Source organism: Phytophthora cinnamomi, assembly GCF_018691715.1.
Source record: "Phytophthora cinnamomi strain GKB4 chromosome Unknown Contig12, whole genome shotgun sequence".
In the NCBI taxonomy this organism is placed as follows: domain Eukaryota; phylum Oomycota; class Peronosporomycetes; order Peronosporales; family Peronosporaceae; genus Phytophthora; species Phytophthora cinnamomi.
The window spans coordinates 161,391-232,288 of record NW_027150945.1 but is presented as its reverse complement, the minus strand read 5'-3'; the positions used below and the strand labels follow the sequence as shown (position 1 = coordinate 232,288).

Below are 70,898 nucleotides of genomic sequence, written 5' to 3'. Positions count from 1 at the left end.
ACTTGTCGCAGCTTTCTTGAGTTTGCTGAATATTCCTCAAGTGCACTCTCATTAGCAAATTCAAGCGGCTCGAGTTTACTCTCCAGTTCGTCACTTGATAACGCTATTTCATGTTGTCTTCTGAAGTGTCGCATTACTTGATCAACGCCCGGGTTAATTGCATGACGACACAACGAACAAATCAACAAGCGTACTCGTGAATTATATTCCACGCCAGCATCAATGATAGGGAGTGCACAAGTATGCAACACTTGTTTTCTCTTGCTTGAAGACTCACCCACCGTTGGGGTACACGCTGCCGAATGCTTGCGAAGATGCTTCGGATCCAAAAAACGGCTAGGACAGCTTGGGCACTTCAAAACCCCTCCAATTCGTTCAACATCGACGTATTTACGTGCCTCTTGCTCAGAATTCTTATAAAGTGCACATTTCACTATTTTCTGATGGACCACACGGGTATGTCTTTTCCGCTGTGAATCGGTTGGAAAACTATCTTCACACTGGCGACACGAATAGTTGCAAGGTAATGTGGATTCCATTGCGGTGCTAAACCTGCGCTGGGTAGGGCCCCACCAGCCGTAACCGCACTAACTCACGTAATCCAAAACTTACCCACTATATCGAGATGGCACACGTGAACTCCAAACTGACAACCAGCCGCAATTCTCCAAACAACTCCACAGTGAGTCCAATGAGAATCCAACGTGACAAGCAGTAACTTCAACGGGCCCACAACGAGCTAGAAACTGGTTTTCCCTGTCTGCGCTATAGAGAACTGCCTGAACAACAGAGAAATGACCGCGATCTCTTGTTGCACAGACCTCCGAACGGAAAATGTGTGAGGACCTCTCGTTCTGTGTTGTCCATTTGTGGCACATCGTACCCCTACACAGCTGCGACACGGAGACGCAAATTATCCCACGTATCTACCAATAGATTTGAAGAAGCCACTCTCTTGAGACACGCTGTCAGAATAGAATGCCCACGCCTTACTAGATAATTTATTTATTTTAATGGATATGAGGGAACGAGGGAGTAACTACGTGATAAATATATTTACATTAAAAATGGAGATCAAGAACTCGCATATCAAGTTTAGCCTTATCTAAAAACGACACTTAGAGCTGCTAAACCGACATTAGGTTGATATTCACAGTTCGGAACGAAGTGGAGAATTGTTGCTTATCCCCGATTGATGTCACGCACCGGTAAATTATCGATATTTTAATAGTGAAATCAAGTCATAAAGATACCAAAAGATACCAGGTCTTTAGAAAGCTTCATACTACACTGCTTGGAGGATGGGTGCGCACCCACATTTTCGTCAGATAGGTTCTCAAACCGGTCTGATACTGGTACTGCTCGCCCGGGCGGGCGCGCCCGGGGATGAACACAGTTCGTTAGGACTGTGATCCTGAGCTTTGTTTTCCTGAGCTGTGGCCTTCTTTTCTGACTTCTGAACTTTTCTTTCTGGTCTCATTACGTATTTCATGTGACCGTTTTGAACAGCTGAAGACTTGTTTTGAACAGCAGAAGCAAACATGTTTCGAACAGTTGAAGCAAACAGCTGGAAAAATGAATGAAAGAGAGAAAAAAAGAGAATGAAAGAGGACACTGAACGTCCTAACAGCAGCGTAGATCACGAGCATTGGTATGGGTACAATAGTAGTGATAATAGCACTACTATTTACGATTTATTGGCTACTATTGAATTGGCACTACTAGTGACATCAAACCCAGTACTATAGTAGTTCTCTGGATTTTATCCAGAGTCCATAGGCGGAGTGCCATTATTGGCTAATCACATACCCTGTTGAATATGGTCTACAATGTTGAAGAAATGTCCGTGTTGATGCCTGTTATTTTGAATAGCCTCTTTGTTGTACAAATTATGCTGCTATGTTGACCCATCCAGTAGAGATTGAAAACAAATACCTATTCTTTTGCATAGCCTCTACGTAACGATAATACCTATGGCAATGATTTATCTATTTACTCGAGCATTCGACTTGAAGGCGAAGATTCATCTAAGTATTTTTTTATGGTGTAGGTACATGGACATTATTAACTGTGCATGAACGTTGATGAAGTGTTTCCATGTCTATCCTCAGGCGAGCAAAGCTTGACGTAATTGGCCACCGCATTGGCTTTTTCCGAAATCGGTACTACAGTAGTGCCCGCCTAAACGTTAGCGAACAGAAGTAATTACAAACAAACGCGTTTAGTATATCAGGGATACTTAGTACATGTTAGTTATCCTCGGCTATGTCTAATTTCTGGTTGCCATTACCATGCACTCTGCAAACACTATTGAAATTTATAATAGACTAATAACTGTGCAACGTATTGTCTGCTTGCAGTTCCTTCAAACTATCTACGACGTCTTGCTCGAGACCACTACTTTTTCAAGCACGAATTCACATACACATGTACCTTACCAACCAGTTGTCGTAGCCTAGAGAGCATCCGGACACATTCTACCAATAGTTGCATGCACTATGACGGGTGGACACACCGTTTCACGATCAAGTTGAGAAAATCTACAATCAAAACTAGAAAACCTATAATATCGCTACGTGAACTTCCAACCAGAGAGCCAGCAGTAACCAGTAAATTAAAGTTATGTCGTATTTGGAGTCTCTATGCAACACCGATCGAAGATAATACCCAGGATAGCAAATCCAGTGTTGGTAGTTTCTCGTTTTGAATGTAGTTTTTCTCGTTTTTATCCTACCAATTTTCAATTTGACCGTGAAATGGTGTGGTTACTATCAATGGCGCACCCCTTGCCGACAGGCCTCGGTTGCTTGACTGACGAAGCAGTGCCTGAGCAATGTATCCGTGCAGTGAGGCTACGAACGGCAACACACGCGTTCCAAACAATTACTTTCAGTTAGTCTAGGCATGTTTAAGGAGCCCACTATCGTTTATGCAGTGTTCATCCATTAGCCCATGATTTTATAAATGCGCACAACGTTTTGTAGTGAATGAGCGTTGGCACAATGATCAATAACTCCAACCTTTAACTCTATGCAACTCCAAACCTTCTCTTGCGGTTCGAAAACCAGTAGGAAATCGTGTAAGCCTTAATTTTGGTTCAGCAATTCGCGTAATTTACGAGCAAATAAATACTTTGCTGGCAATTCGCCAAACTAAACCATTAAACGTGATCAAAACCCGCAACGCAGGCATTGAAAGTGCAACCATAGCTGTTTTGGGGTGTAGAACAAAATTATCTGACGAATAACTCGGAGAATCTTGGACCATCGTGCAGCTCGCGCGAGCCACCTCAGCAGTAAAATTGCAATATCAAATCCATACTTAGTACTACGAAGTAGATACTCAGTGCAAGTATGCATGCCATTAGATATTCCAAGCTTACTTGATAAAAATGTATCGATTCGAAAATTCTCTGGTCGATTGATTACCGATTTCGACATATTTGGCCGGGTTTCACAACTCAAAATTAGTTCCATAAAATGCTGTCGGAGTGAACAAGTAAAACCTAAATGTGATAAAATATGAGAGCAGTACTAAAGCACGAATCTACCTCAGCTGCATGCTAAGCGGTCTACAAGTTAAAATCCAGAGCTGTTCCGAGCGAAGCACAGCTTTGTAGTAGTAGTAGTAGTAGTAGTAGTAGTAGTAGTAGTAGTAGTGATAATACCTCTACTCATTCTACTATTCCTGTGGCTACTACCAAACCCTGTTTGGATGAATGGTACACGTCTTTCCGACAGTAGCACGACAGGATTGTTTTGAGATGTTCGCGGGAGCGCGGAGCACAAGGACGTCCTCTCCGTTCACGCGTTTGGGTACACCCGGCGGCATGACCTCTCGCGCAGTCGTCGGGCTGCAATGGAGGCTCCGTGCACGGATTGCCGTGGACACGAGGGCCAGAAGACGGAGGTGTAGTCAAGGACCAGGTCGGCCAGCACGGGGTGTGCTTTGTGCACAGCGATCTCGCCCGCGATGTACGCGCCCGAAGCCGTCGTGTTGGCTGTCCAGCTATGGTTTGAGCTGCCGACCAGCGCAAATAGCAAGACAACCTGCGGTACAACGCGAAGGGCGCCGAGGTAGGCTACGTGAGGGCTCCTAGACCAGCGGCCGTCTTCATGATGGAACCTGGCGCCATCGCTGCACGAGCAAGAACGCGTGGTGGGAGGACGTGTGCGAGGCACCAAGAGCGGGTCTGTCAGCAGTATGAGCGAGGTGATTGGCGGTGGCGCGCGATCACCCATCTCCACCAAGGGCCACCAAGAGTTTCTACGCGCAGGGCGTCGGCAATTTCTGTCGCTCCAGCGGCACGTGCGGTGACAAGGTGCGCAAGGTGACCGACCATTACGAACGTCGGCTGTGAACGGCAAGATGAGCGTCGTGACCGTGAACAAGAACTAAGACGGCCAGGTCATGCTCGACAACGCCAAGATCAAGGACATGTGGGTGGATGCGTGCGCTTCGTCGCAGCGGTGTGCCCAAGTGACTGGGCACCGACCAGCGCGACCTCTATCGCCTAAGCTGAAGGATGCTGAATGGTGGTTATCTGGGCGCCGCACACTCGGGATTTACAGCGGCGCAGGTCACGGCAGCGTGGAGGCGTTCGTGAAGTTGACGTGAGACTGGCACATCAACGAGATGCCCTCACGAGGGCGCCTTGGTGCACAAGTCGGAGCAGGTGAGTCGGTCGCGCAGGATGAAGAGCAGCTTGACGTTCGGCTACAAGGTAAGCGTGGTTTCGAGAGATTGCGCGTACTGCAACCGACACGTCGGCCGAGGTGGCGGGGTTCGTCTCGTTTCAAAGGGGCCATTGGAGGGTCCTAAAGCTTGGTGAACGGCGTGTCTCCGGATCGTGGCTCTCAATAATATTTATATTTAATGACCTTCACCAATACATGCACCGTTTTCTCTTTTCTAGCTTAGCAATCACTACTGTAGGGCTTCCTATAGACTTGCCTAGTTCTTCATTGTTCCCATGAACCTAGATTTGGTCAATATCCTGTATGTAGGGAAGTTGTCGGAATGTCGGAACGGTTGCGATATGGGGTGTTGAGACTGACTGTGTTGTTATAGGGCGCCAAGGCCTCCAAGCTCTCCACCACGGGCGCGCGGCTGGACAACGGGACCATGCTCTCGAGCGCAGCTCGCACAGCTTGGGCGAACCGTACGCCGTGTGGGCAACGCGTCCGTGGCCAGCTCTGGTTCAGCGCCACGACGTTCGCTGTCTTCCGGCCACATGGAAGCCCCGCCTCGAGAAGAACAATTGCGCCATCTATCGCCAGAAGGAGGCGGTCGACGCCAACAACCTGCAGCGCAAGTCCATCCTGTGTGCCAAGATCGACACGTCGCTCGAGGAGCTCGAGTACGCCGTCAACTGCGTCACTACGGAGGACGAGCGCGCCTATGTATCCCGCTGCTACCTGTACAGCTTCCTGTGCTGCAGATGCACGAGAAAGCCTCGGCCGACGACCCGTTCCGCTTCATAGGCAACAAGTGGTTCGTTCGTGGACTCGGTCTTTAGCTGCCACGACCCGCTCGTGGCTGAGTTCTCGAAGACGATCGCCTACAGCACATAGGAAGTCATCCAAGGCACTAGGAATAGAACGACCAACATGACCACGAGATAGCGTACGGTCACTGATATGAATGAAATTATCATCGCGGCCAATCGAGATGCGGTAGGGGTCGGCAACGCGACGGAGCTGCGTTTCCGCGCGGTGCCGCCCGCTGCTGTGTCCAGCCCGCGCGGGAACACAGTTCCATCGCGTTGCCGACCGCTGCCACGTCCAGCCCGCGCGGAAACGCAGCTCTGCCGCCGCCGAGGACGCGACGGCCGTCGTCGGCTCCAGCGCCTGCAGCTGCAGCCGTACCTTGACCACGTCGATGGGGTTGGTGGCCGCCGCGGAGATGGTGTTGGCGACCCCGCCCAGCACGATCTTGAGCCCCACGCTCTGCTGCAGCTCCGCGTGCCTCTGAGCTACGCCCAGGGCGTCCAGGCGTCGAGTTGCCGACCAACCACGAATGGTGGCCGGCGTGCTCCGGATGTACCAAATCGTGAATGTTAATGTGGTCTACTTATTATTTTTGAGAGAGATATCAGTGTCGACAACAATTGCAATAGGTCTTCTGTTTCAATGAATTATGAGAAATACGTCACGATATCAAGATCAAGAGGCTGTAGGGTTTAAGACCACCAGCTATTACAATTTATCGAAAACCCAAACTAGTTTTAGGATTCACCCAAAATACGCTATTTTAGGTGGTGGGTCCGGATACATGGCAGCAGGACCCCCAGATACCCAAAATAAACCCGGCTGTGGGACCCCCAGAACCCCCGGATACACGTGTATCCGCCCGGTAATATATATAGGGGCCGACCTCCACGTTCCGCAGTGCCAACTTTGGGGAAGCGTCTTGAGGTCACTATTTGGAGATAGAGGGCAAGTGATGGCGCAAAAAACATCTACACATCACGTACAATCCATTGGAATACGTACTGCGACCCCTACCCTCGAAACCCATGTCGCCCCGTCTATGCAAACATTGCATACACATAGCATCAACACGCGGCTCGTGAGAGACCACCCAAGCCGCCTGACCGATGCCAAGACATACTCAGACATCCCACCACAGTATACCATCTGTTTCGGGCGACACGTTTGACAGGGAACGAAGCACCATCACGTGTGAGTCGCTGAAAGGGCGTATTTATTCCGCTTGTTTAAGCTCGCAGCGCGGCCTTTGTAGCGTGTGCGCTTTTCCGCTTATCTTTACTTGAATGTAGTATGGGATCGTTACGAGAACGCATTGGCTACAACCCATATGATTTTGGGCGGTAGAAGTTTGTAAAAAGTCACTATATAGCTGCCTGTTCGCAACAGCCAAATGTCTGCGTCAATATGGTTTGTATGTCGTCAAACGCGAATGCTAATCGCTGATTGGTTGAATATTGGTGCTAAACCATATGGCTGGGTACTATAGTCAAGTTCGGCGTGGTTGAAAACGTACCCTCCCGAATTTCCAGCTTCCGAGTCGCTATATTTGCTGCAGAATTTCTTTAGTTTATTATTAGGCGATATGCCCTTTCTATATCACACGAGAGTGGTACAGTTGAATTCGCCACCTGCGAAAACCTATTTCCTAAAATTTTCAGCTTATAAAGACGAGGTGTTGCTGACCCGCAATTGGTGCTCTTGCGCTACTCAGGACATTTTGTTAAAATTGTTCAATCAGTACACAGGACACAGCCTATTATGGACCAATCACAGAGGACCTGCCTCCATCGGCTGCACATGGATTACCGGGAAATTTCGTAAAATGCATCTGAATGCCGCGTTTTGGGGAGGGGGGTCTAGAATAAAGTATAAGAACTTTACAATAGAAATTGAATCGGCAACAAAAAGGTTAACTACAATATGGACTGTAGCGCTGATGCGATTTGGCAAGATCCCGGATGATAAGAAGGTACTACCTAAATTTCAGTGGTCACTCTATATTAGCCACCAAACAGACTCGGCATGTCTGAATCGCAACCCGAGTACCGTGGGGTGTATAGAGGTGAATGGGGATCGTCCCCAGTCGTCCTTCGCAATGCAGGATTTTCTACCGAGATATCATGTGTGTGTTTTTCTTTCTAAGCGTCTGCCCTGAAGAGAGTAATAGGTAACCGCGGCAGCGCGCGCTCGTAAAATCCGAGAACAACAGCGGCGTGGGGCAAGTCGAATTGTTTGTGCCGATACATCATCGACTCTCGTGGATAGAGGAGTTTCAGCTTCACGAGTATGCAGTTACGATTGACTAATTGATTGCCCGGATGTTGTGCCCGCAAAACTGGCTGTTTTGACGTACTGGAGTACTACTAATACCGGTGCTATGCCAGGTGGGACACTCGGAGTATGGATGTCACACAAACGGTACGCGCGTTTGAACGATAAAACTATGATGGCTTTGTTCCAATTTTATACTTTCTGTAAGTTCGACGAAACCATGCGTCACCTCAACTTCACGGATAACCAAAGTGAAATGCACAATCAGATCGATCTGAAAAAATTCGACCAATCGTTGATACATTATAGACAACATTTTTAAGTGACTGCAAACAAGGGGGAGGGGGGGTGATGTCATTTGACGAAGGAATGCTTCCGTCTCATTCAACGTTCAATGGGACACGATATCTATATACGACAGCCCCAGAAGTGGGGAACTAAATTATTCCTCCCGTGCTGCCCCAAAACGTCATAGCGTCTGCGGTACGTTGAACATAATTTACGGGATATTTTTAGTGAATTTGTACATGTTATGAATATATACTGGAAGTATACTGTGGAAAGTAGGGACACCTGAAGGGTCATCAAGCAATTGATGACAAATCGGGTCCTGCTGTCGTACTTTGGAAGTTAGGCATGGTGTTAACTAAAAAACGCACATCGTATTGTCGTTGTCGAGCGTTTTTACACATCCATCGCGCTAGCATTGCAGTTTTCGTCGAACAAGATATGTACAGTCGGGACCATCCTGCAATGACAAATTGGTTTCCGTCTTTCTTAAGAGAGAAACAGAAAGGTGACCGAGCGATATTCTGCGTGGCTCGTACGAGACGACTCGGGCCAAAGCTGAACCTGTGAGAATTGGTGGCATACGAAATCAGCGAGCTTGCAGGGGCTTACTATATGTACAAATCGATTAAGCTTCAAGGAGTAGTAGATGATCTGTCCTTTGCGATTTATAGCGCGAGACACTTAGGTGGAAGGGGAGGCGTCATTGATTCCATGTCCTAAGCGGGTCACGAATTATCACAAAAACATGGGGGCGGACACCCATGGCCAGTGAGGCTTCGACGTTTGTCAGTACAACGGGCGTTCAGGTTTGTGAATTATTACCAGTTGTTAATGTCACAATCTGAGTTTCTGACCGTGCTTCATGCTCGACTCCTCGCAGTAAAAATACTTGTCAGATCACGTACTTTCTGAAACACAAGGCTAGCCTCAGGCATGAACTACGGTTCGAGGCCGGTGAGACGACAGCTGTAGGCCAGTTTCTGCTGTTGCGGGACCTGATCGCTGTCGTCCACAAGGCGTCGAAGGTGAATCTATCTCGCGGTTTTCGATCGCTCAACGTGTACCAGGTGCAAAGCCGTTGCAGTACCGGAAGGCCACGTCAACGTCCAGGGGCCTAAGCTTGATGGTATATGCGGCATTCCGCCGCCGAAGGGAGGACGTCTCGAGTAGATGGTGTTGGTGCCGACAACAACTCTCCCAGTTGTGATAACTCTGCGAGTGACATACGGGTCATAGGTGAGCGGTAACTATGGTATGTATAAGCGCTCCGTAGGTGAACTTGTGGATGCAATGATCGATGGTGGTGGAATATATGGCTCATATTATGCTGCTAGGAACGCATTACGTAGTTCACGCTCGCGTAGTAGATGCTCTCCGTCCTCTTGTGTTAGGTTCCCCAGTGGTCCATATGTACCAGGCGAATCTACCAGTAACGAATTTCGACGTTCTCCAATCGGGTTAGTTCAAGTATCTCTTCGTACGAATAGGGGGTAATTACTTGTCGTGGTAGAACTAGTGGTCGATCAGCATACCTGCGCTCAATTCGGGGAGCGCCCGCTAGTGACAGAGGCGTCAGCAGGTCAAGTGTTGAATTGCAACCAACGATTGTACGTAGTTCGCCTTTTTATACCACCGTACCCATTGCATATGCAAAGTGACATTGTCGATACTCCTTTTTCGGCGTTCTGTTCGAGGTTCGACGCTTCTTATCCATCTGCCTCTGAGTCCGAGATACTTCCACGTCGCACAGCATTTGGCGTCACAAAGGGGGAAGGCGGAGGTATATCGCTCAACGCGACGACTATGGGAACTGTTAATGGTGGTGTTAGCACCAGTACATTCTGTGCGAGCTGCGCTGTCAATAATGGTGGATTTGGCACAGGCTCGCTGCTTCCAATGTGAGCGATGCTAGGTGCTACTTCTACCGACGCGGGCGGCAGTATCGACAACAGCGACGGTTCAACTGGTGCTGGTATCGTTGCCTTTACTTGCGTCACTTGGTGATTCCAGTGTTGGTGGTGGTGACGGATGCGCTGGCTATAATTCGTGCATCTCCTCTGGTGTAGTGGTCCCTTCCACACCACAGCGATTTGATACATCTTCCTTAGCGTTGTCTCCAATTGGCGAAAGTTCAAAATATTCCCTTATTTGCTGCAGCAATTGGTCACAAGGCATCATGCGATTGCGCATAACACGAACAGCGGCCTGCGTCTCGCTTTTGTACACACGGATCATATTTTGTGTCACTGAATGAAGTACTGCATCCACCATGTTGTTACATTCAGGCGCGGGTGATGGGCGCTTCTGCAGTCGCCACTCGTGATGCCCCCCCCCTCGATGTTCATGACGAGGTCGACCCTCTCATTCTTCACGGTGAACTCAATCTTCCCAGCGTTCACGCTGCAGTCGATCCTTCTGACGGCCGTTAACAGGATCGTCCCAACAAAGGTTCGCTATGACACCAACAGCGAGAAAAGCTAAGTGCCGAATGGGTGGTTGCAGTACGGATGCCGTTAGAAAATCGTTCTCGAAAACAATTTTTCCCTGACGGTCTAGCACATTATACCGTTGACAGAAATCTCTCATTGACGATCCAACATTCTCTTCCCACCAAATTATCTCTGTGGTAGCCCCCATCAGCAGCACTTCGACGTTGGAGGTGGCGTCGTCGAGAATGCGGCAAACGCAATGATCCACTGAGCCCAATCATCGGCAGGATCTACTTGACTTTGGCAAGATTGACGATGACACTAATTGTAACGGAGTTATACGCACACATACTCGCGCAAGACGTCATCTCCGGCCGAATGCGCCGCTACATCTGCCGCATTGATCTATCTTGACACTACCTCTAATGTTTGAAAGCAGGAAACCCTTGATCAGGATAGCGGGGTCGGCATCGCTGAGCTTCCATTAATCCGACTTTTATCATCGACTAGCTCAAGATATGACCGCAGATTCACGCCAGTGTTTTATCCTGCGACACGCATACTGGAGATATATTTTTTTTATCAACGGCGGGACAGGTCAACTTTTGGATCAACTTTTAATCGAGGAATTATACTAATATGTAACGGATACTCTAATTCGTAGATAGTTTTTGATTCAAAAGTTGATACATTTCGCGGGACTTTTACCTTGAGAATATTATACAAATTTATGATAACTTATATTTTAAGCTCAGTTGAGAAAATGGCGCGCCGCTCCAAGACTTTCCCCAATGCACGAAGCAATTTGCAACGCATGGAAACATGAAACGCCACCACAACAAGGTCTTTGCGTGCGGTGCGCAGTTTGTTAAGCAGACCAAGAACTAGCTAAATAAAAGAAAGCGTACCGCAACCGCTACGACTACCTCAGGCGCCTGGGCATCTACACGAGTACCAAGGCCCCCTCCCACCCTTCGACGCTCCCTCACCGGCACAGACGCCGCCCTATGGTGGTCGGCACGTCGCGCAACCGCCACCGTGGAACCTTCGCGCAACGTGCCGACAATCGTCGCCCCATCACTGTGGACGTTCATTATTACATGAACGAGCACCTTGGTGAAGCTTTCTACAATTAGAAATTACTATTTCAAAGCAGTAGCCTTTAGAAATTACAATCTCAAAGCAGTAGCCTTTAGAAATATATTTCTAAATCCAAGTACAGGCTTTTCTCAACATTTCTTCACTGAACAGATGCTGAATTGTTCCATCTGTAAAAAAATGATTCAAATTGGATCCATCTCGCGACAAAATTAGATCCAAATTTGACCTGTCCCGCGGGTGATCCAAAAATATATATGATATATCCAAATTTTGTCGCGAGATGAATCAAATTTGAATCATTTTTTTTAATCAAACTTGGGATCAAACATAATCTTTTTTAAAGAAAGGTCTATTCGTGGATGTGTACATTGTGTCCTGTTGTTCTTATCCCAGATATTTTTTTTATAATGAATATGCAAATATGGGAGTTTGTATATTGTGCTAATAACACCGCTGAAGTCGGTAAACACAGTTCTTACCAGTTTAATGTCGCCATTCTTGTCTTTATTATTAGTTGCACCAATACCGTCAGAGGCGCCTGTTCTCGTGGTGTTGGCTTCACTTTCGTGCACACATTTTCACTTTTTCTATCAAACTACAAGCTCTCCTTCCTTCCTCCCAACCTCGCCTGCTATAGAGTTTATACTCCCCGCGTCGTCGAAGATATCGTGCATCGCCCCAACAATCCTCTGGAACGGTGCAATCGCACCTTGAATCGGGCCATGGGTGAGGCTAATCCGGACATTGGTAAGTCTGTTGTGGTTCTCGATATAGAAGGTCAAGAGGTTTGTCGACACGTTGTCGTATGTAGTTAACCGCAGGGTGCGTACGCCTCACCGCGTGAGGCTAAGACTATCCTTCGACTCCAGCCGAGAGGGATGAAGACAGTCTTAGTGATTAGGAAGAAGTACGTCGCTATCACCTGAGTACTAAATCATGTACGCAGCAGGGAACATAGTATTCAGTACTTGATTTTTAACAGTACATCCACTTTCGCTTCAATTGGTGTAACTCTTTACTTACTGCAACTGAGTATAGCTATATTGATCAGCACCAAACCGGCGATTAAGACTCAAATCAATAAGTTTCAGACACATATTGGCAAAATTAGGCATACAGATGGAACAATTCAGCATCTGTTCAGTGAAGAAATGTTGAGAAAAGCCTGTACTTGGATTTAGAAATATATTTCTAAAGGCTACTGCTTTGAAATAGTAATTTCTAATGGTAGAAAGCTTCACCAAGGTGCTCGTTCATGTAATAATGAACGTCCACAGTGATGGGGCGACAATTGTCGGTACGTTGCGCGAAGGTTCCACGGTGGCGGTTGCGCGACGTGCCGACCGCCATAGGGCGGCGTCTGTGCCGGTGAGGGAGCGTCGAAGGGTGGGAGGGGGCCTTGGTACTCGTGTAGATGCCCAGGCGCCTGAGGTAGTCGTAGCGGTTGCGGTACGCTTTCTTTTATTTAGCTAGTTCTTGGTCTGCTTAACAAACTGCGCACCGCACGCAAAGACCTTGTTGTGGTGGCGTTTCATGTTTCCATGCGTTGCAGCAAGAAGGAGCCGAGGCGCAGCGCCCACGCCACTTGCTTCGTGCATTGGGGAAAGTCTTGGAGCGGCGCGCCATTTTCTCAAGTGAGCTTAAAATATAAGTTATCATAAATTTGTATAATATTCTCAAGGTAAAAGTCCCGCGAAATGTATCAACTTTTGAATCAAAAACTATCTACGAATTAGAGTATCCGTTACATATTAGTATAATTCCTCGATTAAAAGTTGATCCAAAAGTTGACCTGTCCCGCCGTTGATCCAAAAACAATATTTCCCATTGCGAATACTCGTGCTCAAACGTTTCACTGTTTCGTTGTGGAAGTGAATGGATTGGTTAGACAGAACACGCTTAGGAACGCCAAGACGCGCACACCATATTGCGAGCGATTCTGATGCAACAAAAGCAGTAGGTGTGGCGCACGGGAACAATTTGCAGTAGTGCGTTAACTCATGCTTGGTGATCAAAAGATAAGCCGTGTCTCCACACCCAGCGCCGAGATAAAGGAAATCCTAGTTTAGCGTCTCATTCCGCTTTGTAGCCACGTGTGTTGGTCCGTACAGGCGAGGGATAATGCGAGACCCCTTCACAGGCTTGCTGAGCAAACACGCGTGGATAAATTTCACCACGTTATCGTTAATACCAGCGATCCTGAAGCGCTGTTGCAGAAGTGCGCGTATCGGTTCTTGACCACGGTTCCCACGCGCACCAGTGTGGGCCACTACGCAAATGCGTGCGATGAGCTCTTTAGCCACGTTTGGAATCCATGGCCGGTCCTCAACTATTGTAACACCATCCACCTATTCCAAAGCGACTCCTAGACGGGAGTGCTCGCGTCCGGCCGCTTCTTGAGCTTCTCTGATGTCCCCCAGTGTAGGAAACACAAATCGGGCGTCCGAGAGCGGTCTCAGTAAAGAAATTACTGTCAAAGGGTACCGCATTACGGCTGCGTGTCTACACAGCAACCACTCGGACAACCTCGCGCGTATGCAAGCGTGACACGATATCCGCCTAGACGTTGTCCCCTCCCGCAATGTGCTCAATGACGTAGTGTAGATCACACAACCGCATGACATGCGTTGGAAGCAGTGTCGAACATGCTTCTTGGGCGCCTCATGGGGCGCAAAACTGTACACCAAATTGCGTGATCGTATTACAGCCGGAAACCAAAGGCGGCAATGGAACTTCATAGCCGGCATCCGCCTCGTTATCATCCCCAGTAAGACCCCGCAGGCCATTGTCGTCCACAATCCCGTTGAAGTCCTCGTAGTAGCGGAAGATGCGCGCGTCATAGTCGTCAATCGATAGGCTCACCTGCAGCTTCTGGTGGAACAGAGACGTGACATCTGGTGCAAATTCATTCTTGGTCGTACGACATCGATCCTGCACCGCGCCCATGATGTCCGCGCCGGTCACAGAGGCCACAGTCTTCTTTAGCACATAGGTAACCAGGTTTCGCAGTGTCTTCCGTTTGATAGAGTTTTAAACAGTAGTCACCACGTTCTCGAACGTCTCGCCAGTGGTGACGTATCTTCTCCACGTAGCGTTTCCACTCACGGTGCCACTCAATCAGGGCCGCATGACCCCAGCTATACAGCTAGACTACACGAATCAATTCGAAAATCGGCTGAGGTAGTGCCATCTCCGCATCACCGTCGGAGCCTACCGTGAATCTCGGCATCATTGATGTCCTCTTCAACCGAACCTAAGGCGAACATGGTAGAACCGCGCGTAGGGATACCGAACTTTATAAGTTCGTACTTATTCGACGTAACTCGGTAGTGTTAAGGTATATCTTAGGAGGGCGAGAACAGAGGAAAGCGCTTGAGGTCGAGGAGGTGAAAAGAGTTGTGTTTAAAAAAGTTAAGTTGTCGGCAGGAGGATGCTGCCGCTGTCCACTCATCTAGATATGGGTACATTGTGTAGTATACACATATTAGTAACTATCATAGGTAGTCTATTTGATAGGTGAGATTGTGCGTGCGATTGGACTTTCACAGCCTCTCTCAATCCCAGCGCTATTGTTCAATCTCTGTCGCCGTGCTTACGGGAGGTTAGCGTCCTGAACTCACGAAGACAGGCACGCTAGAAGTATGTAACGGTGTACAAGGGGTCGCATGTGAGCGGCAAAGGCGGGGTTCCGCGCCATACACCCAAACGAGGTGGAATGCTACAACTTTGTTTGATTATGCACATGTTTTTAAGGGCATGGATACATCGATATACTAATTTCAGTATCTTAACGCACAAATAAATATAGACCGTAGTTCGTATCCTTTTGGACTGCAGCAGCAGTATTTGCCAAGCCTCGTTCTGTTGATGACTCAAGAGGCAGATAACAGTGAGGTGGATTTCCATGAAGTTTAGAGACTTGGTAACAGTATCTAATCATTTAAGGTAGTAACAGTTGTTTTAGCATGTGGATTTCAGTAAATACCTGTAGTGACTACACATCCCATAACCGCTTTAATGCGATGGGGCTATAATTGCCTATTACATCATTGCGTTAGTGCATGTCGTGCTCAGGCACGTCAGCATGCGATTTTCGTGCGTTTTGATCTAAATAGCGGTTGTAGTACATATATGCAGTCTGCTTATCCCTTATGCATTCATTTTCTAATCTCCTTTGGCAAAGGTAAGTCAGCTTCCTCGCTACTTTCTCTACGAGAACTATGCGAAGAGCAGGCTGTTCAAATGGAATGCGACTTTAGTCGATAAAGCATCTCTGATGCTGTAAGGCTTCGTTGTACTCTACCTTTTGGAGAGTCTCTCGTAGCATTAGTTTTGTGGTATTTTCGTTTCTTTTATGCAACTTTGATTTTATGAATAAATTCTAACAGGGTTTGTGTTATTTTACAGATGCCTGTATCGAGGAGGGTTCATGCCATTTGTCAGACGCAGGAGTGTCTGCCAGACCGCTACTCGTTTTGTAGTCTCTATTCCATAAATAATAGCGTGCAGATTCGAGACTTTTTGACCCCCGTAATGCTCCGGCAAGTATTGGCAGGCTCAAGAAATTTGAGCCAGATGCCGACCACGGACACGAGCGCTTTGGAGCATATTGGACTCATGCACTGCACCTAGCCCTTCAGAGGCAAGGTATGCAGTTACGCTACCTAAATCGGCTCAAGCCATTCAAGAGAACTTCGCACCGTGCCGTCGCCTTTGTGGCGAACGAATGCCCTTTGCTAATTTTGATTGGCCGACGGCCAGAGCAGCAGATTGGAACTTGGCACGGCATCGCGCGTGCTTTAGTTGGGAATCGCCTAGTTTTTATTGAGTCGGACTCATACTTACTTATGCCTAACTCGGAGGACGTGCTCAACAATTACTTCGAGTACATCGACGGTGTTTATGCAGTAGAAGCCATTGTGTCGCGTCGTGTGAAGCCTAATAAATAGGTATGGATGCATATTTTTTCAGAATAATTGGCAAAATATATTTGTCTTTATTTCACTTGGTTTGCAGACAAATCTTACTCTGTTTTATGGCACTGATCGAGTTCAATTGTTCACGGATTTTGTTAAACTAAAAGGTCGTTAGCTTGAGTAACTTCGATGTATTTTAACGGACCTCAACATATTTTGACTGGCCTCGCGTTTATTGAATCAACCTGGATTTTTTATAACTAGAGAGGAATACTATGTACAATGCACAATATTATATGGTTTATTGTGAATGCCCTTTTTGGTGTTGTTATTTCTTTACATACAATTCTATGTTTGAATCACGTGACATCATTTAAAAGTGTATTGTATATTTCAAAGTGGTTCTTAGCGTGAGTATGTTTTGTGATAGATTATTGGATCATTGATGTTTTAGAAGTATGATTGTTGTTTCAGCAATATAGGACAATTGTGGAGTATTTTATTGCATGATTTACATTCTGTTTATTTTGCTGCACAACAATTCACGTAACTTCATGAATGTGGGTTTGGTTAAAGATTTTGTAAATATGTCTGCCACCATTTCCTTGGTGTTACAGTATTTGATTTCAAATTATTTTCTGTCAACTTTTTCTTGTACAAAACAGTAGCGAATGTGAATGTGTTTGCTTCTACCGTGTACTTCCAGTTTATATGGCAGTTTGATGCAACTTTGGTTGTCCTCATATATTGTGATGGCATGTGGGCTGTTGTGGTTTCGTTCCAACAACAGTAAACGTAGGAACATAAGTTCCTGCATGCAGTGGCACAGAGCTATGTATTCTGCCTCTGTGGTGGATAGCACTACTGTGTGATGCTTCCTAGATTGCCAGGAGATTGGACTTCCGTACATGTATGTGATGTAGTCTCCAACAGACCGCCTAGTGTCTAGGCAGTTAGCATAGTCTGCATGGAATACGCCGTAAGGTAGCGTCACACGTTGTACTGCTTCACATTGTGGATTCCGCCAAGGGTAATACCTAGGTTGCGAGTGCCGTTGAGGTATCTAAGGCCTCTCTTAACCGCATTCCAGTGGGACTTGCCAGGGTTGGCCAGGAATTGGCTGACTTCTCTTAGGAAATATGCCAGATCCGGTCAAGTCCCCATCATCAAGTACATGAAGCTACCGGCTGCCTCTCTGTACGGGATCGCTTTCATCTAATCCTTGTCCGAGTCTGTCTGTGGGCACATGTCCTGATAGAGCTTTACGCTCTTGTCTGTGGGAGTTCCCACTGGGTGTGCATCGAGATGGTTGAAGCGGTCCAGTACTTTGGTAGCGTACTTTTCTTGGTGGATGAAGATGGATCTGTTTTTACGATCCCGAACAATGGACCACCCCAAGAGGTACTGCGCTTCACCTAGATCAGACATTTTGAAGCGCTTCTTGAGAGTGGCTTTAATGTGGTTGATGACGCGAGTTGTCGGTGCAATGATGAGGGATCATCCACGTATACGAGGATATAACATGTCTGACCGTCAATCTCTCCAATGAAGAGCACTGATCTTTAATCAGTTTGCGAAACACCATGACTGTGAGGAATGCACACAGCGTGAGGTACCAAATACGAGGGTGCCTGCTTTAGGCCGTAAAGGCTTTTGAGCAGTTTGCACACGATGTGTTCTTTCCTCGGACTGTAAACCCTTCAGGTTGTTCCATGTAGATTTCCTCAACGAGGTATCCATTTAGAAACGCTGTTTTGACATCCATTTGGTGGATTTCTAAGTCAAGGAGTGCTGCAATTGTCAAGAGGAGGCGTAGGCCTTCCATGCGGATGACTGGTGAGGAGATCTCAACGTAGTCAATTCCATATTTTTGTAGGAAACCTTTAATTACCAGGCAGGCTTTATATCGGTCGATGGTGCCGTCGTCCTTGTATTTAACGACAAATACCCACCGACAGAGGAGGGCCCTGCGTCCTTTTGGGAGAGCTGTTAGAATCCATGTTTTGCTGTCCATCAAAGACTTGTATTCCGAGCGTGCTGCTACTCCCCAGGTAGTCCGCATAAGTTTTCGGTTCTGAAATATGTCTGATAGCCAACAATGTGTACATTTGGGAGAGGTGTTTTTTGCACTCTTCCTGGTCTTCGATGTCATTCAGTAGCGCCTTTGTTACATCAATTCTCTCATCTAGCTCAGTGGCTTCACGGTTTTATTTGGCTTGCTACTTGCTTCAGCCGTGAGGGCATCGGCAGCGTGTTTGAGGGTGGTGGATAATGGTGGTAGCTGTAGTGGGTCTAACTTGACTCACTACTTTAGCTTACACGTTGCGCAACGTGTATGAGGAAGCGTAAGTACTTAGTAATTACTTAGGTTAATTATATTTGAATACACAAATAGAAGTTAAGTAAGAAAGGATTCCAAGTGACTTAGATTAGGTAGAATGAGAACTGTATTGTTTGTAAATTGATCTTCCTCTAAAATCTGCTAAAATCTGTTTATCATCTATGAAAGGGTTGGCAGCGGCTGGCTGTCAGAGCCCCGCTAATATGCATGTCTCTGATTGGTAGAAAGATGCTGCTTTCTACCAATAGGATCTTTTTGGGTATGTGTGGACCACTCACTGTGGTGGTTCACTTCAATGTATCCATCGGTGTGTCTTACACCAATGTGAGGAAGTATCCAAAACTTTTAACAGATAACCTATCTGTTAAATTCACAAGTGACTTGCAGCCACTTGTGCGTGTAACCCCGTTACACCATCCCCACCTTAAGGTTAGACGCGCGGGGTCTCCGCACGTCAATCTTCGGAATTGACCATTCGTCAATTCTCCACGTTTGGAGAAGAAATCTGCGCTCATTCAACGATGAGCGCGCCACAGAAGAAGACCTCGAAGTCGGTGGGGAGTCATCTCTCCATCGACGACGACGATGAAGACATGGAGGGCGAGGAGGACTCGCCCTCAAAGCGTAAAGACTCAGTGTCGAGCGAATCGCTCGACCCTCACGCCAAGAACGTTCGTCCGCGTGAAGGGGACGAATCGGACGCTTCGAGTTCGAAGCGTTCGCGTACTGAGAGCGATACCCCACTTGCTTCCGCTGGGGCTCTCAGTACTCCGCGCGCTGCTGCTGCAGCGCGTGATGTCAAAGCTCAAGGCTCTCCGCGCGCTGCGCCTGCAGCGCGAGACCCATGGATGCCGTCCGCGTCCGAGATTGCGGACCGGTTTGGGAACTCGGTACCTCCGAATGAGGTGCCGCTGTACGTATGCAGCGCCATCAAAGATGACGCTGTGGCTGCCGAGCTGCACTTTGATGCGGAAACGCACCAAAGGCGCGATTACTACATCGGACTCTTTCATGAGCTCCGATGGTTTCAAAGCAAGAAGATATCTTCTCGCAGCAAAGTCCCGAATGGCAGGCACTTTGTCAAAGTTGGAACGCCTTTGTTGAGAACTTCAACAAGAGGCCGAGTGCTTACCGTGATCGGATTAAGCAAGCGCGTGATCGCTTCGAAACGTACTCGAAGCGTGGAAAGCTGGAGCAACTTCATGTTGCTGCTGAGGAGGCAAATGTGCCGTGCGCTGTGCTCGAGGGCTTTCAGTGCACGAAGTGCTTTCCAGGCGCGGTCCGCTTGAGCGACCGCGACCTGAACGGGTACACGTCGTTCCGTGTGCCCGAGAGTCTCAAAGAGCTCCGTGCTAAGTTCTTAGCACGTGAGGGTTCGGGCGCTAGCGATGATCGCAGCGCTCGTATTACTTCCGCTGTGCCAGCGCGTACTGCTCCTCGTACGCCCTCGCCATTTCCGGAACGTCCTCCAGCAAGACGTTCCGCGGCTCCCATGTATCTCGATGGGGAGGAAATCCTCTCCAACGAATACGAAAACGAGCCCCTTGAGGGTTCGTTTTCGGGATACTATGGTCAACAATCCGCTCAACAATCCAGCGGGTTGAGCCGCGGGCGTCACGGATCGGCGGTGGCGGGGGTGGTAACACGCCCCGGGTATGATCAGCCCCGGGCTGATCAGTATGCGCCTCTCCACGACCGGGTGGCCGTCGTGGAGCGTCTGCAGGGCGCTGAGTTCGCCGCCCTGAAACAGGAGCTGGCGAACCAGAAGACCCAAGTCGCGGCGGTCTCGCAGACCGCCTCGAATATCCAGGTCGAGTTGGGGACCCAGATGAAGGGGTTGCTCCAGCGCGTCCGCGCGCTGGAGGAGAGGCTGCTCGTCGCCGAGGCCAAGTCCTCCGCTTCTGCCTCGGCTCGTACCGCGGCTTCGGGTCAGCCGAGCTAGATGGCTCGTGCTGCAGGTATGGCTTCAGCCGTCCGACGTAAAAGGTCGGATGGAGGCGCATGCTAGACGGTATGTCTAGCGTATATGCGTTGCCGTGCCGTGCCAACACAGTGAACGGCCCGATGAAGCGCGGAGCAAGCTTGCTTGCTCCGAAATCCGAAACTGCATGTCTAGGCAGGTTTTGTGTAGCTAACAAAACTAATTAACCAACTTTAAATTCATTTGTGTTGCATCTGCCCGCATTGTCTGCGTTCAGCTTCTGTTGATCAACAGAAGCTGCTATTGTGTCTTGGACAAACCGAATCACGGCTTGTCTTTTGGCGATGAAACTGATTGCATCCGAGCTGAAGTCATTCAGCTCGCTCTCCACTAGAGGCCCGGCCTCTGCGTGGTTCTTTGCGGTGTCTGCGCCCTGCGCAGACCCGTGGTCGTTGGCCTTGTTGTTGGGGGAGTCTGCGCCCTGCGCAGACTCATGTGGTTTGTCCATTGTTGCAGCTGACTCTGTGCAAGTGTCAGCGGTTTTCTGCGGCTGCTGTATTGCAATCGTAGATCCTCCCCCACTTAAAGTGGGAGCCATCACTCCGAGTAAACTCGGTAGGCGTGGATGCCGCATGGCATTCACGTAGAACGGTGTATGCCCGGTCGAGGCATGCACTGAGTTGTTGGTGGCAAACTCTGCCATCGATAAGCACTCGCTCCAGTATTGGAACGAGTGAGCGTAGCTCTTCAACATATCGACGAGCACGCGATTCACGCGCTCGGTTTGACCGTCCGTCTGCGGATGATCCGCAGTCGACATGGAAAGCTGGCTCCCAAGAAGTGTAAACTCTTCTTGCCGCAGATGCGCTGTGAAGCGCGGGTCTCTGTCCGACACGATGTCGGACGGCATGCCATGGTGTTTGAACACCATGTCGACGAACAGACGGGCCATCTGCTTCGCGGTCACTTCTGCCGGCACCGCAGCCAGATGTACCATCTTGCTGAAGCGGTCGACGAAGACCACAACACCGGTATTCCCTCCGCTGTCCGGGGGAAGACCAAAGATGAAGTCCAAAGGCATGGACTTCCAACACTCCGACGGAGTCGGTAGTGATTGTAACGGAGCCTGCGCGAATGGCGCAGGCTTTACGCGTTGGCACACCTCGCAAGCACGGATGTACTTGCGCACCCACTTATCTTGGTGGTTCCAGTAGAAGTCGCGCGTGAGAAGGACGTATGTCTTCTCACGTCCGAGATGTCCCGCGGTCGGGGCATCATGATACTCGTACATGATCCTGAGTCGCAGGTCATGGTCATTCGGCGCGACAACGCGGATCGCGTTGTCGTCGACTGCATTGTAAAGCAGTAGTCCGTCGTGCACACGAAAGCGGTGTGCACGCGCTCGAAGGTGCTTGGGCAGCTTCTGACGAGACTTGTCAGAAGGGCTGTGCCATAGGCCAGCAAGAGCTTCGCGTTCGCGTCGTGCGCGTACGCGGCCTTCACATCATCCAACAGAGATGATGTGGGTTTGCTCGATTGCATGGCGTCAATGGCATTGACGTCAACAGCTTCTGCATAGTCCGGCCGACGTGATAACGAGTCGGCCACTACATTCAATCTTCCGGGTTTGTATTCGACCCGGAAGTTATACTCCGCAAAGAATGAGAGCAATTTCGCCATTCTTTGTGATATGTGTGGCGACTTCACTGCGGTGCGCAGTGATGCATGATCGGTGTAGACCACAAATGGTCAACTTCCAATTAGATACACTCGGAACTTTGCGAGTGCGTACTTCATGGCAAGGAGTTCCTTGTCATGCACCGGATAGTTGCGCTCAGCTGGCTTCAGCTGACGCGATTGGTAGTAGAGGACACGATCACCACCCTCGTGATCGTGCTGCATCAACGCGCATCCGATCGCGAAGTCGGATGCGTCACATACGACGTGAAATGGGCGATCTTGGTCAGCCACTGCCAAGATCGGCGCCTCAGTCAAGTCCCGCTTGACTGCATCGAATGCCTTTTGGCAATCGGGTGTCCAATTCCACACAGCTTCTTTCTTAAGATGCTATGACAGCGAGCGGATCTTGCCTGCGTAATCCTCCACGTACTTGCACAAGTACGTGGCCAAGCCAAGGAACTGCCTCAGTTCCTTGACACTTGAAGGCGTTGGCCATTCGTTAACCACTCTGACCTTTTCCGGGTCAGGGCGAACATCATTTTTCCCTACGATACACCGGAGGACGGGTATCTCGCTCGCCCCGAAGATACACTTCTTCAGGCTCGCGTAGAGTTTATGCTTTCGCATAAGCTCAAGTAGCTTCCGGAGATGCACCCTGTGCATCTCTACGTCGGTCTTCCCGTCCACATCCCGGATGTGGATGAATACATCATCGAAGTAGCTAGGTGCGAAGTCGCGCACCGAGCGCAACAAGTGCTTCACGCACCTGTTGACAGTCGCAGGGGCGTTCTTAAGCCCCTGCGCCATTACTAGCCACTCCCAGAGCATGCCGCTTGGCGTGCTCACTGCCGTGAGAGGGATATCACTCTCACGCATTAGGATCTGATAGAATCCATCTCGCAAGTCGAGAGCACTGTAAACGGTGCTCCCGGCCATCGAATCGATGATAACATCTTTTCGTGGTATCGGCGTCTGCGCCGGTACCGTCGCATCGTTCAGCTTGTTGTAGGCATGAACGATGCGCCATCCGCCCTGTGCTTTTTGACACAGAACGTCGGAGCACTGTGCGGGGAATTTGATTCCCGCACTTGTCCTGCTTTGCGACGACTTTCAAAGAAGTCGTCGATTGCTTTTACTTGCTCTCGCGGCAGTGGCCACTGCCACGTAACACAATACTTTGTGCCCGGCACGAGATCAATCTCGTGCTGAATGCCCTTATCCTGCGGAAGCTCCGCAGGAATGTCTTCCGGGAGTACGTATTTGTACTCCCTCAACAATTCGTAATAGGGACTCGACTTCAGCGAGTCCCAGCCTTGTTCCTCGAAGCGCTCTCGCTTCGTCTTCGCACTGATAGTGTCTTCACTCTCAGTGGTACTTCCCATGAAGAGCTGCCTCAGCTCTTCGCTCTCGCTCTCCGTTCTTTCGCTGTTCGAAAGAACGCAGACCTGCTCGATGCGTCCATCGTGAAAGTCGCGCGTGAAGCGCTTCCAGCTCATGGCTGGAAGCGAAGTCAACTCCGACGCCGTCGTCGGAGGACTAGCGAGTTCCCTCTCACGATACTGGAATCCAGTATTGGTGCGCGTCAAGACGCTTAGCGTCTCGACGCCCGGCGTCACCGCCTGTGTCTGCCCCGCAGACAGTTCTTGTAGCGTCTCGGTCCCGGACCGAGACTTGCGCAGCGTTCTTCGCATGCGCCGTCTTCTTGTTTTGCGGAGCCCGGCTCCGCACGGTGGTTCTTCTGGACCAGGCCCGGCCATGGACAGTTGTTCGCCGGCAGACCCTGTCTGCTGGCGCGCGATATCAAGCCCGGCTTGATCGCACGGCGCTTCGTCGTACAGCCCTGTACGACAACATGCAAATTGCGTCAGTGTGGTACGTTTGCAACCGTCTGTACTGTTTGCAGCGTCAACTCCCGGAGTTGACACGCCTTTGTCACCTCGACGCCAGTTATTGGCGGAGCCCCTCATGACCGAGGGTGCGTCGGCTCCGGGAGCCGACGCGTCGTCGTCGGTCTGACCTCTTCGGGTCAGGGACTGTCCCTTATACACTTGATTTTGAGGGTTGGTTCCCGGAACCGACACATCCTCATCTTCCGACGTCGGCATCACCGCCGACGTGGATCCCACTTGTGCGCGCCCTCGCGCACCCCTTGGGCAGTCCGGGACAGCGACATTAAGCGCTGTCTCGGCTGGCGAGTCGCGCGCACGTGCTGGTGCACGTTCACGACGCGCTTCTCGGTCTTCACGATGGCACCGGTTGCCAATCGAACTTCCAGAAGTCTTCGAGGTACCTTTACCTCCTCGAAGTCAAGACTCGGTAAACCCCGCGGTCGAACAAAGTTGTTCGACGCGCCCGAATCTACCAGAGCGCGAAGAGAGTCCCTCGCTCTCTTCGACGTTACTTTCAAGATGACCAGGTTCGGCCTGTCATCTTGCTTCTTGCAGCGAGATCTGGACTCACTGGGGGCTGCAGACCTCAGTGTCGCGTGCCCAATGTCGGCACGCGTGACTGCATTACCAGTAGGGCGCCCCGCGCCTACTTGATGTTCACGTTTTTTGTTTGTTCGCGACGATGCCCGGCATCGCCACGGCGGCCACCATTGTAGTGCACGGGAGCCGTGCACTCTCTGGCAAAGTGACCGATCCTTCCGCAACGGAAGCACCGCACATTACTTCCGTGCTGCTGGTGACCAGCAGCGGTTGCATTCGAGAGGTCCATTGGTTCCGGACCTCCCGTGCTCACTACCGGGCGCGATTGCGACCTCGGCACGTTCGCATGCAGTTTAACCTGCCGCAGGCTAAACATTTCTTGCATTGCGAGAGTAATCGCAGCTTCGAGAGTACTCGGGTACTCTCGGAAGAGATAGGTCTTCACAGGCCCATCTCTCAGTCCCTTCATGAATGTCGTGTAGGAATTCACGATTTTACGAGTCCTCGTCCCTCAGCCTCGACAAATGGGACGAGTCCTACCAACAATACACGCTTCCCTTGAAAGGTCGGCGAAGATTGTTGGGATTAAACCTGAAGACCAGGTCCGATCCCTTACACCGGGCTAGAAATATGCCTTGTGTTGAAGTATCGGTCAGGTAGGTAGAGCCCACACACATGCACCGCCAGCCACGAGCAACGGCTGGGGCGCGTAAATATAAACGCTGTCGCGCTAAACCCACTGTGGTCCCTCAGAAAGGAAGGGTACCGGGCCGGTCAAGGCCTTTGACAGGGGCGCCGAGGTTAAACCTCGGCCAAAGAGTCAAATACACTGGGGGGCCACGCCACGCACCCAGGTCAACGTACAAACGTACAGGGAGGACTCTCTACCTCCCAACACTCGGCCACTATCCACTCTTGGCCTTACCAGGGCGAACTCTCGGTCAATGTACCTTAAGCTCACCGGCAGACATACCCCGCGTCGGCCGAGCGTATCCAGACCCTACAGCTAAGCTAGCTAGACTTACCGTAGACGGACTTGACCCTGATGGCTTGGGGGGAATATTCTACTCTGATTTAATAGTTAGAGGCGGTGAGGCCTCGACTATAACTAATCCCTAATGTCTATACAAATATCTAGTGTTGACCGAGCTTTCGGTCTGATCCTACAACCGGACGAGCATTCGCCTTAAGTCCGGATTCCTAATAAGAGGCAAAAAGGGTATCCACTATGACTACCTGGAGGGCTCGGCGGGAATTTATTAGGACCCGCCGTGCCCCACAGTCACTAACTAGTGTCCTGTCACTCTGGCACGGTAAATGTGTGTAGCCAATAGGAGACCTCGGTCTTCTCCTCTCAAAGCCTCGATGCCGTTAGACCTCGGCGTGGCGCTCTCGCTTCACAATCAAAACCCAACACCACAACGGCCCCCACCTCGACACGAGCCTGCCCAAGTGGTGAGCGTCGTGGTGCCCTTCTCCTATCGCCAGCATGTTGCGCCCCCCGAGCCTTCAGCGTAACAAGTGTGTCGTCCCGCGAGAAGACGTCGGCCGTGAGCTCACGGTAAGCTACGCGAAGTGCTGCGGCTTCTCCTATTTTCCTTGCTAACATCTTCGGTATCTTCATCTGCTGCAGGATGACACGCATGCGCACACCGCGCCTTCGTCTACCGGTGTGCCTTAGTCAACCGGCGCCTTCTCGGTCGGCCGAAGCCCCGCCGGTATCAACCCTCGCCTCCGCCTCCAAAAGCGGGGCGCCCCGACGTTTCGACAGAGTCGTCGGCCGAGCACTCAAGGGACGAGACTTCGATGGCGACCGAGCCGTCAGAGACTCGGTCTCAAGTGCTGAATGCTCGAGCCTGAGCGCTCGGGCCCGCCCAAGTTGGGGCGACGCTTTAGAAGCGACATGGCGAAAAGGCGCGCCGAACAGGCGCGTCTCGGGGTCCTTGCTCAGGTTGCCTCCGCTTCGATGACGACCAAGCCGGTGTCGACCCGGCTCCAAGTGCCGAACTCTCGGGACCGAACGCTCAGGCCTGAACGCTCGGGCCTGAACACTCGGGTGGATAACTCGGGCGACGCTTCCGAAGCGGCGCGCCGAGGAGACATCTTCGCTCGGTCGCCTCCAACTCGGGACACTTAGCCCTCGAGCCCTCGTTTCCGCTTCCACGTTCGCAGCCGTAGTTAACTCAGAGTCACCGAGTTGTCGTAGCGTAAGGGTAGCTAGCTCTAAGGTTTCCGCTAATCGTCTTTTCATTATCTTTGCGTATCTCATCACCTTTCTCCAATCGTAATCTCCACTCGTAAGCTCGTTCCAAATTACATGCAAATATACAATCATTTTGGTGCAGTAGTCATTTTCGTCTGCTTGGGTGGGCTGCATCGCCCCACCGGCAGTTCGTCATTCGCGACAGGTTGCAGCTAGTCCTCGTCAGCGACTTGGACCATTTGCAACCGTCGGTCGCGGCGTTTCTCGCGCAAGTAGTCGTACAGCAGGCCGCCGCAAGACAAGTTGGCGACTGGCTCCCACGAGGGCTCGTCGTAACCGGCCCACGTCACCAGAAACTCTCTGACAGAGCGCTCGGTGCTGTTCGAGAGTGGAACTCGATCGTCTAAGATCGCCTCCACCTCGTACTCGCTAGCGAGCTGGTCTGGCTCCCAGCTGTCCTCGGGCAGCAGCTCCTCGTTAAAGTCAAGTCTCGATCCCTTGGTGACTTCTGGGGTCAGCCGAGTCCTCGGTCGATCGCCGAATTCGCTCACAGCTTTTAATCGCGACACATGTACCACCGGGTAGAACCGGTATCCACGTCGATCAGGCAGCTCCAACTCATATGCATACTCGTCGGCCTTTTTCTTGACACGGAAAGGTCCATGCCAGCGATGTGCAAGTTTCTTTGTCAGCCCAGGTTTCACGCGTTCCATGTATAACCACACTCGATCTCCAGGTTTGAACAGAGAGTTCGCCACCGACTCTTCGTCGGTTCCATCAGTTCCGTCGACTTCTCGTTCACCGTCGGAAACGTCATCCTGTACTGACCCAGGCATGGCTGCCCTTTCCAGTCCACTCAGCGTGGCGTTATGCTTCTCAGCACGCCGAGCCTTCTCGGTCGCCTGATACTCTTTAACCATAGCCAGGGCGATCTCTTGTTGTCGGATGACTTCACGTCGCCACGCTAAGGCGTTGGACTGCCGGCCGAGCCCTCGCTTAAGAGACGACGACATCGCTCGAAGGATCGACCGAGCGTCCCAACCATGCACGAGATAAAATGGGGTGTCCTTCCTTGTAGCATCATGCGAATTGTTGATAGCGAAGATGAGCTTTTCCACGATCTCATCCCAATTTTGCTGGAGTGGGTCCTCCGCATTCACCAGCACAGATTGCATCACGGTCTTAACCGATGGCCATTTGCTTGTGGTCGATAGCTTGGTGTAGCCCGAGACCTCGATTGCATCATTTCGGTGAATGCTTGGAAGACCTCGCTCATGAAACGAGGATCTCGGTCGTGACGTATCAACGACGGCGCACCGAACCTTCGGTAGACGCATTCCTCGAACGCTTGTGCCACACAGAGGGCTGAAGTGTCGGTCATGGCTTTGCCCATGACAAAACCCGTGAATGCGCACTGAAATAGCAACAGTGCGGGGTTCCCCCGCCGAGACCTCGGCAGAGGTATAACGAAGTCCATCGATACAATTTGCATCGGGCGCTCGGCCAGGATGTTCCCTGGTGAGTACCCACGGAATTGTGGGACGCTTTTACTTGTGCTACAGTCCGGGCACGAGCGCACATGCCGCTCCACGTCAGCGAACAGGCCGATCCAGTAATAGTCCGCCTTAACTCGGTGGTAGGTGCGGACGATACCTTGATGTCCGCCTTCCAGTGAGTCATGGCACCTCTGTAGGACCTCCTGGACCATCGTTGTCTGCACCACCATCCTAAATGTAGTCTCGTCGGTCCGTTCCTTTCTCCACCGACGGTTCACTCCAAGGAAATAAAGCAAGCCATCTTCACTCAGTGCAAACTTGTCTGCCATTTTCCAACTTCGCGAGCGGCTTTGTAACTCATCTTTGCCTCATCTCCTTTCAGCACCGTCTTTTGGTTCGACCAGCGTAATTCTTCATCTTGGGCGGCGCTTATGCGTCGGCGGCGCTCTTCCTGCACCACAGTGGGATCAATGTCGTTAGCACTCGGTTCGTGCACCGCTGTTGCATCAAGCCTCGGTTGGGCCTGTTTGTCGTTTAAACCCTCGGTGTTGGCCCCAGTTGGGCCTGACGCGTGTTCTACGCGGCCTGGATCGATCACCGAGACTTCCTTCGCAAAGCGGACGTGTTTTCGCCGCTCTTTTGCTTGGCGTCTGGTCACCGCATACCCTGATTCCCGTACAAAATCGAAAAAAGTTCGACTACGGTTTTGGTCGTGCGGTGTCAGTACTTGAACTGAGCTGACAGAACGTGTAGTCTCTTCCGCCGAGTTTTCCGAAGCGTCCGCCGAGCCTTCGTAGCTAACTTCTCGGATTCGAATCAACTCCATCAATTCTTGCTTCCTTTCGTCACTGTCCACTACTACCGAGGCCTTCTTTTCCAATGTTTCGCTCGCGAGCGAATCAGCGGCCGCATTAAATTCACGTATTCCATGCAGGTATTTCACCGAGCGAAGTCTCGCCGTGAGTTCCTTGTGCTTGTTCAGTTGTGCCATTAACGACTCCTTACGACAAGCAATCACCCCTAGGGATTGCTGGATTGCGAGTCTCGAGTCTCCCACGATAACTAACTCCTCGGCCCCATGTTCTAGGGCCGCCAAGACGCCATTATTCATGCCGGTGTACTCGGCGAGGTTTACCGTCGTGGTCTCGAGAAAAGCACTCGCAGCGATCACTATATTCCATTCCGGGAATTTCCACAAAATCCAGGCACAACTGCTATAGCCACCGTGTTTTTCGGTTTTGGCTGATCCATCGAACGAGAGTACAAAACCTCGTTTTGCACCGGGCAGTCGCGCATATAGCAACTGGGGGTCCATACGAACAATCGGGGAACCACGTGTCGGTGGGGTCACTGGGGCCAGCGAGTCTTCGAGGTCGACGAAACTAGTGATAGTTGACTGCAAGGTTGCGCAAAAGCGCAATCTTTCTCCTTAACTCGCTGCACCACCAGGTGCCACGGCGACAGTAATACCGCAAATTGGGTAGCTCGTCCAAACAGAGTCTTCGACTTGTGGACCCAGTCGAGTGTTGAAAATCGCGTGTAGACATGGATGGTCCGACCTGCGAGTTCGGTGTAACACACATTCAACATTTGGAGCAGGGCCAGGACCTCTTTTTCGGCCGGGTGATAATTCATCTCTGCGTCCTTGAGGACTCGGCCGCAGAATCGTACCGGGTGCATTTTTCCACCGTGCTCTTGCATCAGCGTTGTACTGAGCGCCCACTCATTTGCAAAGAGTGTTACGTGGACTGCTCGGTCACGGTCGAAGTGTCGGAGGATCGGTGCCTCACCGACCTTTCGTTGTAATGCAGCAAAGCTTCGCCTGGCGGCACTGAGGTCACCCCCGTCCGTGAAACCTTCGTCTTTCAGCTGATATAGGGCTGTTCCATATACCGCAAAGTCTTGGATGAACCTACTGTAGTAGTTTAGCGCACCGAGGAATGCTTGTACGCCCTTTTTTGACCGAGGAAATGAAAGCTCAGCTACTGCTTTAAGCTTTTTTAGGTCGGCTCTAATGCCTTCTCGCGTCACCTCATGCGACAAAAAATCAACCTTGGGCTGCACAAAGATGCTCTTGGTGAAGCTCACACTAATACGGCACTCTTCGAAGCGGGCGAGCAGTCGGTCCAAAGTCTCGAGGCAGTCGTCAAACGACTCACCCCCGAAGCAAATATCATCCACAAATGATCGGCGCCCAAACACCGGGACTAGCGAGGACTCGACGGGTTCTCCAGTCGCGAACATGTCGGCCGCCGGGCTATTAATGAGTTCCGCGACCGAGTCCTCGGCCCGAGTGCTGTCGCAGCTTGCTTCAAACTTCGTGGGTGCTTGGTTTGGGTAAGGTGACGGATCGTCCGACGGTTCAGCCAGGGTCCGTCCGAGGGTTCGACCAAGGTCTCGGTCACTCTCCTCCGCACACCGCATTAACTCTGCGTAGTGTTTCCATCCACCTTTCGGTTGTACAAACCCCCACAGAGCATTATCGAGCATGCGTTGGTAAATCTTTGGTGCATTCTTTAGTCCGAAAGGCATCCTGAGCCACTCAAAGTGACCGAGGGCACACACGAAGGCCGAGATTTGGCGAGCCCTCGTTGTCATCATAATCGCCCAAAATCCACTTGCCGCATCCAACGAGCAGTACCACAGATACTTCTCGAGGTCGGTGAGATGGTCATCGACCAGAGGCATTGCATATTCCATGATTGCGGTGATGGCATTCACCATCTTGTAATCAATGCACAGCCGGATGTCCTCGCCGTTCTTTTTCAACACAATCACGATTAGCGAAGCCCACGGGCTGTTCGAAAACGCTATCAGGCCTGCCTTGAGCAGGCCTCGTAGTAGTTCGTACAACTTTCGTAGGTGCCGAAGGGGCACTCGCCGAGCTCTCTGTTTGATGGGCGAGTGTTCGTTCACCTCGATATCACACACCACCCCATAAGCGGGCGGAGGCAAAGCATTTCCACTAGAGATCATGATCTTCTCGTGCTTCTTGACCACTTCAACAACGCGATCCTGGCGTTCCGCGCTCACCCCTGGGAGACGCACATTCGGCGCCGAGTAGTCGAGGTCTGTCACCGAGGTCTCCGTTAGGTCAGGAAGGAACGCCAGCTCGTGAGCGTAGTCCTCTAAATTGATCTCATTGGGCATGTGCTCCGACGAGGACTGATCACCCCCGTCATCTACGCCCTCTTCCGTCGCCAACGCAGTAGCTACAGACAGGTACGTTGCTTCTAGGGTATCCATCGAGTCTTCACCCGCCGACTCCTCGGCCGAGTCTTCAGACAGCCCAGGCTTACGTTGGTACTAAGTGGATTCCGCCGCCTCTGGGGCCTCATCGGTAGACACGCTTAGTTCTGAGCTGACGTCGGAGCCATCGTCGCTGGGTTGGTCAAACGTGACTTCGTTCGCAACCTTCGCCGAAGTCCCGGTACTAGTGTACTCGAGCTCGGCGCGCTGAGTAGGGAGCGCCGCCTGATCATCACCCACTGGTGAACCGTCGGCGGCAAGTTGCTCCATCTCTTCGCGCCTCGCGAGTTCTAGTTCCCAAAGCTCGGCGCAGCTTAAACGACACGCCTGATCCGGCGAGTCATCAGGCGGCCGAGGTTTTATTCCGACCGGGGTTGGATAAATCGACCGATCAACTGCCGGTGGTTGCGCGGCGAGCCATTTCTGGTAGAGTTCGTACTCGCGCTGGAGCAAATCCTCGTCGCGAAATTCCTCAAATGCGGCCACCTGTCATTCTCGGTACTTGGTCGACTCCAACCGAGTGTACCCCTCATCATACGGGAGGTCCCCAATTGGGACCCACAGGAGCAGGGGCGTGTGAGCCCGGCACGACAACAGCCGGTCGCTCACATTGGTCACTTGTACTCGAGAGACCTTACCCCGTATCCACAGCTCGTGGGTCTCCTCCGAGGGTTGGCGCTTCGGTGGTCGATAGCCAACCCACTCGTGACCGGGGATAAGTAAATCCTCGGCGGGTCAGCTGTTGATGTGCGGACCGAGACTTCGTCCATCGAGCATGTTCTTCGTCTTGATGAGCGGAATGCTCACCTCGCCCGGCAATTTGGCAGTCGCGTGGAACATGTCCAGGCGCACACCAGCCGGAATCATAAAGTCGGTGCCGAGGACTACGTCCACACCGGCGCCATGATCCATAATCCACAATTCAAACTCGTACACTCGTTCCCAGCCGAGCGTCACTTTGACCAAGGCTCAGCGCTCTGTAGCCATCGTTCCTTTGGTAAACCCTTGTATTTCCATACAGCGGCCGTGACCCTGAATTTCACGCAGCCGCAACTTCTTTGCAAATCTCTCCGAGATCACACTCACATTCGCTCCTGTGTCCAAAAGGACTCGGGTGCGCACATCATTCACCGTGCCTCGGGTCAGAGCTCTCATCCGAGCCCTCTGGTCGAATTTCCACGCGGACCACCACCCCAGCCTCTCGCCCGGGAGTAGCTTCAGCACTCCACCGAGCTTTGGGCTGGTGCGTCCTACCGGCACTACGCTTGAAACCCAAGCCTATGTGCCACTTCCATTTTCATCTTCATCATTCGCGTCGCTCATTTCACCTCCACCGAGGTTTCCACCTCTCTCCTTTTCATTTTCCATCGGGTTCACATATTCCTTGTCATTGTTCGGCCATTTGCACTTCCCCACGAACGCGTAGACACAGTCTGCGTCGATCGCGGGTTCGGCTAACTGTGGCAGCCCGATTGGGACCAACCCAGTTTCAGTTGGCGGGCTGCCCAGTTTAAACGGCCACCGAAGACTAGGCCTTGGAGTTCGGGTGTGAGGTCCTTCTTCTCAACCTTCGTTCGAAGGAGAGAAGTGAGCGCTTGAAGAGCTTCACATTTTCCGACATCATGCACTTGCTGACATAGCTTGCAGCGACGGTAGCAGTAGTGGGCCGAGTGACCGAGCCCTCCGCATGCAGCGCACGGTCCATATTGACGGGGGCGACCCTCGCGGTTATCGCGGCCGAGGTTTCGATTTCCTCGGTCGAGGTTTCAACCGAAGTCGCCACTCTTGCGCTGACGGTGGTCGGAGCGGGCATAGGTCCCGTCTGCTGCTGCACGTCTTTCATGATCGTTCGCCGCGGCTACGTGCCCACCTTCATCTTCGGAGTTGTAGTCATCACTATAGTCGCCGCCACTTTGATCGTCCTCAGAGTAGGGGCTGTTGCCAGCTTCGCTCTAGCTACTGCTGTGCGAGTGTCGGCGCGGTGACGAACGCTCGGTCCGGCCACCCCTAGACCCTCGGACTTGGAGTTCGGTCAGCATGTCGGCGAGCGAAGCCTCTCCCAGCGAGATTCGCGGCGCATGGCGCGAGTCATCGCGACGGCGGTCAAAGTCTCGGTCCCGACGATCGTATCGGTCGCGACGGTAACCGTCACGCGAAGAGTCGGTGCGTCGGTCATCGCGTCAGTAACTGTCCCGCGAAGCCTCGGGGCGTTTGTCATCGCGTCGGCGAGTACTCTCACGGCTTCTCGGTGGGTAAGCCGAAGTCTCGCGGGACTGTCCACGCTCCTCCAACTTCAAGATGTCATTAATCATGTCTTCCAACTCATGAATGTCCTTCACTCGAACGTGGCAGAGCCGCCGTTCGAGCCCTCGGTCCCCACACGACTCGAGGAATCGGTGCACATGGGTTTTCGCATCGAGACCACCCTTCTCGAACTGGAGGTCAGCGTTGCGAGCGTAGCCATTCAGTCGATTTAGGTAGTCTCAAATGTGCTCGGCACCATCCCTCTTCGCCGAGTAGTACCGAGCCTTAGCAGACTGCTTGAATTGCGAGCAGTAGTACTTAATGAAGGCGTCGCTGAGCAACTTCCACTGACGTTTGGTTTTCCTCGGAAGTTGACGGTACCAGTGAAGGGCACCGTCCCGAAGGCTTAACTCAAACGCCATGCACCACTCGTTGGGAGGTGAGTGAGTGCCCTTCATCTCGTAGACGAAAGCTCGGAGCCACTGCATCGAGTTTTCACTCTTGTTGCGGGCTCCGGAAAAATGCTTGATCTGAGCGAGGGGTCGGTGGGTAGCGAGCTCAAGTCTCGGCGTCGAGCTCAAGCGCTCCATCTCGCTCACCTCCCGGACCTGGCGGGCCAATTCGTCACTAGGACTGTCGCGGCCGTCAACGTGGTCCAGGTAGTCATCATCATCACTATCCTCGTCAAAGGAGGCCGACCGAGGGGCGAACCGTCGGCTCGTTTTCCCGTGTTGTGTACTGCGAGTGGGCTTCGACCCCTCGGTGCGCGAAATGCGTTCCGCGCGACTCGTCGACCGGGGAGTCACCATGTGCGAATCTTGGAAGTACGGCGTACCCTCGGTACGGACCGAAAACACCATCAGTAGTCTGCCGTCTGGCCGAGCTCTCTGGTTTCTTCTGAGGCGTCTGTGGGAGTGGGACTTTCGACGGGTCGTCCTCCTCCTGCTCCGCCGAGGCCTTGATTTGGCCAGCCAGACCGATGTATGTGGTGTCAAAGCTCAGACGGAGCTTGCGCTTCCACTTCTGGAGCTCACGGCCAGCTATGGCAGGGGGCCAGTCACGGATTGCAGCATCCGAGGGGTGGGTTTGCGGCTCACACCCCATAGCCCTATTGAGCGAGACCGTGTCCTCGGCCACCTGAGTGGTATTGATAGAGCTTACTGGCCAGGCCAGCTCGCCCTTCAACTCCACCCAGATGGCTTGTCGGATTGACTTGGGCGAGAATCATCCACTCGCTTTCTTCCATCATCTGCTTGAACACTCGTCCAAGCACCTTGTTTGCAGCTGAAGTGTTGCCATTCATCGGCGGCCGGTTGCCTTGGGCAACTTGAGGACCCTTAGTAACCTGCACCAGGGCTTTCGTGCCCTCGGTGCCGTCCTCATAGTCGTCGTAGGCGTGGTCCGGCTCCGCCACTTCATCAAATTCTTCGACGAGGTTTCGCGAGAGCGAGCGGGGAACCCCGCTGTGTCCCGCGGACAACATCGCGTCTTCCTGGTCGTCCGTCTCCTGCATCGCTGCAGATGACTTCTCTTCCAGGTCATCATAGTCCATCATTTCATCCTTGGCGTCGGAATCTTCATCCACCGACTCTTCGAAGCTGACCGACCGTTCGGTGATCACCGACAACCGAGACGTCAAGTCGCTAGCGACGGTTGACGAGTACTCGGTGGGTCCGCGCGTCGACTTTGCCGGCGTTGCTGGTACCGCTGACTTGGATCCGTTCGCCACCTTGTTCTTCTTGTTCTTGTTCTCTTCTCTCTTCGTCATCCTTCTCTCCTCAATGCTCGTTAAGGGGCAATACCTACACAGACCGTAACAACAAACACTCGGTCACACCAGTCCCGAGTCGCGGCACCAGTTGTCGTGTAGGAATTCACGATTTTACGAGTCCTCGTCCCTCAGCCTCGACAAATGGGACGAGTCCTACCAACAATACACGCTTCCCTCGAAAGGTCGGCGAAGATTGTTGGGATTAAACCTGAAGACCAGGTCCGATCCCTTACACCGGGCTAGAAATATGCCTTGTGTTGAAGTATCGGTCAGGTAGGTAGAGCCCACACACATGCACCGCCAGCCACGAGCAACGGCTGGGGTGCGTAAATATAAACGCTGTCGCGCTAAACCCACTGTGGTCCCTCAGAAAGGAAGGGTACCGGGCCGGTCAAGGCCTTTGACAGGGGCGCCGAGGTTAAACCTCGGCCAAAGAGTCAAATACACTGGGGGGCCACGCCACGCACCCAGGTCAACGTACAAACGTACAGGGAGGACTCTCTACCTCCCAACACTCGGCCACTATCCACTCTTGGCCTTACCAGGGCGAACTCTCGGTCAATGTACCTTAAGCTCACCGGCAGACATACCCCGCGTCGGCCGAGCGTATTCAGACCCTACAGCTAAGCTAGCTAGACTTACCGTAGACGGACTTGACCCTGATGGCTTGGGGGGAATATTCTGCTCTGATCTAATAGTTAGAGGCGGTGAGGCCTCGACTATAACTAATCCCTAATGTCTATACAAATATCTAGTGTTGACCGAGCTTTCGGTCTGATCCTACAACCGGACGAGCATTCGCCTTAAGTCCGGATTCCTAATAAGAGGCAAAAAGGGTATCCACTATGACTACCTGGAGGGCTCGGCGGGAATTTATTAGGACCCGCCGTGCCCCACAGTCACTAACTAGTGTCCTGTCACTCTGGCACGGTAAATGTGTGTAGCCAATAGGAGACCTCGGTCTTCTCCTCTCAAAGCCTCGATGCCGTTAGACCTCGGCGTGGCGCTCTCGCTTCACAATCAAAACCCAACACCACATGAACGTGACGACTTTAGTCGCCTCGTCTATCGGGTTGGTCACGATGTTCGAGACCAAGTACCGTGCACGCTGCGCGTAAGCATGTACGTCATGCTTACCCTGCTGAAGGTCGAGGAATTCCGCCCTCGACCGGAACTCATTTTGTGGGGTCTCAAACGGTTGTCTGAGCTCCTCTTTTAATGTCTCGTACGTGCTAAAGCACGTAGAATCTGAGAGTCGGCGTCCGTACGCCCAACTCCTCGCCCGTCCGCCAAGACATGACATGGCGAACGCAACCTTTGACAACGGGTCGACGATACGTCGAGCCACAATGGCTGTGTCGAGTTCGACAAGCCATCGGAGGGGAGGCTCACCCTCTCTTCCCACGTAGTTGCTTACACTCCGTTTCAATGACTGAGCACGCGGTGTCGTCCCCGACGACGCCGTCGCTGAGGAAGCAGCATCGCGCTGCTCCTTCATGATGAACCCCAGAGCAACACCATGTTGCTCTGTCGGCGATAGCGTACGCAGCATCGTAGCTATCGCCGCCTCCCCAATGACTGTTGACAGTCGTTGGAGGGCTTCCCACTCTAGATCTGACAGGTGGGGGTAGTCCGCGCGTGCAACATGGGTTGCAGGCGTATTGGAGCTCTCCATGGGCACCTCCGTGCTCATGGGGTTCTCGGCTCCGCGTTCGTACAGGGTGTACGAACGTCACGTAGTCGGTTGTTGGACGGACTACAAAGTGCTACCAGGTGTAGTGGGTCTAACTTGACTCACTACTTTAGCTTACACGTTGCGCAACGTGTATGAGGAAGCGTAGGAGTTTATTAATAATTTGAATTAATTATACTTGAGTCCACAAGTATAATATAAATCAAATAAAACACCAAGTAGCTAGTTTAAGGTAAACTGAGTACTGTATTGTTTGTAAATTGATCTTCCTTCCAAAACTGCTAAAACTTTTTATCATCTATAAAAGGGGTTGACAGCGGCTGGCTGTCAGAGCCCCGCCAATATGCACGTCTCTAATTGGCAGAAAGATGCTGCTTTCTACCAATAGGATCTTTGGGTACTCATTGTGGTGGCCCACTTCAATGTATCCATTGGTGTGACTTACACCAAGGTGAGGAAGTATCTAAAACCTTTAACAGATATTTATCTGTTAAACCATAAGACAAATGTCATGCACATGTGACAGTTGTCACTTGTGACCGTTGTCATGCACAAGTGACTGTTGTCACTTGTGTGTGTAACCCAGTTACACTTAGCTTATGTGCAGGTCGAGCAAAAGTAGTCTCGTTTTGGGTCGAAGTTCGACAGTCCCATGTCCGTGACGGTGCATTCCTTAGCCAGATCCTGCATAATGCGGAAGTTAGGATGACCCATTCGTTTGCGCCATAATAGAACATTGTCAGACGTACCTGAGGTGGCCACATGGGCTTCTTGATCAGAGTCCGTTGGTTTAGCTTGGAACTGGTAGAGGGACTTGCCGTCTCCAGTCTTAGCTTCGAATTTGATGCGGTGAGCGAAGAACAGGACACACTTCTTGGCGTTGGGGAAGTTGATCTTGAAATCGCTCCCAATGGTTTGGCGAACCGAGATCAGGTTAAACTTCAGGTCGGGTGTGTATAGCACGTCATTGAAAGCGATGATCCGCTCCTTCCCCTTGATGTCCTTGATTTTCATTTCCACATTTCCAGTTCCCTTGATGGGAATCTGGTGATTTCCACCGACCGTGATGGCTTTTCCAGCAGTGGGCTTGAGTGTCTTGAACCACTTCGGGCTTGACGTTACATGACGGGTGCAGCCAGAGTCGACAGTCCACGTAGGATCATGATCAGACTCGAGGGCAGTGAGGCTCAGTTCTTCTGGTCCTTGGTTAAGGTCCAGCGTCGTGAATGCAACGATGCCATAGTCACTGTTGTCATCGTCGTCACGGTTTCGGCGGCCATGATACTTGTTGCGCTCTTGGAGTCTACCCTGGTTTCCATGGTTTCCATTGCGCGAGTCCTTGTTGTTGTTGCGGGACTGGTTTCCACTCTTGCCACTGTAGTTGCCCTTGTAGGGATGCTGGTGTTGCAGCGGCTGCTGGCGCTGCTGGGGTGGCTTCAGCTTGAAATTTGCTGGAAGCACCGTGCCCGCCTTGATTTGGCCATTGTAGAGGTGCAGCTGCAGGATGAAGCACTCAACCGTGTCGTGGTTGTCATGGTGGCAGTAAGTGCACTTGAGCGATGACACTAGGGCCGTATCCACCTTAGGTGGGGCTACCACGGGAACTTGTTCGAGTGCTGAGGCTGGCATGGCCGTTTCAGCACGGATCTCCCGAGATTCTGGGGTCCCTTGGTTGAGCACATAGCGGTTGCGAGCTAGTTCATTTTGAATCTTAGTCTCGTTTTTGCGCTTGAGATCTTAGTACGAGATGAACTTCCTGCTGCCTTTCCAGACCGCGAGTTCAGACTTCCAATCAGTCGGCAGAGCATGATACAAGTAGAGCGATTTCTGCTCGTCGCTGAGCACACTGTTCGTTGAATCAGCGGCTGCCGTCATGGCGCTCTCTAGGTCGAAGATGAAGTTTGCGAGGTCGCTTCCTTCTTCATACTTCAAAGCCATGAGGTACGACTGGATGTAGTACGGGTCGTCGTGTACGGCCGCACCCTCGTACTTGCTACAGAGCGTCTGGTAGATCTCGTACGCCGAAGTTTTCTCTTTGACCATGATGACGTATTGATCGCCGATGGTCCTGATAAGGAACGCCTTGGTCTTCGCTTCCATGAGGCGTAGCTTCCTGGAGCTCATTTGTTGACTCTTGGCCTTCAGCTTCTCAGCTCAGTCCAACACTTGGTGCTTTTGTGCAGTGAAGTACTGGATCACGGGAAGTTTTTCTTGCCCCATGTCCACATCGCCGTCGTCTCCAGCGGAACCATCCGACCTGCCATCAGAGGAGTCGCTCGATGAGGAGTCTTCTTGCAAGTCGGACTTGGACACGTCATGCTGCTCGGCGAGCGCTGGGTTGAGTTTTTCGTCCTGACCGAGGTCTACGTCGGAGTCACCAGCGTAGTCCGGTTGGGTGACGAAGCCGAGGAGATTCTTGCCGTCGAGCGCAGCGGTGACGCGGGTCTTCCAAACGACGAAGTTCCTGCCATTCAGGCGAGGAAAGTCATGGTCGTTCACGGGCGAGGCTTGCGTTGGGCTCATAACCTGTTAAGGTCTAGCTTAGGAGGGCGAGAACAGAGGAAAGCGCTTGAGGTCGAGGAGGTGAAAAGAGTTGTGTTTTAAAAAGTTAAGTTGTTGGTAGGAGGTTGTTGCCGCTGTCCACTCATCTAGATATGGGTACATTGTGTAGTATACACATATTAGTAACTATCATAGGTAGTCTATTTGATAGGTGGGATCGTGCGTGCGATTGGACTTTCACAGGTAGGCTTGAGTCCAACGCCGACAGGGAACCTTCAGTCGCCACGAGCAAAAAAGAGATTGTGGAGTTGCGCCTTCGCAGAAACCCGCAAATAGTCCTGACACAAACCCGTCGCTTCCGGATAGCGGTGGCGTTGGGTACTTTTCCCCGATTCTTGAGTAGCGTATTTCAGACGGCTTGGGGCAATAAATGAAGCGGAAGCGTCAAAAGTGTTCTTTCTTGACGTTACGTCTCTGGGGTGTGCGGTGATTATCGTGACCGCCGCTTCCTTGGGTTTGCGTGGCGTTATCGGGTCTATTCGGTCTTGTGTGCGACGGCTGTCAGGCCAGCAAATTCTTCGCCGGGCGTGCGGCATCGGGCGCGCTGCGACAGCATCCTTTATTTTGTCCCTCCTATTGGGCACGAGGCTGAGTGGGGTGAGTACCCGAATCCAGCAAGCGCCTTGGGGGGGGGGGGTTCCTTTCAGCTCTTCTTGCCGGTGCTTGGTGGTCCTTGAGACACGAGGGAAGGAGATCCGGTTGCGTGCAACAAAGAAAATTTGGGACTGAGTTTTACCCTATCTTATGCTGTCGATTGACTACCTTGAAGCTTGCCAAGCTTCGGTTCCATGCCTAACGTTACCTGTCGTGTCTCCTATCGTCAACCTGGTTTATAACTCCTGGATCGGGGTCGTGGATCGGTGTCCTCGATCTTGGGCCGCTTGATCGGACTGTCAGAGACAGGTCCTGGTCCACCCGGCAACCCAGCCTACTCAGATCTAAGCCGCCGCCTCTTACCCGGAACCTTCGTCTTGGACCGCGGTCGTCTTCTTCCGTCACCTGTGCGCCATCATCTCGTCGGTGCACTGCCATTCACCTTCGTCCCAGAGGCCACTCTACCGCAAAATCGACAAACTCACACTTCGAAGAGCGCAAAATATCTTTGTCGCGAATATTGTTTCCAAAGCAGAAAGTTTATTGATGACAGAAATCAAAGACCAAAAGCAGTGCTGGTTACGTGAGGTCTACAATGCCCTCTCCTACGTGTTTCTCATCGCATCGGCTTATTCAAATTATTGTGGACTGTTAGCTCATGACGCGTGCCACGGGTAGCTATATCGCCAGGACCAGCCCTCAATCTCTCATATGCTGCGAGGCACACAGCAAACCAGGGTATTGGTCATGCATCTAAACGCCCCAGATGTTGAAGCTCCACTGCATCTCGGACTTGACTGTAATCAGACCACACCGCCGTATCATCAAATCCACATGCCTATTGCATACATAAAATCATGTTCTTGTCACCTTGCTTCTCTCTTGAGAGCGGATGCCACTCAAATTCAAGTCCAGTTGCTGCCATCGATGCTGGCTGATGACATGTGTCCTGATTTGCATCTGCCTACTTACCAGCGGAGCTCTCAGCAATGTATAGGGTGTGGGGTTTTGCGTTTTTAGGTTTTGCAAATTCTGGATTTGCTCAATAGAACTCAGCTACTCCGAACACTACGTAGTCCACATTGTAATCGATAGCACTTGCTGGTCCACACCAACTCCGCCGTCCTCGTCGACCCTACGCGACCGTCTGATCCGCTGTCTGATAAGGGATTAGTAGTACTTGCCAAAATAGTTTCCGACAGTACTACTACTACCGTATTGTGCGATATTCACTACTACCTATAGTAGTAATTCGCTGAATTCAACATACTACTATAGTACTCCAAGAGTACTACTGGCGAGTTGACAACCACGACTCCCATCCTGCAATTCTAGATTGACTGGTTCTCGTTTCATCGCCCGGGGAAGATCACCATTCCTGAAACCGTGTCATAACCCGACAAACGATGTATGGGCTGCGCTGTGAACGGTTGCCAGGAGGGCGACGAGATCAAACGAGGTCCATGTAGTGTATATTCCAAGCTCATACACCATACAATATGGGGCACACCGATAGCACATAATATGCGCTTTCGGTGTGTTTGAAGGTTCAAATTCGGCACTCAACAAGAGGTACGATGCGAATATTCTCTAGCGTTATTACTGCTGTTCGTTCTCACACTACGACTCGTAGATTTTGCAGTCTGAATTGTGTTCAGGTGGTCTATCCAGACGTTGAAATCACCGCCCCAGCAGCATCCTTCTCTGCCAAAAAAATCTCGATCCCCCTACACCATTAAGTGCGCCGTCTAGCAGTATCTGGACTCCGACTACGTACCTTCGCCAAACCTTGCCGAGGAGACGTACTGATGTGGTTTCACGATGCAGGTGAGAATCGACTCCCTTCTATTGTTCTGCTACCATGCATGCACCTCGGCAATATATCGTCATCGGGGTTTCAGGAGCGAGTGTTCTCCACGGGGGGATTGTGACGGAGCCTCTTCGAGCCCGCACGGATAGCAGACGCGCAGAGAAACAACTACTACTCAGGCACAACAGGGACGAGATCGCGAAGCAGGACGCGCGCAAAGGTGAGCAGCCGTGGGTAGTAGTGGAGTAGTAATGATATTACTATTACTACTACCCTTTTTAAAATCTCTACATGTACAAGTATAGTAGGACCACCCTTTAGAGTACTGGGTAGTACCGGTAATACTACGCACTTTTTACCGCTACCATTAATCCCTGGTCGTATGCCCGTTCTCGATCGAAGAACGAAACCCAGTCATGACGTTGCTATCCATGAACTCTCTCATACGGTAGCCACGCAGGCCAATGATTTCCGGTCGTTCGTCATCGACCAGTTGCAGCACCAGCAATCGACAAAATTGAGGGTGCTCCTTTGTGTGATCGGATGAATGCGTTCTTTCTGAAAAATTGCTGCTTCTTAACAGTAAAAAAAACGTTTTGAAACCAAGTCTAACAATAGGTTCTGCGAGCGTAATTCATCATTTTGCGGGCATGATGAAGAAGGTTTTGTTGCAAGATGACACAACTGAGCGTATTTTGCTATTGGTTAGAGTGATTTGGTATTCCTTGGTTTCATATCCTAGTACATCCCTGTAGTTTCTATCCTCTTCAACTGTAACAAATATTTTATAAAATCTGTGGAAAACATTACAACATTTTTGTAAAAATAACTTCATTTATAAATAATTTATCATGTTATGATTAATGTATACTAACAATATAAAATTTCTACCCACCATTCGTCACATAGTATTACAGCCAGGGACTGGGAGTAAAACAAATCTCAGTACTACACACTACTAATAGCAGAGTACTAATACAGATACTATTAGTATAAGTTCCAAGTATAGTCGTTAGTTCTAAAAAAAACTTAGATGGAAAAAATCTCGATATCAGTACTAACAAAATTACTAAACATCCTACTAAATTCCAGGGTCAACACCTTCGAAGGACGCGCACAATGGGTCATCTCTATGCGCAGTTTTTGCAGTCCAGGGTGCGTTCTAACCCTCAGGAATAACGATCAACCAGACGGTCGGTCGTTCCCAACAAGCAGTTAAGGGATATCTGTGACAATTCATGGCACGGAGGTGGGTGAAGCTGCTCTCGTGAAATCTGACAACCTTGCTCAAGCAACAGCGAGTCGTAAATCTGGTGTTGGGATTCCGGCTGATATTGGCCATTACAAACCCTCCCGAGCTCGGGACGTCCGTTCCTCCTCAACAGCTTTTCAAGAGTCTTTTCGACAGGTTCGTTTGTAATGATCCCTCTCCCCACACGCACGAGAAATGAGCGAGCCCAGAGCCAGCTAATTCTTCATCACAACGACGAAGAGATTGAGCGGGTGAGGAAATGCGAGCGGAATCTTTGGTAAGGCAATTTTAATATTACTATTAGTAACTATTTTATTGATATTACATTTTCACGCACTCAATTAGTAATATTAATACAGTAAGTAAAGCAAAATCGTCTCCTAAATGATTAAATTATTTAATGGGCGAAATTGACATTACTACCAATGCTGACCAACGGCTTTTATGTGGCTTACACCGGCGCCAGAGTACAGTGCTTCCCCTCGATATGACCGCGTGATTTAGGTTTTTCCACACTGGTATCCAATCATGGAGGAACTATCTGGTTCAAAAACTGTATTAATTTGGCACCATCATTAACAAAAATATCAGGGTATTGAAAGTAGTGGCGGACGTAACGAGGGGAACCACTGTACTTGACGTCGCGTAACCCGAGGTACGAAAAGTAGGTACAGTGTACCCGGGTTACGCATCGTGCGGCTGAGGGAGGTTGCGACTCCTTGTCTTTGTCTCCTTCCGTTGGTGCCCCCCACCCTCCGAGGCGCTCCAGTGAAGAAAAGAAGCTCCAGGCGTGAAGTTCGTTCCCTCCCTGTTCTCTAAGATGCTCGCCCGCCAGACCGCTCGCCTCGCCGCCGGCGCCCAGCGCCGCGCCTACTCCGGCCTCGTGAACAAGGAGAGCCACATCGCCGCCGACCAGAAGCTGTTCGCCACGGTCAAGCGCCCCACCTACATCAAGCGCGACTCGGACGGCCCGCTGCTCACCGCCATGTTCGTCGGCCTGAGCATCGGCTTCGTGCAGATCTTCCGCGGCGAGTTCTGCATGGCCACGGGCTCCGGCAAGAAGGAGTAAGCCAAGCGCCCGTACGCCCAGGGAGGCAGGCGACCTACCGTATTGCAAGCGATCATCTCGTCGCTGAGGGCTCGCAACAGGTGGTCAAGCTGTGTTGACTGACGACGGACGCCGCTCGTAGACGCTCGACGCCTCCCCTACAGTAAGCGCGAAGCTAAATTCCACTCGCCAGAATTGAAGAAAGTTTGTCCATTGCGTCATCCTTTTTACAAGTCCCCCCCCCCCACACACACACACACACACACACTATTGCATCACCTCATCTTCTGCCTATACACCCAGCGCTACGTGGTAGATCACCACCATTGTGGTTTCCCTCGAGCACTTACGAAGACCTGGTCGAGCAGCCACCTCCATTATTACCACATGTACAATTTCGTGTTCTAGACACCAACTCCGTGTGGTCCACGTCACGGACCAGAGCTTGGTGGTCATCTTCACTGCCCACATCTTCATCGGCTATGGCGTCTCCGTCGTCTTCTTCCGCGCCGCTGCCCGACCGCGTGAGCTACGTGGAGGCGCACCGCCTGTTCATGGCGCTGGAGAGCCCCAGCGCGGCCGTGTCGGAGCCCAACTCGCAGGCCTTCCAGGACGAGCTCTCGCGCGCCCTGCACTACCTGAAGCAGGGCGTGGCGCAGCGGCAGCAAGACGGCATGCTGTCGGCCAACGAGCGCTTCTTCGAGCTGCACAACACGCAGCTGTACGCCTTCTGCCTCGAGTACTACCTAGGTATGCTCACGCCCAAGCAGAGCTTCTTCCAACAGCAGCCCAAGGACGAGCGAGGGCAGCGCCAGGGCCCCTCGGACCACACGCGCAACGTCGTGTTCCGCATCAAGTTCCTGCGCGAGGCCGACGTCTTCCTCACCGAGTTCTTGGACCGCGCCGAGCGCGGCGGCATCCTCACCGAGCAGAAGCGCCGCGAGCAGTACGAGCGCGTGGAGAGCAAGCAGTTCTCGCTCTCGAGGGACGACAAGGTGCAGCGTTTCCAGCTGCAGCGCGACATGGAGAAGAAGCTGCAGGCGGTGCAGAAGCGCCGCGAGGAGAGGGGCGACGCCCACGTGGGTGGCGCCAAGAACGAGGACGCGGACGAGCTAGACGAGGACGACGACGACGTCGAGGACCTCGAGCGCGAGCAGCTCATGACCTTCATCCAGTTGTCCGTGCTCAAGTGCATGGAGGAGCAGGCCTCCATCAACCAGGAAAAGGACATGCTCGAGACCATGCTCAAGATGAACGCGTCCAGCGAGAAGCAGGACCTCTTCTCCGAGGCGCACCGACCCCCGCCGCCGCCGCAAGGGCAGGGAATTGTACGGGCGGCGCTACAGAAGATTGGAAGTGTTGGGTTCTATGTGGATGTTGAAGTTTTGACTGTTTGGTGTGTGTTGCGAATGCAGGAGGTGACACGAATCAACCCGCAAATGGAAATGCGGCGCGAAACGATCCGCTCAGGCGTGTTCAAGCCTGGACACCGGCTGCCGACCATGTCGCTGGAGGAGTACGCGGACCGGGAGCTTGCGGACGCCCAGGAGCGTCAGAAAAGAGAGCAGTGCGTTGAGTTTTACTTTATTTCTGCTTCAAGAGTTATTTTTAACGGTGTGTGCCACAACTTGGTGCTGCGGAAGCAGGGAGGCGCCGCAGGGACCGCGTCGGTATGACCAGCTAGTGGAAGACGGTGACGAGGACGATGAAGCATTAGTCGAGGAAGCGACATACAAGGACCGCTCTTGGGACGACTGGAAGGACGCGAATGAGAAGGGTATTGGTAACAAGAAGGGGTCGCAGTTCTAGGGTTGGCGGCCAAGCAATACTAACCTTGATCTTCAGACAGTTTTCATTGAATTGTTTAAAATGCTGTAGGGATGGGTGATGAGCTGTTTTTAAAGCTTAAAATGTCGTTGTATGTAGATGCTTCATTTAACAAGGTGGCTCGTCATTGTCGTTACGTAGTGTACACTACGCGGTGTACAGTAGCTGCCCCACCCGCGCGTGCTTCATGGTTCCCATTCGGCTCTAACGCGTGACAAAGCTAGATATCGACAGTAACCGATACAAAGTCAAGCAGGAAATCGTAGCGAGGGCGACGCGCAGCCGATTCTGAACGTGGACAACGTACTGTGGGCTGGCTTTGGGATCAACAATTGGATCACACCTCTCCAGATCATCATCGTGGTGTACATGTTGTTCGACATCATCGGCCTCGCAGCATTTGCAGAACTCGCAGTCATCGATGTTTCGATGTTGTCGAGCTTTCGCATTGCCAGGTGCTGGTGGAAAGTGGGAAGTTTGCGGCTACTCGCCACAATGTTACGTTGTCGCAGCGCTCATACACGCTGCCAGTATCTCCGCGCTCAGCCAAGGACGACATGAAGACAGCAACACTATCCAGGACAAGGGTGCCGGTCGACTGATCGACGACGAGGAGCGCGAGGAAGGTCGCGTGTCCAAGGCGATTTTCTTGGACTACTTGAAGGAGTGAAGGTTTGCGTCTTTCTCTTCGCGGTGCAGACGCCAGACGCTGTGGCTGGTTTTCCGGATCGGAAGTGACTTGTTGCTGAGCCACTGGACTGGGCAGAAGGATGGTTCTTACAACCAAGACGAAGCAGCTTACAACATCAGAGTATACGCGTCGTTGGGAACCGGTGCTGCTATCATGGTGTGCCCGCTACTGTCACGGTGTGCCAGCTTGCTATTGCTATGTATATGGTGAACTTCTTGGGCACTCTAATCACCCCACCGATTTGGATGTACGTGAATGTCGCCAACTTCCTTCTCGCTCCTTCTCTGGGGATTTCGCGCTTATGGAAAGTCTCGTCTTCTCCCGTACTGAGCCACGATTCTTAGTCGGAGGAACGTGTAGTCGTCATTCGTGCATTCGTTCAGGATACTATTCGGCGTATGGTCACCGAGAACTTCATTCTCAACGACATGAACAGCAGGTGCTGGTTCGCATCAACAGTTTCACAGCAATGGTTCCAGGGCCGTATGCAGCTCACTGGCTGTGGCGTCATCATCGTTGTAGTTTCCGGGCTGGTGCATCTGCGGGATTACCTGTCTTCCGGTCTCGTGGGGCTGGCATTCACGTTCGTTCTCAGTGTCGACGGTGGTCTCGCCCGTCTTGTGCAGTCGTGGTCTTGGCTGGAAATTCAAATGGTCAGCCCGAGCGTATCCTCGAGTTTGGGTCAATCCCCTCAGGGAAAAGCCACGGGCAACTTGTGATCGAGCCCGAAGCTACATGGCTCTGCTCCTCCACCGTGGAGTTCCAGGATGTCGTCTTCAGCTACAAACAAGATGATCAACCAGTGCTCAAAGATGCCTCCTTTGAAATCCGCAATAAGGAAAAGATCGGAATCGTTGGACTCACCGGCGCCGGCAAGACCAGTTTCACTATGGCGCTCTTCCGCATCATCCGTCCGTATCCTCATCGACAATGTGCACGTTGCGTTCGAACCTGTCCATCATCCCGCAGTCACCTATGATGTTCCAGGGTTCGCTACGCGCGTACATGAGCCTGTTCGACGAGTTCACGGGCGTCGAGATCTGGAGCGCGCTGGAGAAGGTGGGCATGAAGACGCAGGTGTCGGCGCTGGAGGGTCAGCTGGTGTACGAAAATGGCGAGAACTTCAGCGTGGGCAAGCAGCAGTTACTGTATATGCGCTCGCGCGCTGCTGACCCGGAGTTGCCATTGACGCGACGGAGAAGAAGCTGCAGAAGATGATCAATCGCGATTTCGAGGACGATCGCTCATCGACTGGGCACGGTGCTGAACGGGACCGCGTCATGGTCGTTAGCGACGTGGAATTCGACAGTCTTGGCAACGAAGAATGGGAGCGGCGTATTCTACGAGCTAGCGAGAGAGGGAGGGTGCCTAGAGAAGTTTCTCCAAGTCAACCGACTTGAGGTTGACTTGAGAATGTTCAACATTCAAGCCGGTAATGCTGAATCCTGAAGTGCATTACGTGTTATCGTGAATTCTTATTGATTATGCAGTGACGATACGATTGCGTTTGTGGACAAAGCTCACGAGTTGTGACTCAAGGTCAAAACTGCATTTTCGGCCAGACACTCACACCAGCTGAAGAAGAGGGATCTGCACACCCACTCGACCCCATGACATCTTCCAGCAACCGACAGTGCAGTGTTCGTGGGTGCAGCAAGCGAGCCCAGACCCGCAGACTATGCAAAGCTCACGGAGGTGGAGTGCGCTGTCGCGCCTCGGACTGCAACAAGTTAGCACAAACGCGGGGTCTGTGCGTTGCGCATGGGGGCGGTCGCCGATGCTCCTACGAAGGATGCCAGAAACTTGGGCAGTACACGGGCTTTTGCCTATCACACGGGGGTGGTCGACGCTGTCGCGTCCCCAACTGCGAGAAATTCGTGCAGATGCGAGGCTACTGCAAGACCCACGGAAAGCAATTCCTGCCGACACCCAATGCTACGGAGCGTTTGGTAGCGACAACCGACTGTCCAGTGCGTTCCCCTTTCAAGTTATCCGTCGATTTCATCTTGAATCCGATAAGGCCGACCAACATACAGGGCAAGCGAATTGATACGACAACGTTCGAGAGAGTCTGCCGACGACGGTGCCCCCAGAAAGCGTAGCCCCGCGTGCCTTACGTATTGAGGACCCTGCAGCCGGCTGTACGCGATCGTTTTTCTCGAGCCTGGTGCCTGGTGGATGGCGCAACTGCCCAATACTAGCAGTTGTACATGTGATGTCAGCAGTCACAAGCAAGGGCGTAGTCTACCCCCACCATCCATATTTCGGTTGTGAGTGTCGATCAATACTTCGAGTAGCTTTCAACAAGATCAAATTGTGTTATGTTGATCTGTATGTTCGTTCTTGAGTTAACCCCAGCTGCGTTTGTGGGCTGTGGTGGTTGCAGTCATACCATCTCACCATGCCATTAATAAGAGTCTATAAACGGGTTTGACAACATGAATACAGCATATATACTAGTATATAAGTGGGGTCAGCAAGATCTTCGTTGAAGTTTCCTTTCTGCATGACGGGGCGCGGCGACGGCAACGAGGCCCCCAGCGCTTGGTCATGGATAATGGCGTCTGACGCGCATGGACCCAGTGTCTCCGGCCCGAGTGCGGAGCTGGAGAAGCTGCTGGCAGCTGCCGCCGACTCGGGCCGCTCGCAGGCGAGCGCCTACAACGCCGAGACGATGGTGGACGAGCTGCTGAGCAGCACGTGGGAGCCGATGGACCCAACTTCAGACAATTCCAGCAAGGGCAGTGTGGTACGTCACGCCTCCTTCTCCCAGCAAACCTCGTCCCTAAACGCGCTCCAGAGCGTGTTGACGGAATCAATCGACCGCCTCGTGCAGCACCGCAAACTCGTGTCGAACCGCATCGCAGAGCTGGAGCAGGACAGTCGACGGGTGAGCAGCAAGTTCCAAGAGGGGCTCGTGAAGCCTGATTTGCTATTAAATGTACGAGTTTGGGAGGTCGTGCTTCTAGAAGGGGTGAAAGTTCTAAGGCTGACGCATATTATCTTTTTAGGACATTTGCGCGCAGATGGAGGACTTGGAGGAGAGATTCACGAAAGTGAGTTCATCGGCAGTGCTGATTGGAGATAAATTGTCGGGGTTGGATGGGGAGCGCTCGAGAGTTTTGGAGACGGACGAGCTCATGGAGGCGTTGCTGGCGCTGAACGACCCTAGCAGCAAATTGACCAAGTCCAGCAACAGACTTTTCAACATTCTGCACGATCCGAACCAGCTGCACGAGGCGTCACGGATTGTCAAGAAAATGAGCGTGTTCTCATCCGAGCTTTCGTCCCCCGAGATTGCCTACGCTGTGGCTGAAATTGAGAGGTTGAGCCAGACGACGGAGAATGAGTTGTTGAATGAGTTTACCAGCGAGCAGCAGAAGGGAAACACGGCGGGAATGCGCAATTGCGCCGAGTCACTAATCGAGTATAACGACAAGGAGAAGGTGGCAGATCGATACGTGTGGAACGTTATGTGCGACAGGCTTGCCAAGTACGTTTCATTCCCTTCATATACGCCTACTACGGTTCCCTAAGTTTCCGCTAATGTACTGCAGGGCCGCGGAACCTGCTGTTTCGTCGTTAGACCCCATCGAGGACCTGGATGCACTCTTCACGAAAATACTTACTATCTGCACGGAGCAATTCCCCGTGGTTGACAATGTTTTCCCAAATGTAGCGTGCGACTCTATCCGCGAACTTTTGGTTGAACGTCTTTTCAATGATCCTGCGTTCGGAATTTTATCGTTCTTGGACCAATTTCTCAACACCAGACGCTACACGGAACCATTGAGTTTATCGCCTGTTCCAAATGCTACGGATTCCTCCTCACCCGCAGCAGATTCTGAATCGAGTTTGTCGGCGAGCATGCAAAGCAACCGAAGATACGTGAAATTGCTCTGTGCTGCGTACGAAAAAACGTGTGCAATGGTGTCCGAAATTGAAGCTATTGAACACACAAATCAAGCTGAAACTAATATGCGAGAAGTGCTTTCGAACCAAGATTCCGGCAGAATTGACGATGTTGCGAGGGGACCCATGTCTGCAACCGACAATGTCGACAATGAGCGAATCCATACGTTTCTCAATCTGCAAATGCACTCCTTGTTCGGAAACCATCGAGAAAAATACTTGAGGACTGAGTTGGAATTACTGCAAGGCCAATTCAAGGACATTTTCTCAGCAGTGCAATTTCCCAAGCCACCCGTCGTCTCAAAATCCAAAGGAGGCACTTCTAAATCGAAAACCTCAGCTGCATCGGCTGCACCAACTACATCCACACCGTCGCCATCAGGTTCTTCCACCCAATTGGTGTCGTCGTCGTCAACAACCTCAATCTCTTCCTCTACCCTCGAAAAAGATGGCGGCACTCTGCAGTTGGAAACAACTTTAGTTTTCTTCGAGAGCCTTCGAGGACTTGTGGAAGATGATGATATCCCTGCTAAATATGCTGAAGTGATGGATGAAGCCATTGAACGGTGTAAGATTATTTTGAAAGACTCGGAGCTACGTGGAGAGTTGGTGACGAGGATATTCACGTCCTTTGTTACCTCATTTGGAGATGAATACTTAAGCGTACGTTATCTATCGAGCTTGATCTCCCTTCATACTGACTTACTGGAACTATTCATCCCAGAAAATTACGACACTTGCGCGAGAAATCATACAAGACCAGCGCCTAATAGCACCTGAGTCTGCTTTGCAGTATTTCATTGTCACAGAGGTGGGGTTTATCTAGCCGCCCCTCAGATTAACAGTGCTGACGTTTTTCATGATATACAACTGACAGGCTCTATTCAAGCGTATTGATTTCCTTGACGAGCAATTCGAAGCGCGGATTGCCCCTTCACAGGAAGACTCGCCAACCCAGCTGACGTACGTTGCGATGTCTAGTTTATATTGTATCTGTAACTGACTGGGATGCTTTTTCGTCCCCAGAATTTGTCAGGAGAGCAAAAGGAAGTGTCTCGATAAGCTTGAGCGCTCTATTGCTGCAAGTCTCCAGCAGGCTCTAACTGTCATTGAGAAAACGATTGGTCAAATTCTGACGGTAAACCAAGGTAAAGGAGACTTTCTTGGAGGGCAAGCGAGTATGTCGCTATCGTCATCTAAGGCATGCCAAAAGTGCACCGAGTACCTGCAACCACTCGTTCAAACACTCTGCCGCGTCTTGGTAAGTCCCGCCTAATATGCACGCAAATGGTGGCACCATGTAATTGTTTAACTCGCTTTGTGGCAGGTTGAGGAGAATTGCGACCGATTCCTTGTTGCTCTTGCGCAATCCTTCAAAGAGCTGTATCTCCAGCACCTACGCAAGTTCCGCTTCGACCCCGACGGTGCTTGCATGCTATTACGCGATGTCAGCGAGTATCGCCAAGCTTTTCGATCTCCGTCGCTTCCAACTGCAGTCGACGACATTTTCGATCTTTTGCACGAGATAGCGAACGTGTTTGCGCTTCCACCAGAGAACCTAGGCGGGTTTGTTCGTGAAGGGAAACTAGCAACACTGAACAAGCAAACGTTGCAGCATATCGTGAAACGCCGTTGGGACTACAAGACGAATGCTGAAAAGATTGCTGCTTCATTGAAGGACGCAAAGGACGAGAAGTCGACGTAGCGAATCTTGTACTTTCGAGTGCTAATTAGGTTTGAGTCATTGCTAAGTAGCACTCCAAGGCCTCTCAAAATTAGATATTGTGTGAAGGGAAAGTGCAAAATGCCTAATCCTATTTTTTCAAAATACCTAATTGGGGACATGCCCTAGCTCGTAGTCTATTCGCGTCGCGCTGCCTGTGCATTCCACCTTTCGGCGCTCTCCACCTCCTAGCACGAATGGGGAAGACAAAAGGATCAAGGCGAGGGTCTAAGAAGGGAGCTCGTGGAGACCAACAGACCGCACCACAGCCTAAAGTCACTGGTGCAAACCACTGTGTCAACACCGCCCTTGTGCAAACTAAAATCACCCCTCTGGAGCAGCGACAAAAATGGATCGGCTGAGCTTGGCCTTCAGCCTTTGAGTGCAAGTGTTGCTGATGGTAAAATTATCGGGGCGTGGTGCAAATTCTGTCAAGCGTTTGGCCGCAAAATTGCACCAGCTGAAGAGCGCACTGCATTTACGAGGCTGACTGAGAAAAAACCGCGCCCCAAGACCACAAATGTGGTGAAGCGATTTCTGATTCCACACTAAGGTACATAATTCGGTGACCAGAGCCAGTCCGGTCCAAGTTTGTACACGGGACACCGACCCGGGTAGTTTCGCCAAAGAGGTCGGCGAGCTAAAGGGTCGGTCAGCGAAGTGACTTAGTTTTAGTATGGGAGAGGCCGTAACAGCCCATTTTCATTAGATATTTGTATAGGGACCTTAGGGGGGGGGGAGGTTGAGCCCCGCAAAGCAAACATAAAAACAGAGTGGAATTTTCGGGGTCCAACACAAGCGGCACGCGGCGACTCTTCGAGGTACAACCATCCCCGTAGGACTAGATCATGCCCACCGCTGAGATCGGCTTACCGAAGTGACGGAAGTGATCTCGGCCACCCGGCAAGTCCAAGAAGCGTGTGGTGGTTTCTGGACATCTTCCCCCAGGGCAAGGAGCTTGTCGGACGTACGAGCGCAGGTTTTCGGCCCGCCAGCGAATTAAGGTCGGTGCGGCTTTGCACCGACGGCCCGTCAAGGCGAAAGCCGCCGTCCATCCTTTGGTGGAGGGCACGGATTCAAGGAGGAGAAGGAGAAGAAGAGGTGGACGAAGTAAGGGGAGCATGCTGTGTGCTCGTGGCACGGCTCCTGGAAGGGCTTGGCAGGTGTCTGGGAAGGAGCCACTACACCGCTGTAAACGGACTGGGCGATCTTCGGATCACCGACAAGCCTACGCTAGACGATCGTAGGTGCTGTTGGTGTGGGAGTGGGAAGCTAACGATTTTGGCACGTCTGGTACACCACAACTGGTGCCGCGACCCGGGAACAGGGTGGTTGTGGCATTTTGGTTTTAGGTACCTTACAAGTCAACGAGCAAACAAGTGAAGATGGTCAAGACGCCGACAAGCGCGCGAAGCGGGACTCCAGTGACGGCTGGTGGAAGGTCAAGAGCGCGGCCGAGACGTGCGGACGCGACGGGCGACGGCCAGCACGCCGTGCTCTGTGAAGTTCAACCAAGTCGACGATCGTGGCCATGGAAGTGGGGTTGACGATGATGGAAGTGAAGATGAAGTGAAAATGAAGGGCTCAGTGCCGATGCTGGATGATGAGGAGGTCGACGAATTAACAGTGGTCGTCGGAAAATCGGGTACACCGCGCCCGATTGCCCGCCGACTGGATGCCGAGCTCGACGAACTTACTCCAGCTCGCAATCTGGCGCCCGACGAGCGGCCGACCACAGGAAGTCGGGCGCCGGTGAAAGGAGATACTCCGAATGCGTACAAGATACTGGGAAAAATCAGTCGGTCAATGACCGCCACCAGCGCGTGGGTGATGTTGTTCGCGCAAAAGGAAGTCGGTGGAGCCAAATGGGTGACGCTCGAGAAGGAGTTGGCCGCGGCAATCGACAGTACCAGCCTGACTCATCTCGGCGAGCAAACGAAGCGGTTGCTGGAGGCGATGGGCTTTGAGTGCGCTGCAGTGCCGTCCAAGGTTGCACTGGCTGTGTGGGACCTCAGCGAAGTTAGTTCGGAGCTCCCTAAGTGGAAGCGGAAACTGAAGGATGCGTTCGGCGTACGTGGAACGTCGACGGTGCGGAAACTCGGCGATGTCGATCCAAGTACGGTCCCACTGCCGACGACGCCGAAGAAATCGTCGATGGATCCTCTTCTGCGAACCCCCGACACGAAGCGAAACGTCTTCCGCGAGACCACCGACTCGCCATACTTTATGGACTCGCACATGGTCACGCCAAAGTAGGATCGCGGGCGTCGACGAATTGCACCAGCGGGTTCCATTGGAGACGATGACGACAATGATTTCGATGACGAGCCCGAATATGCGGACCCGTGCGAGGACCTGGCAGCACAAGTCAGAAGATCATACCAGCGAGAGGATGAAGACGGAACTCAGCGAATTAAGCTGACGCATCATATCTCGCTCAGCATGCTGTCGAAGTTCTCCGGGACCCGCAACCGCAGTGAGCGGTCACTGCGGTGGCTCAAGACGTTCATCTATGAAATGGAGGGAACGAACACCTCGCAGAACCGCTGGTGTGAGCCGCTCCAACTGTGCATGGAGGGCAGCGCCAGCAATTGGGTCCGCCAGCTCCCGAAGAAGACGCGCAGCATGTGGTCCTTGCTGTGCGAGGTGTTTATGTCTTACTATTGTTCGCAGTGCGATCCAACAGCTGCAGACCGATACTACACCGCCCAGCGGGATGAGGACGAACACATCTGTGACTACCTCTTGCGCCTAAATGGCTACGCCCGCGCCGCGAAAATAATGTCCGAGACGGGCGGACCTATCGGTGCGAGGCACGTCAAGCGCTTCCTCGACACGTGTGAAGACGAAGGGCTAGTTCGACAACTGATTCCCCAGCGATTCGACAATATCGCTAAGGTGGAAGCGGTCATTAATGACTCTATGACCGCCGATCGCAGACGCAGAGACCGAGGCAGCGGCGCGCGTAAACCTGCGCGTGAAGGAAGTCGACGAAATGACTCCGGAAGGCGTGGCGATCGCCGGGGTGACGGCCGAAACCACCGTGATGACCGCAATGCCAGGCAAGTCACCGTGGCCGAAGCATCAGTCGACGAGCTTTACGACGCCTGGCAAGATCGTATGTCAATTACATCACACCGCTGAGCCACCAACGACGACTACTCGGACGTGAGCGACCACTCAGATCGCTCACCCAGTTCCGACTATGTGTCCGACATCGACTATGTCGACGTGGATGAGACCGGGCGTAGTCAGCGAATCAATGCCCCTAGTCGCACGGACACGGTAGTGGGCGAAGGGCGTCGAGATGACGCTTGGCGAATTAAGTGGAGCGACCAGGACAGGCGTGGACGCCCTGCGTATGGGCCGTGCGCGGCCTGCGGCGATCCGCGTCACTCAGCGCAACGGTGCTTCCGGCGGTGCAAGTGTTGCACGCAAGTATACCCGAATGGTCAATGCGAGCACCACAAACTCTACGAGGAGGCAGTCAATATCCTGAAATCGAAGCACGACAAGGACTCCCTTCCGTCTGAGCTTCAAGACATATTTTCCAGCGGTTTAAACGAGTGCGCCCGCCAACTATAACTGGGTTGGGCACTGACGGGCTGCCACAGTTGGCGGAGCCGGCGATTGAAGCGAACTTCGTGTTCTCCGCTGTTCGGCGAAGCGAAAGGCGGGAAATTTATGATGCGACGGAGACTGAACGTGACAATGACAGGAGACTTAGCTCGGTCGACGAATTAACCTTACTGGAACCAAGTCAGGAGGTCGACGAATACACGGGGATTATCACAAGTGCGACGGTGCGCGAGACGAGGACACCGCGGGACCGGGCGGCAACACTGCTTCAAGGTGAACGCCAGGGATGGTGGTCAAGGATGCGGTTTGATAAACGCTCGCGGATGCGAGCACTTGTGAAGGGAGCGGTAAATGACAGGAGGACTAAGATATTGATGGACACGGGTGCGAATGTGAGCCCGGTCAGCGAATCTTTTGCGAGAAGATTGCGGCTGAGACGGTGAGTGAATGCAGACAAGCGAATTGACATCCAAGGTATCGCTAAAAACAAGGTATGGACGAATGATCGCGCCGTGGTCAAGGTGACTCTCGGCTGGGAACTCGTCTACAAGTTTGAGGTATGGATAATGCCACACCACGCGGGGGTAGACGTCATCCTCGGGACAGATTTCATGATACCGGTGGAAGTTAGGTTGGATCTTTTCCAGTCAACGATGCAGAACTCTGACGAAATAGTGGTACCACTGATTAAGACACAAAGGGAACTTGACGAAGGGGCTTCACGATAGCATGTACCCGGGCGTCCATCGAAACCAATGGAAGTAGCCTCGGGTGAAACCGTCGAGTTCAAGTTGCAACGCAACCCGCCAAACGAGGCCACGCATGAGTTTTGGACTCGGCGAACAAAGGATTAGATCCCAACTATTGTGCTGGGCAAGTCTGGTCGGCCGGCTAGAGTCAGGTTGATGAATGTCACCGAACGCCAAGTCTGGTATCCAGCTCACCTGACGTTTGTATCGTGGATACCATGTGGAGATCTGCCACTCGACGATGGATACGTGCAACGCCACACCAAGAAATATCGCGAGAGGCAGATTATCGCCAACGGAGCGTCGAAAACCAAGCGCCTGCTGGAGCAAGAACGCCATCTCTACGAGGACTGGCTGGCAAGACAACCCCCAGCAGTAGAAAAGAAGGAATATGCGCCGCCGGGAGGCACTCACAGGCGACCGGACGACGCTCCACACGGACACACCTGCGAAGAACAGTGGAAGAAGATTGATGACCTAGCAGATAGAGACGCACGAGAACAAGGGTGATCGATGAAGTCTCGCTGAGTCGAACAGACAGCGAAATATCATACGAAGCCCCGAGGTTAAGCTTTCCCCATGCCACCACGAGACTCGGCGGTGAGCTCTGGACCCCCCCCCCCCCCCCCCCCCCGCAGCCTGAAGAATCCAAGGAAAGTCGACCGACGAATCAACAAAAAAACGCATGTGAAGACCGACGGCTCCCACTCGACGATGATCGAGCCGCACAGCTGTTCAGTATGTTACAGTTGCAGGATGGGGGAATGCGGGCGCTGAGCGCACGACCAGATCTCGTTCAGGGTACAATCCTCGATTGTGTGGGAACTGTCGCTGAGCTTGTATACGTGACAGTCGCCAGCTTGCCAGAACTCGACCAAGAATTAGGAGGTTCGGCTGCGGATGACCCGCTCGACGATCTACGGCTCCGCTACGCTGATTCCACGGAGGCCCTCGCGGCGGACAGCGACAACTCTGAGGGGAACGAGTTTGAGCATGATGCGACGGAGATACACTTTGAGGATTACGCCCATGAACTTGCTTTCCTGCCAGAACTCACCACACTAACCTCGACGAAGTTGGATTATAGATTGCCGAACGTGAAGAACCGGCGTGGATCAGCGCCGACTCATCGAGACACTGCGCAGACATGAAGAAATCATGATTGCTAATGGAAATACACTACCGCCGCCAGCGTATGGTGTGGTATGTGACATCGATGTGCGAGGCCATGCTCCAATCAAGCAGCGAGCTCGGTGAGTTCCGTTAAAATACCTGAGGAAGTTCTATGAGTTACTGAAAGGATTGCTAGAGGCTGGACTAATTCCGTTCTCGATCAGTCCATGGGCCTCGCCGATCATAATCGTGCTAAAAAAGAACGGTCAAGATATACGGCTGTGCATCGACTACAAGATGGTGAATGCGATTACGCTCATCATGGAATACGCTATGCCGTTGGTCGACGATTTACTGACTGAAATGGAGAGTTACCTATGGTTCTGCTCGCTGGATGCAGCCAGCGGTTTTTGGGCGATTATGGTGCCGATGCGTGCCCGGTGGGTGTCAGCGTTCGTCTGCGTTCTCGGTCATTTCGAGTGGTTGCGCTTTGGCTTAAAGAATGCGTCAATGATTTACCAGCGGATGATTGATAACGCACTATGGGGTTACGTACAGCTGAAAGGAGGTTGGGAAGCGTTCGCTCAGCGAATGAAGCAAGCTGAAGCTAAAACGCAAGCCCTACCCATGGAGGTCGTAGTGCAGTCTCGTGGCTCACCGAACGTCAACCAACACAGCTTGCAGACAAAGTATGAGGCCGACCACTTGGCCCTTGCCGGGACCGACCCGCTTTTGGATTTGATTAACAGCCCAGATGCCGACATGTTTGCGACTAGCGAACCGGATCAGTCCCGGCTGGTGCTGGTATTCCATAGCCGATCTTTCGTCGACGACATTTGCTTCGGTGAAGCATCGTTCGACGAGTGTCTGATAACCTTGGACCGGCTTCTATCCCGATTCGCCGAGTGCCGGATCAGTGTCAACTTCACGAGGAGCATATTTGTCCAGTCCAAGGTCGATTTTTTGTCACACAAAGTCACCAGCGATGGTATTCAAGCCGACAGCAAGAGGTTCGCTGCCATTGCCGAGTTACCCTTCCCCTCGTCGAAGAAAGGAATGCAGTCATTTCTGGGAGCACTAAATTACTATGGACAATTCATCCAGGGGCTGGCTGTTTATGGTGCAGTACTATACCAAACTAAAGAGAGCGACTTTGCACCCGGGGGTGACCTCCGGGTGGCCCATAATGCCTTCACTGCACTACGGCAGAAAGTCGCCGAATCACCGATCCTACGGCATTTCGACGTCGCCATGGGGTGCATATAACGCTTTACGCCAACGAGTGGGCGCTGAGCAGTACACTCGTGCAAATGCATGGTGACCTGCTCCACCCAGTCCGATTTTGCGGTCGGATGCTCAAGGAGAATGAACTGAACTATCACCCTGCAGAAAAGGAGGTATTAGCTCTCCTCCAGGTGCTCAAGGTAAGGTACACGCTGCTCGCGGGGAAGACACTCCACATTTATACGCGCTTCTCGACCCTGTAATGGGTATTCCAGTCCAAATCATTGTTTGGCAGGTCGGTGCAATTCGCCGTCTTCATATCGCAGTGGCATCTGAAAGTCAAGCGGGTCTAGGAACGAGACATTGAGTTCGCCAAGCTATTGCAATCGTCCATCACGCCGTTCGTGGCGCTCGACGAGGCAGTGGCACCTTTCGCTCCGCCCTCAAAGGATCAGCGAGTGTACGAATGGCTCCACACCTTCTCTATGCGAGCATGTCACGCGATTACGAAGGTTACGCCCTATCCTTTGATGGGTCAGCGAAAACAGAGAAGCACGGCGGACATGGGAATTGCTCTTGGATTCTGTGGCGACTACCGGCATGGGACATTGTGATCGCTGCGAGTGCGCATCTGCCATCGACGACATTCAATATCGCCGAGTATACTGGCATAAACAACGGGGTCACGGCGGCGATAGAACATGGGGTGACCGATTTAATAATTGTCGGCGATTCAAGACTTGCAATCCAGAAATCCATGGAGGTGATCGCGTGCCGGAAAGAAACGCTGCAGATGAAATTGGTACAACATAAGGAACTCACGGCAAAACTCAACTCAGTGCGGTTTCTACACGCAATCAGAACGTACAACGCCTCGGCCGATTCGTTGGCCACCGAAGCACTGGAGCGCCAAGTCACCAAGGTGGTGCTCAACGAAACATGGAAGACCGAGCTCAAAGCACTCAACAGGATCTCGGAGGTGCTGTACGTCGACGAGCAAACAGCTACCGAAGCAGACCTGAACGCCCAACGAGCGACGGACGGCAGGCAGCCACCACCGACGATAGTCTCTGATATCGCCGACCGATCCGATGTCTTCTGTTTCGGCGACCGATTCTTCCTGACCGACGCCTTCTGTTTCGGCGGAACAGCTGCCTAAGCCAGCCGGCGACGAACCTGTGAGGCCTTCTTCTGCTTCTTTGCCTTCGCCGACGGACGAGGAGAGCCCTCGTCGCATAATGTACTGAACGAGTCTGCATCTAGATCCCGGGACCGACGCCTCTTGGAGCGAGCAACGACCGGTGAAGGAGATCGCGATCGAGCGACCTCGGGTGGAGCGGAAGCCGGCGGCGAGAGACTACCCGCGGGAGCAGGCGGGGCCGATGTGCTGGTGTGTGAGAGGCTCAGCGATCGCTGGGCTCGCTCCAGAAACCGACCAGCGCGCGACGATCTCGCTTGAATACGGCGCTCAGAATTGTCCGACTGCTGGCCCGACGAGTGAGCAGGCTCACTTCGCGGCGGATGAAGGGGTCCACGCGAGCCCCGACTCAAAACAACAAGCCCCGACAACCTAAGTTGAGGCCGAGAAGGGGGAGCGGGAGTGACGGGGTAGCTGGTGGCAGTAAAGGCGGGGTATACTGCCCAGCGTCACCGAACACTCCAAGCCCAGTCTGACGCAGTGTCTCGGAAGCGTCATGAAAAGCCGCAAGGTCGACCGCTGTCAAGCCGGGCATCGGCAGACCTGAAAATAAGATCGACGAGAGGACAAGATCGATGAGCGCGTGAATGGCGACCGCATAGGCACGAAGAACGTACCGAGTATCGCAGCGACTGTCAGGAAAGGGTTCTGCATCTGGAATTCGCTGACTAGCGGCGAGAACTTGAGAGATCGGACGAGTGTGCAGATCTCGCGATCTTTGTCTTGGAGTCGGCGCTTCAGGAGGGCGTACCCCGACCCGTCCTGCATTAAGATCGCCCCGGATAGCTGCTGGACTTGCGCGTTCAACTTGTAACAGCGCCCGAGGAGGAGCTGACGATTCGCTGAGCCTCGGCGATAATCGTCCATCTGGGCCGCGATCAGGTGGTTCTTGTCCTGGACGTCAGCAGCATGACGTGCGCGCTCGGCTTGAAACGAGGTCCGCTCAGCATCCAGCAGGGTCAAGCTCATCTCTCCTTCGATGCTGCGGTATTGCATGCGAGCCAACTGCCCCTTCAGAGACCGAGCGAGCGCAGAGGAGGTCTCCGACAATTCACGGTAGCGGGGGCAATTTCCTTGGACGCTTCACGAAGGTTGTGAGCCAGCAGGTCCGCCCGAGTACGCTCAGCGAACGCTTCGGCTTGCTTCTCGCCAGCCACAGCAGTCGGATGACGTCCATCCACGACCAGTCCCTCCAGCACAGGCAGCAACTCGTCGATCGACGAGGCACCTTGCAGCCGGCGATAGAGCTCGGGCGAAGGACCAACGGAAGGCTTGGCGAACATGTACGCGAGCAGCTTGCGCATCTTGACCTCGCACTTAGCCATCGAGAACTCCAGGCGGTCATCGCGCAGCGCTAACACTCGCTCCAAGTCGGCGAGAGTCAGTGAGCGAGGCTGCGTCACCTCCGGCCCCGATGTCAGCGGAGGCGCGGCCGGCGCATGAAGCCCTGACGCCGTCAGCACGCGTGGGCGCTCGACCTTCACCATGAGAGGCGAGCCGCAGGTCGGAGGAGCTGCGGAGACAGCGGATGCAGGCGGCTCCCCGCTCACCGGCGCGAGACTCGACGTCAAGTCAATCGCTGCCTGCCATAGGGTAGCGGGAACAAGGCGACGACAGGTGAGCAAACGGATCGGTGGGCAAGATGATGCGCGAGGTGACTACGTACCGGAGGGGGCGCAGGAGGTGGAGAGCCACCCGTAGCGCCACTCATAGTGTCAGATACGTGGGAGCTCGGCGAACTGGCAGTTGGTACTTCGATGGAGACGAAAATCGCAGTCTGAGAGTGGACACTCGCGAGCTAGGATAGGGTCCCTATCAGGAGGGTTGTGGTGAAGCGATATCTGATTCCACACTAAGGTACATAATTCGGTGACCAGAGCCAGTCCGGTCCAAGTTTGTACACGGGACACCGACCCGGGTAGTTTCGCCAAAGAGGTCGGCGAGCTAAAGGGTTGGTCAGCGAAGTGACTTAATTTTAGTATGGGAGAGGCCGTAACAGCCCATTTTCATTAGATATTTGCATAGGGACCTTAGGGGGGGGGGGGCGTTGAGCCCCGCAAAGCAAACATAAAAACAGAGTGGAATTTTCGGGGTCCAACACAAGCGGCACGCGGCGACTCTTCGAGGTACAACCGTCCCCGTAGGACTAGATCATGCCCACCGCTGAGATCGGCTTACCGAAGTGGCGGAAGTGATCTCGGCCACCCGGCAAGTCCAAGAAGCGTGTGGTGGTTTCTGGACATCTTCCCCCAGGGCAAGGAGCTTGTCGGACGTACGAGCGCAGGTTTTCGGCCCGCCAGCGAATTAAGGTCGGTGCGGCTTTGCACCGACGACCCGTCAAGGCGAAAGCCGCCGTCCATCCTTTGGTGGAGGGCACGGATTCAAGGAGGAGAAGGAGAAGAAGAGGTGGACGAAGTAAGGGGAGCATGCTGTGTGCTCGTGGCACGGCTCCTGGAAGGGCTTGGCAGGTGTCTGGGAAGGAGCCACTACACCGCTGTAAACGGACTGGGCGATCTTCGGATCACCGACAAGCCTACGCTCGACGATCGTAGGTGTTGTTGGTGTGGGAGTGGGAAGCTAACGATTTTGGCACGTCTGCGATACCACAAAAATATCAAGTCGTTTTCATCTTTCACGCGTGACAATATTCTCACACACATGTTGCAACAGCACCCGTTAAAACGGCAAGAATTTAGTCAACTTCCAGAGCATGACGAACGCAGATTGTCGCTCTTCTGCAAAGTTCCAGTGACTGATTATTTCGAACGAGGATAAAACACCATCACATTCGTGATACCTCGGAACATTATGAGTCTGATTACACGCATTTGGAGTAACGAATGCTGATGAGAGCGATCCCGGTCCCGTGTTTGTGCGTGAGGATGAAGAAGTCGGCCCTTTCTCCTGCTCAAAAGACTTTTTGGAGCGGGTGGATGGTGATTTTGAGCTTTTCATTCGAAATCGCATTCAATTCGAAACAATACTGAAGTGCATCAATGGATCGACCAGTTTCCTCGCGGTATCTAAGCTGTTTATCATTTTCGGAGAGGCAATCGGAAGCATGAAATTGGGTAGGCCATCACAGGGAAATGTCGGTCAATTTGTGCGTTATATAGTCGCCATCAATTTTACTGCAATTTGGATGGTTTTATCCTCTGTATGATCATTTGCTATTCTAGATGACGGGGCTACACATCAGGCACAAGGATATCTAGACGTCCGCATCTCGTTCTTTGCTGATCGATCTCTACACAATATTCACCTGCTAGCAATTCCTATGGGCAACCTTGCCCATACTGCGTCGAACTACGCTGACCTAGTACTGGATACGATGAAAAGCATTGGGGGTAAGTCGCTGTTGTGCAAGCTCATCGGGGTCACAAGTGATGGCGCTGCCACAATGCTAGGCTGCCGACAGGGATTCGCTGTTCGGATTCGGCATGCTTGTGAGCGAGAAGGAGGCACGGGTATGTCGATAAATTGGTGCGGCAGCCACCAGCTCAATCTTTCTGTTGGCGCATTTTTAGACGGACTGGACGACCTGGTTGGATTTCGTTCCTGTCTCGGCTCTGAGATATCCTTTACCAGGACTCATGACTCTGTCAAATCTACTACTGGTAAATGCCCTACTTACGCTACAACACGCTGGGAATCGATTCACGATTCCTGTCAGTTTTTGAGCAAGCACGACGAATCATTGCTGACGATGCAAACCGAGAAGAAGCGTCCTCACTCGTCTGAATCGTGGTGGGTGGGTGTCTTTATGGTGGCGGATATGACCCCACATTTTCGTCATTGTTTCCGCGCAATGCAGTACGAGAACATCACCATGCGGGGCCAGTACTCTGCACTCTCCAATCTAGTAAATGCACTACAGCTAAAATATGAATTAGACGGGAAAGACGGCACCGCCCCAGCCATTGACAAAGAATGAATCAAAATTCATCTACGCGAAGCATCGTTTTCCTCTCTACCGTTGTACGATGCGCTAGAAGAGTCTACACAACAAACTCTAATTGAAGGAATGAGCCGGGCAGTAGAGGCTTGATCAGCAGTGTGAGCCGCATCAAAATTGAGACTGACCAGGAAGCTACTGATCGCGTGCCAGAAACGCCAAAAGATGTGATGAATTGCAAGGATCTCCAGTTTCGCAATCTCATTGAGACGCACAAGGCTCGGTTGACCGCTGTGTATGGTTCGACAGCAAGTCATGACATTTGGAAGCAGAGGCATGGTATGATCGAGCGATACCAGGTCGACACTTCTTTTCATTACCGCGTTTGCAGTGTTGATCGATCTTCGTTTCTTGATGCGTGATCAGATGTGGACTGCGAGGGCAATTCCACGTTACTGTTCGCATTCGTCGTTGGAGTGGCGGCGATATCGCCCGGCACTCACTCAGTTGAGAGTGAGTTCAGCGTCTTGAAGCAAGTCAAGAACCCGCAGAGAACAGCTCTAACCAACTATGCAATGGAAGGCCAACTCCAGTCGCTGCAGTACTTCTTTATGGTCGATCTAGCTGAACGCGTCGCTAGGAGTCCACGTAGCTAATTCACTTGAATATAGTATACCACCTGCATGTCTAACTCGGATTGTGTGCCATATGTATTGAATTACAATTCACTTGAATAAAGTATACCACCTGGATGCCTAATTTGGATTTTGAGCCATTTGTATCGAACTACTTAAGAACTACCTATTCAGATTTTTCCCAAAATACCTAATCGAGGTCAAATTAGGTGGTAGGTATTTCTGCCTAATTTTGAGAGGCCTGCCAATGACGAAGCTGCAGCGGTGCGTTTTGGGGCCGAAGTCCCCACTTATACTCATCTATCACTCCTACATATATTTACTCTATTTATTGCTTCGAAGTGCCACCGCACCGCACGCTTATAAATTCAAGAAAGGTACAGTGCGACTCCCTGTTTTCGCGGAGTATACAAAAAAGAGAGGGTAATAAGTTATGCCATAGTAGTAAACGGTGGTGTCGCGTTTTCAATCAGTTATCTGTGTGTCTACAAGTTACGCCATGGTCATTAAAATGATTTGCTATTTAATAAACACAGCTCGTGTTAGTGTCAGCGTAGTATACGAGGAGGGGCGACGCGACGTTGGTACGACTCAGAGAAATGTTTAAGAGGGCAGCCGTATGAAAAGATATATGCACTTGAGTTTAAATTAATCTCGGAAGACGTGTCATCCCTCCCACAAGTCGGGGAAGCCCTTTCAAAACGGAGATGACGCCACTTGCGCAATCCAGTCCCATCCAAAAATTATATCATCCGAATGTATGGAGTATTATTTCTGTGAGTGCCTTCCAAAACCTACATAAAACGGTTTAATCATCAGGGGTAGGTGAGGTTAAACGGGTCATTAAAAGCGAAGATAAAACAAATTGTTGCGTGGGATCAAAAAGTCCTCCGACCGAACAATTCATAAAACTCGTTTGGTCATCCGTTTAATGCCACCCTTATCTAGCAGCATGATTAAACAATGACTTAAAGTAAGTATAGGTTCATACAGCGCCCTTATGTAGAAATTCTGTTTGAATTGAAGGTGGGCGCGATCTTGGAGGGGTTCAAGGCGCGAAATGCGCGCGCGGAGCGGCTTTCATTTCGAATTTGGACTCCTCGAGCCGAAGCTGCAGCCCTGCATAGAGTCTGTACGTGTGCTACCTATTGAGAAGAATGCTGACGGCCCCGGATGAATGAATAACTATCTCTTTATTAGACTAGCGTGCGCCCTACGTTGAACAAGCGCCTTCACTCCAGCAGCGCTCCCGAAGCTTCAAGCGAGCGCAACACTGACGAGTTTTCGGCGTCCAAGCGCCGCAAGGTTGCCAACGCTGTTCTGGCCCCTGAGTCTACGGCGCCTGAATCTTGCCTACTGCAAAGCGCTGGTGATCCAAGTAGCGAGTCCACTGCAGCGGAGGCAGGCGACGCGATGCCTTCGCCCACCGTCCCTCTTGATGCTGCAAAGTTGTCGGCGCCGTCCTGTCCATCGAGCACCACCGTCTCGAGCGTGATGACGACGAGGATCGTGTCGATCACGAAGACCGTCACGCTCAAGACGACCACCGTCAAGAAGGCTCACGTCTCTCGGTCACCGCCGCCAACAACGACGGCTCCTGCTGCTGCCACCGCGACTTCTACTAGCGACGGCATTCGCCACGCGTTGCCACCAGACCACGGCTTCGTCGTCTGTACTGCCGTGGATCAGGCTCGTGCGGCGTCACCAAGGACACGGTCTGGTCACGTCGCGCTGGCGACGCTCGTCAATGCATCGGTGACCATGCAAGTGGCGCCTGTCGCGGAGTTTCGCCCTGCGCCTCCTTCCCCGTTGAGCCAGGATCCGCCGAGCCGTCGTTCCAGCCAAAGCACGGAAACTGAGCCATCACAACCAGGGTCGCCTACGCGTCCTACTCCAACCCCGGGTGCCGAGCGGGGGGTGAGTTCTCAAGCAAGTACCGAGGCTCCGTGGTCACTACAGAGCCCTTTCCGGCCCCACGACGACTCCAGTTCCCAAGCCAGCACCGGGGCTCCGTGGTCACCACAGAGCGCTTTCCGTCGCCGAGCTCGCGGAAGACCGACCACCGATCTTGCTTGGTACACGGAAGCGCTCGATTCCGATAGCGACGAGTCCGAGACAACGTTTTTCATCGGCTCGCCGCTTCCCGCCACGCACCCGTCCGTCTCTTCGTCGCACGACAGCTCACTAGGGTTCGTTGTTGTTGAGGATAGGCCGGTGGTCGGACCTCTGGGCTAGTGGCGAGTCGAGGGATGGCGTCACTGGAGATTCCCGACCGTCAGTGACGGTGTGCGTGGGGTCCTCGGCTGTGGCTGTGAGGAGCGGTGCACTGCAAGCACCTGCCTCAATGCTCGGAATAGCCGATTCTGCACGGAATACAACTGCAGCTTTGCTGCAGAGTGCGGTAATGGTCTCCCTGAAAGCCGCGCGCTCTTCATCGCGCGGAACCCTCGTACGGGAATGCGCGGTTTGGTGGCCATTGCTGCTATTCCTGCCGGTGAGGCCATTGGCGAGTGCCTCGGGCACTTGGACTTGTTTGGGCCGCCGTGCAATAATGGCCCCGTGAACGACGGCTACATGATGCATCTTCGCACTCGGACGACCGGAAACAAGTACGTCGGCATCGACGCGCTGGAAGTCGGCGGAAATCTCCGCTTTCTCAACCATGCCTACAACCCGAGCGCCAGATTCCACGAAGTCCAAACGGGCCAGCGTCTGACCGTCGTAGCCGTCACCATCCGAGACATCTACCCGCGCGAAAAGGTAACTGTGTCGTACGGTGAGAAGCTGTGGTTCCTGTGTCGTTGCGGGTGGCATGACTGTCAACACCGCGATCTACAGCACATGCATGAAGTCGCTGAACATTCGTGAACACTCCGTGCGGGGTTGCCGCCACGGCCACCCCGATCATATCAAAATCATGTATAAGTTGTGTAATTTGAATCTTTTGAAAATCGAAGTTTTTTGTTTCAGTTGTGCATACTCAATACCATGTCGACAGTCGTTGGAGGGCTTCCCACTCTGGGTCGGACAGGTGGGGGCAGTCAGCGCGTGCAACATGCGTTGCAGGCGTATTGGAGCTCTCCATGGGCACCTCCGTGCTCATGTGGTTCTCGGCTCCGCGTTCGTACACCTCGTACGAACGTCAAGCAGTCGGTCGTTGGACGGACTGCAAAGTGCTACCAGGTGTAGTGGGTCTAACTTGACTAACTACTTTAGCTTACACGTTGCGCTACGTGTATGAGGAAGCGTACGTACTTAGTAATTACTTAAGTTAATTATATTTGAATACACAAATATAAGTCAAATAAAGACTCCAAGTAGCTTAGTTAAGGTAAAATGAGAACTGTATTGTTTGTGAATTAATCTTCCTCCTAAATCTGCTAAAACTGTTTATCTTCTATGAAAGGGGTTGACAGCGGCTGGCTGTCAGAGCCCCGCTAATATGCATGTCTCTAATTGGTAGAAAGATGCTGCTTTCTACCAATAGGATCTTCGGGTAGGTGTGGACCACTCATTGTGGTGGCCCACTTCAATGTATCCATTGGTGAGACTTACACCAACGAGGAAGTATCTAAAACTTTTAACCGATATCTTATCTGTTAAAATCACAAGTGGCTTGTAGCCACTTGGGCGTGTAACCCCGTTACAACCCCGTTCACATCAAAATCATGTATAAGTTGTGTAAATTGAATCTTTTGAAAATCGATGTTTTTTGTTTCAGTTGTTCATAGTCATTATCGGAAGTTTTAGAGAGACGCGGTCCCCACCTCGTCCCCACCCCGTCCCTCGCCCGTCACTCTGATATGTCAACTATCTGAAGTTTGGACTTCCGGATAACAGCACATATCCACGTACTCAAAACACAAAAAAAAAACACATTTGCACAACACACATTTATACAAAATGCATTTTGACAGAACGCAGCAGCACCAGCGGACCGGGCAGGGCACCCACCACGCACACGACCACCGCGCAGACGCCGACCGCGCCGACGCCTGAGGGGGTGATGGCCAGAAGGGCGGAGCGGCGAAGAAGTGCACCAAGGCCCGCGCCAGTGCTAAAGAGCGGCAGTCAAACCTGTACGTACGCTAAGGGAGGGAACTGAACATGGACGGATGTACTAACTGGTTTGAAATTGGTTTTAAATGTGAACTAGGAATTGCCTTTGAGACTGTCGCTCAACGCATTAAGTGTAAGCTTTCTCTGTGTACGGTGTGCTTCGACGGCACAGACAGATTGCTCGTGACTAATACATTTTGCTTGAGCCGTTGCTACGATGTGATCGATGATTCTCTTACGTCGAAAAAAGAAGCGTTTGTCTGCTGCTGATCTGCGCCACGACGAGCCGTGGCTTTCCTCGAGGTCGCGCACAGCGGGCCCACCGTGGATTCCGACGGACCATTCCTGCCAGACTTGGTGTACTGTCCTGAGCGACCTCACCATTTTGTAGCTTGAAGGCACGGAGGAAGACTGGGAAGTTGTACTTGGTATGGATGCGACAACATCCGACCCAGGCCAGTTGACACTCAAACGAACCGCTGCAGCACCCGAGGTGAGTTGTGTGAACGCACCGGCCACGTTGTTTACCGATGCTCCAACCTCGCTAACCTTGCTGTCAATGTGTGCTATGGTTTGTAGATGCTGTTGGTTGATGTGGTCCATCAAATCTGGAACGACTTCCGCTAAGCGCGTTGCTTGAGGTGACGTCTCGGTGAGCATTTTTGCCTTGAGCGCATCTGCGAAATTGTGGAACGCGTTCGTGTTAAACGGAGGATTCGCCCACAATTTGTGGGATGGATGCACTTCACGCAGCAGCACAGCATCTTGTAGGACGACTACTCGGAGGTAAAGTAGCAATTCCAAAAACCCACCGGTTGATATCTGGGGTGCTGACTGTTTTACATATGCTGCCATGTAGTTTTCAACAAACGGAAACACTTCGCACGAACCAAATTCACGGCGCCCATATTGATTCGTCTTTCCCTGCTCCATGATCAGCACGAGTGCGCGGCAGTCCGTGAAACCCTCGTGCTCGAGCACCACGCTGAACAAGTCGGGTAGTTCCAAGTTGCGCGCAGACTCCCCTCGTAATAAACATGAATGACAGAGGAAATGGCTCATGCGATTCCGCAAGTCGCTACCGGTGTTTAAATTCCTATAGTAGCGAGAAATTGCGACTAAATCCTCAGCTGTACAATATCCATCCAGCAAAGATCCAACACCGCGATCTACGAACTCACGCTTATTCTTTTCGTGTTTCTCGCGCTTGAGAGACGACAGGAGCGCCGTTATCAGGTTGCTTCTCGGGTGTGGATGAGTATTAGCCCCTCTGCTTTGTTGATCGTTATACAAGTCAGAAATCGCATTCACGTACATCTCCACCGTCGCCACACCAATTTTGCGTGTAGAGTTTTTCACACGAACTTCTCGATCTACGACTTCTTCACTAAGAAACAAATGCATTTTAGCTGCTGTCACTTGATATCGCGTAGTTTCGTGAAAAAACTTTCGCTCACACCAAGCTTTAAATTCTTTTTGTTTAGGAGCGTAAGCGCGGGT

The 70,898-nt window shown here is 52.1% G+C and overlaps 8 protein-coding genes across 8 annotated transcripts; 4 read left to right on the top strand and 4 right to left on the bottom strand.

Moving 5' to 3' along the window:
* Window positions 1-14,245: 14,245 nt before the first annotated feature.
* Window positions 14,246-14,584, bottom strand: IUM83_13527 (uncharacterized protein; the record flags this gene model as incomplete). Its single annotated transcript, XM_067938206.1, has 1 exon — window positions 14,246-14,584. The coding sequence occupies one exon, from the start codon at window positions 14,582-14,584 to the stop codon at window positions 14,246-14,248; it is 339 nt and encodes a 112-aa protein (XP_067797834.1).
* A 23,540-nt stretch (window positions 14,585-38,124) lies between these two features.
* On the bottom strand, window positions 38,125-39,156 carry IUM83_13526 (Pol Polyprotein; the record flags this gene model as incomplete). The annotated part of the gene is made up of 1 exon (XM_067938205.1): window positions 38,125-39,156. The coding sequence occupies one exon, from the start codon at window positions 39,154-39,156 to the stop codon at window positions 38,125-38,127; it is 1,032 nt and encodes a 343-aa protein (XP_067797867.1).
* Window positions 39,157-39,264: 108 nt separating this feature from the next.
* On the bottom strand, window positions 39,265-39,651 carry IUM83_13525 (uncharacterized protein; the record flags this gene model as incomplete). Its single annotated transcript, XM_067938204.1, has 1 exon — window positions 39,265-39,651. One exon carries the CDS (start codon window positions 39,649-39,651, stop codon window positions 39,265-39,267), a length of 387 nt encoding a protein of 128 aa, XP_067797833.1.
* A 30-nt stretch (window positions 39,652-39,681) lies between these two features.
* Window positions 39,682-40,050, bottom strand: IUM83_13524 (uncharacterized protein; the record flags this gene model as incomplete). The annotated part of the gene is made up of 1 exon (XM_067938203.1): window positions 39,682-40,050. The coding sequence occupies one exon, from the start codon at window positions 40,048-40,050 to the stop codon at window positions 39,682-39,684; it is 369 nt and encodes a 122-aa protein (XP_067797877.1).
* Window positions 40,051-44,565: 4,515 nt separating this feature from the next.
* Window positions 44,566-44,814, top strand: IUM83_13523 (uncharacterized protein; the record flags this gene model as incomplete). The annotated part of the gene is made up of 1 exon (XM_067938202.1): window positions 44,566-44,814. One exon carries the CDS (start codon window positions 44,566-44,568, stop codon window positions 44,812-44,814), a length of 249 nt encoding a protein of 82 aa, XP_067797945.1.
* A 461-nt stretch (window positions 44,815-45,275) lies between these two features.
* On the top strand, window positions 45,276-46,602 carry IUM83_13522 (tor signaling pathway regulator; the record flags this gene model as incomplete). Its single annotated transcript, XM_067938201.1, has 3 exons — window positions 45,276-46,121; window positions 46,209-46,360; window positions 46,440-46,602. 3 exons carry the CDS (start codon window positions 45,276-45,278, stop codon window positions 46,600-46,602), a joined length of 1,161 nt encoding a protein of 386 aa, XP_067797832.1.
* A 1,639-nt stretch (window positions 46,603-48,241) lies between these two features.
* Window positions 48,242-48,529, top strand: IUM83_13521 (ATP-binding Cassette (ABC) Superfamily; the record flags this gene model as incomplete). The annotated part of the gene is made up of 1 exon (XM_067938200.1): window positions 48,242-48,529. One exon carries the CDS (start codon window positions 48,242-48,244, stop codon window positions 48,527-48,529), a length of 288 nt encoding a protein of 95 aa, XP_067797866.1.
* A 1,288-nt stretch (window positions 48,530-49,817) lies between these two features.
* On the top strand, window positions 49,818-52,928 carry IUM83_13520 (putative exocyst complex component; the record flags this gene model as incomplete). The annotated part of the gene is made up of 8 exons (XM_067938199.1): window positions 49,818-50,252; window positions 50,323-50,804; window positions 50,869-50,986; window positions 51,797-51,886; window positions 51,948-52,034; window positions 52,101-52,186; window positions 52,250-52,484; window positions 52,551-52,928. 8 exons carry the CDS (start codon window positions 49,818-49,820, stop codon window positions 52,926-52,928), a joined length of 1,911 nt encoding a protein of 636 aa, XP_067797830.1.
* Window positions 52,929-70,898: the final 17,970 nt, after the last annotated feature.